This window comes from Dipodomys merriami, unplaced genomic scaffold, assembly GCF_024711535.1.
Source record: "Dipodomys merriami isolate MVZ:Mamm:240054 unplaced genomic scaffold, mDipMer1.0.p SCAF_538, whole genome shotgun sequence".
NCBI lineage: Eukaryota > Metazoa > Chordata > Mammalia > Rodentia > Heteromyidae > Dipodomys > Dipodomys merriami.
Window position 1 is genome coordinate 446,609 of NW_027206111.1, and position 72,089 is coordinate 518,697.

General features: G+C 36.5%; 1 long non-coding RNA gene across 1 annotated transcript; it reads left to right on the plus strand.

Annotated features, from left to right (window-relative positions):
* Nucleotides 1–14,574: 14,574 nt before the first annotated feature.
* Nucleotides 14,575–53,834, plus strand: LOC138811588 (uncharacterized). The gene is made up of 4 exons (XR_011367436.1): nucleotides 14,575–14,617; nucleotides 18,483–18,530; nucleotides 51,730–51,807; nucleotides 53,777–53,834. It is a non-coding gene; the product is annotated as an uncharacterized lncRNA (long non-coding RNA).
* Nucleotides 53,835–72,089: the final 18,255 nt, after the last annotated feature.

Below are 72,089 nucleotides of genomic sequence, written 5' to 3' on the forward strand. Positions count from 1 at the left end.
GGGATTTGAGGGAAAGTAGTGTTTCTTTGATAAATATGGGTGCTCCATTGTTTGGCGAAAAGATATTTAGAATTGTAATATCCTCCTGAAGGAGAGATCCTTTAATTAGTATGTAGCGACCTTCTTTATCTCTTCTCACGAATTTTAATTTGAAGTCTATTTTATCTGATATTAGGATTGCAACTCCCGCCTGTTTATGAGGGCCGTTTGCTTGGTAGATTTTGTTCCAGCCTTTAACATTGAAAATGTGTTTGTTTTTATGGGCAAGATGTGACTCCTGCAGGCAGCAGATAGAAGGGTCTTGTTTTTTAATCCAACTAGACAGTCTATGTCGCTTAATTGGAGAGTTCAGTCCGTTAACGCTAAGAGGTAGGACTGAGAGGTATTTGGGAGTTCCTGCCATGTTATCCACCTTCTTGGGGGCTGTGAAAACTGGGTTCTTCCTAAGGTTCTTGGATTCTCAGTTTGGGTGCAGTTTCTTGGCCTTTGTTGCAGTCTTGTTGGTTTTCTATGTGTAGGACATCTTTAAGAATCTTTTGTAGGGCTGATTTGGTGGAGAAGTATTGTTTCAATTTTTCTTTGCTATGGAAGGTTTTTATTTGGCCTTCAATTATGAAGGAGAGTTTAGCTGAGTACACTATTCTTGGTTGATAGTTGTTTGTTTTTAGGTCATGGCATATCTCATTCCAGGCTCTTCTTGCTTTGATTGTCTCTGCTGAGAAATCTGAGGTGATTCTAATTGGTTTCCCTTTATAGGTGATTACCTTTTTCTCCTTATCAGCTTTAAGGATCTTTTCCTTGGTCTGGGTTGATCCTGTGTGGATTATAATGTGACGGTGGGATGTCCTATTCTGGTCTGGTCTATTTGGGGTTCTAAAAGCTTCTTGTATCTGAATAGGCCTATCTTTTTGTATGTTTGGGAAGTTCTCTGCTAGGATCCTGTTAAACAAATTTCCTAGACCATTAACTTCTGTTTCTAGGTGCTCCTCTACACCCATTATCCTTAGATTGGGCCTTCTGATGGTGTCTTCCAGGTTTTGGATAGACTTATCATATTTCTTGGACTTGTCTTGGATGGTTGTACGTTCTTTCTCTATAATATCTAGGCTGTCTTCAATCCCTGAGATTCGATCTTCTGCATGGTCTAACCTGCTGTCAAGACTCTCTACTTTGTTTTTTACCTCTTTTCCTTCTAATTGGTCAGCTTTGATGGCTTCAAGTTGTTTGTTGAAGCTCTGTTTTAGGTCTTGTATGAATTTCTTTACTTCCTTAATTTGGTGTTCAGTGTTTGTTCTCAAATCACTTAGTTGATTGGTTATGGTTTCTTTGGACTCCCATTCCTTCTGTTGGGTTCCATTCAGCATTCCCTTTGTGGTCTCCCTGATTTCCTTCAGCTCTTTGTTAATGGATTCCATGAATGCCTTTAGTGATCTTTGTGTATTCTCTACCTGGTCTCTCAATTCCTGAATTACTCTTTGATTAGCTTCCTCCCGTCTGTGGGATTCCTGCAGTTCTCTTTCTTCCCGTTCGTGGGATTCCTGCAGTTCTCTTTGAGTGTTCTCTGCCTGCTCACGCCATTCCTCCCTTTTTCTTTGAGTATTCTAAATTTGTTCACGCAAATCCTGTATCAGTTTTTGAGTAGCTTCCTCACGCTTATGATATTCCTGTATAACCTTCTGGGATGTCTCCTCTCTCCCTATCACGCTCATACAGAGTCCTTTGTACATTGTCAAACTTCTCATTTATCATGTTTGCTATTAGTGTTTGTAGAGCTATTTGGGAACTCTCCTCTGGATTATTCTTTATCTGTTCTAATCCCTGATTATCAAGATTGGGAATTGAGATACCCGAATTTGCCATTTTCCTTGTGTTTTTCCGGCTTACTCGGCCCATTTGAGATGAAGATTGCACCAGTTTTGTGCTAGAACACTATCTTAAGGCAACCATCAACCTAAATTTGCGTTTGTACAGTCAATAGTCTACAGATACAATCTAGTTCAACAGATACATCTATTCAACATCAAACAACTATATGTTAAAGGACTTCGAACCGCAGAAAAGAATTTGGAAAACCAGAAATTATTAGGATTAGGGAGAGATGTGGGTAAAAAATAGGAATAGATTGGTGTGGGGAGGCACAGGGAGAGTTAACTATGTCCTAATCACAATGCAGGAAATGGGTTGGGTAGGATGCAAGTAGAGAGAGAGAAAAAAAGAAGAGACGGAAAGGGGAATGAAGAGAGACCAGAAAAAAAATAGAAACGTAAAAATTAATGTTATTATAGAGGTTAAAAGACCGTCTATTTAGAGAGGAATGTGAATATGTTCAGAGAAGGGGAGGGACATAGAGGAGATGTGAAAAGCTTTAAGGATAGGAAAGGGAGAAGAAAAGTTCAGAAGTTCAGTAGAGCTAGACAAAAAACAAAAAGATAATTAAGAAAGAAAGAAAAAGAGAAAGAAGACAAGAAAAGAAAGGAAAACGCTCATTCACATATTCCTAAAATAAATATTACAAGATAAGAAAAAAAAAGTTACTGGAAAACAATTATTTTTTCAGAAGAGGCAAAAATTAAAGATTAATAAAACTTTTAGAAGGGAAAAAAAATATATATCGTAACAAAAAACAAAAAACAAGCAAAAAAAAGAAAAGAAGAAGAAGAAAAAAAGAAAAAAAAGTCTTTTGATTTTTTTTTTTGGGGGGTGGGGAGGAGTGGGAAGAATCCTGTATCTCCCTTTTGTCTGTAACCAGTCTCTTGTTTGAGTCTCTGGTCAGCTTGAGGTCCTGTGGCTTGATTGGTTTCTTAAGTCGGTTGGTTGGAAGAGGCAGAAAAATGCTCTGCTTTACCCAAGATTTTGAGATCCCCCTCCCAGTTTATTTTTCTGGCAGCGTGATCTGCTTTGAGAATCACAAAAGAGGGGGATGTGTTGATGAGGCTAGGTTCTGGGTAGAGTTGAGGCCTTTCAGCAAACAGTAGCTTTGCCCTGGGGCTATTTTGTGATAAAGCTCACAGTGCCCAGCCTGGAGCCATTCTCAGGGTTTCTGTTTTTCAATTGATTGTGGTGGCTACTAGAGGGAGGGGCAGCCTCTGGCTCTGGTTTCCCAGTGAGGGAAGGCACTCCAATGGCTGGCGCCTGAGCTGGGTGACTTTTCCCTGGATGGAGCTGAGTCTGGCAGGTCACTTCGCCGTTAAGTTCTTGTGACCTGCTAAATGACTCGTTTTATTCCAAGGCCTGAGCTGGAACTAGCAGCTCCTCCGAGCATTGTTGGTATCCAAGATGGAGATCACCGGTGCTGGGTGGGGAGGGGTGGCCTTCCCTCCTCTGCTCCCTGAGAAGGAGTGAGGACGTCGGGCTTGTACTCACACCGAGTCTTGGATCCTGGGTCGTCTCTGGTCTGCAAAGAGCAGGATGAAGATGTCCGCTCCTCTTCGGTTCTTGTTGGTGTTGAGTAGAATCCGCTCGTCCGCTGCGTCTGGCTCCTTCGTCCCGCACTCTCTGTGTCTCAGGTATGACTCCGCGGCGGTGGTCGCCGCTGCGACCCTGCCGCCGCAGCGGCAGCTGATGTGTTTCCTTGGCTTCCCCTCTCTTGTCTAACTCTCTGTCCTGTGATGGCACACTTGGTGTGATTCTCTGGCTTAGGTCTGTTCACTGGAACTCTACAACTGCTTTCTATGCAAGAGCTTGTTCAGATTCCAGCTTCTCCTCCGTCATCTTCCCGGAACTCCCTATGTGACTTAATTGTTGTACTGCACATCCTCAGATAAACCCGTAGTTGACTATTATACCCTATCCCCCATTGTGAACACACTTAATCCACAAATTTATTACTCAAGTCACAACCTCTAAGACTTAAACTCCTTAATAGCAGTACTACCTCTTTATACCTATATAATATTTTAAATATTTTTATTTTTAAGTTTTTCACATCTTCATTAAATCCCTCCCCTTCTCTCAATAAATACACGTTCTTATTTAAATAGATTGTTATCGAATCTACATATTTTGATTAATTTCTACCTTTCTATTTTTTCTGGTCTCTTTTCTTTTCCCGTTCCCTTTCTTCTTTTTTTTTTTTTTTCTCTCTCTCTACTGTCATCCTACCTAACCTATTTCCTGCTTTGAGATTAGGACTTAGTTACCTTGCCCTGAGCCTCCCCACAACAATCTATTCCTATTTTTTATGCACATCTCCCCCTAACTCTAATAATTTCTGGTCTTCCAAATTCTTTCTTGCGGTTCATAGCCCATTAACGTATAGTTGTTTGATGTTGAATAGATGTATCTGTTGAACTAGATTGTATCTGTAGACTATTGACAGTACAAATTCAGACTTGGGCTGATGCTTGCCTTAAGATAGTGTTCTAGCACAAAACTGGTGCTATTTTCATTTGAAAAGGGCAGAGCAAGCAGGAAAAACACAAGAAAAAATGGCAAATCTGGGTATCTCAATTCCCAATCTTGATAATCAGGGAACAGAACAGATAATGAATAATCCAGAGGAGAATTCCCAAATAGCTCTACAAACACTGCTGACAAACATGATAAATCAATAGATTGAAAGCATACAAAGGTCTCTGTATGAGCGTGATGGGGAGAGAGAAGTTTATACAAGAACATCATAAGCCTGAGTTAGCTACTCAAAAACTGACAAAGGATTTGCATGAACAGCTTGAGAATACTCAAAGAGAAAAGCAGGAATGGCGTGAACAGGCTGAGAACACTCAAAGAGAACTACAGGAATTCCACGAATGGGAGGAAGCTAATCAAAGAGTAATACAGGAATTGAGAGAACAGGAAGAGAATACGCAAAGATCACTAAAGGCATTCATGGAATCCATTAACAAAGAGCTGAAGAAAGTCAGGGAGACCACAAATGGAATGCTGAATGGAACCCAACAGAAGGAATGGGAGTCCAAGGAAACCATAAGCATTCAACTAAGTGATCTGAGAATAAACACGGAATATCAAATTAAGGAAGTAAAGAAGGTCATACAAGATCTAAAACAAAGCTTCAACAAAGAATTTGAAGCCATCAAAGCTGACTAATTAGAAGGAAAAGAGATAAACAACAAAGTAGAATGACTTGAAAGCAGGTTAGACCATGCAGAAGATCGAATCAAAGGGACTGAAGACAGCCTAGATATTATAGAAAAGAATATACAACAATCCACGACAAGTCCAAGAAACATGATAAATGTATCCAACACTTGGAAGATACCATCAGAAGGCCTAATCTAAGGATAATGGGTGTAGAGGAGCACCTAGAAACAGAAGTTAATGGCCTAGGAAATTTGTTTAACCGGATTCTAGCAGAGAACTTCCGACACATGCAAAATGATAGGCCTATTCAGATACAAGAAGCTTTTAGAACTCCAAATAAAACAGAGAAGAATAGCACATTCCACCATCACATTATAATCCACACAGGATCAACTCAGACCAAGGAAAAGATCCTTAAAACTGCAAGGAGAAAAAATTAATCACCTATAAAGGCAAACCAATTAGAATCACCTCAGATTTCTCAGCAGAGGCAATCAAAGAAAGAAGAACCTGGAAGGATGCATGCCATGTCCTAAAAACAAGCAACTATCAACCAAGAATACTGTACCCAGCTAAACTCTCCTTCACAATTGAAGGCCAAATAAAAACATTCCATAGCAAAGAAAAATTGAAACAATACATCTCCACCAAACCAGCCCTACAAAAGATTCTTAAAGATGTCCTACACATAGAAAACCAACAAAAACACAATAATGGCCAAGAAACTGCACCCAAACTGAGAATCCAAGAACCATAGGAAGAACCCAGTTTTCGCAAACCCCAAGAAGGTGGATAACATGGCAGGAATTCCCAAATACCTCTCAGTACTTTCTCTTAACGTTAACGGACTGAACTCTCCAATTAAGCGACATAGACTGTCTTTTTGGATTGAAAACCAAGACCCTTCTATCTGCTGCCTTCAGGAGTCACATCTTGCCCGTAAAAACAAACACATTTTCAATGTTAAAGGTTGGAACAAAATCTACCAAGCAAACGGCCCCCATAAACAGGCGGGAGTTGCAATCCTAACATCAAATAAAATGGAATTCAAATTAAAATTCGTGAGAAGAGATAAAGAAGGTCGCTACATACTAATTAAGGGATCTCTCTTTCAGAAGGAGAATACAATTCTAAATATCTATTCGCCAAACAATGGAGCACCCAAATTTATCCAAGGAACACTATTTTGCCTCAAATCCCATATAAATCCAAAGACATTAATTGTTGGGGATTTTAACATACCACTCTCCCCACTAGATAGATCAACTTGGCAAAAACTCAACAGAGAAACCGCAAATCAAAACAGCTGCATAGATCAACTAGATTTAACAGATATCTACTGAACATTTCACCCAGCAGCATAAGAATACACGTTTTTCTCAGCAGCACATGGAACATTTTCTAAAATAGATCACATTTTAGGCCACAAAGCAAACTTGCCTAAATTCAGAAACATTGAAGTTATACCTTGCATTTACTCTGACCACAAGGGAACAAAATTAGAACTCAACACCAAAAGCCACCAAAGAAATTCCGGTATCACATGGAGACTGAACAACACACTGCTGAATCACGAGTGGGTCATGGACGAGATTAGAAAGGAATTTCAAATGTTCATGCTATTCAACAAAAATGAATACACAAATTACCAGCTCCTTGGGACACAGAAAACCAGTATTCAGAGGCAAGTTTATACCTCTGAGCTCCGACATCAACAAATTGGAGAGATTTGGAACCAACAATTTAATGAGACATCTCAACCTCCATGAAAAAGAGCAGCAAGTTAAACCCCAATACCGTAGACAGAAAGAAATAATTAAAATTAAATCAGAATTAAATGATTTAGATTCCAAAAAACTATAGAAAGAATCAACAAAACAAAGAGTTGGTTCTTCGAAAAAATTAACAGAATTGACAGACCCTTAGCAAATCTTATCAGAAAAAGATGAGAACACACCCAAATAAATAAACTCAGATTTGAGAATGGAAACCTCACCACGGAAACAACCAAGATTCAAAATATTATAAGGGAATACTTGTCAAAACTTTATGCTAATAAGTTTGAGAACTTGACAGAAATGGACCTTTTCCTAGCAAATATTGACATGGCAAAACTAAACCAAGGTGAGTTAAACAGGCTTAACAGGCCCATATCAAGCATTGAAATAGAAACAGCAATAAGAGACCTTCCAACTATGTAAAGTCAAGGACCAGATGGTTTTACAGCGGAAATCTTCAAGGACTTCGAAGCAGAGCTCACACCAATACTCCTCCAACTCTTCAATGAAATTGAAATAGAAAGTTCACAACGGAACACATTCTATGAAGCCATCATCACCCTGATCCCAAAACCAGGCAGGCACTCATCAAAGAAAGAGAACTATAGACCCATTTCTTTGATGAACATTGATGCAAAACTTCTCAACAAAATTTTGGCCAACCGACTCCAACAATTCATCCAAAAAGTCAAACACCATGATCAAACAGGATTCATTTCGGGAATGCAAAGCTGGTTCAATATACCCAAATCAATTAATATTATTCATCACATCACCAGGAGCAAGAATAAGAACCACATGGTTATCTCAATAGATGCAGAAAAAGCATTCGACAAGATCCAACACCCATTAGGATGAAGGTTTTGGAAAAATTAGGAATCCATAGAACATTCCTCAATAGAATGAAGGCTGTATATGACAAACCTACAGCCAGCATTATACTTAATGGTGAAAAATTAAAGCCATTTCCTCTCAACTCAGGAACAAGACAAGGATGTCCACTCTCTCCACTTCTCTTCAATCTAGTATTAGAATGGCTAGCTAAAGCAATGACAACATCCAGACATAAAGGGGATCCAAATAGGGAAAGAAGAAATAAAACTATCCCTCTTTGCAGATGACATGATCTTGTATCTAAAGAATCCCATAGACTCCAGTCCCAAATGACTCAAGCTGATTCAAAACTTTGGCAAAGTAGCAGGTTATAAAATTAACCTCCAATATCAATGGCTTTTCTGTATGCCAACAATGAGAAACGTGTGGCTGAAATTAGGAAAGCAATTCCATTTGTAATAGCCCCACAAAAAATAAAATACCTCGATATTAACTTAACCAAAGAAGTGAAGGACCTCTATGATGAAAAATTTAAAATCCTGAAAAAGAAAATCAACACAGAACTTAAAAAATGGCAAAACCTCCCATGCTTCTAGATTGGAAGATTAACATCGTGAAAATGGCCATATTTCCCAAAGCTATCTACAAATTCAACGTGACACCTATCAAAATCCCACCCTCATTCTTCAAGGAAATAGAAGAGGCAATCCAAAAATTCATAAGGAACAATAAAAGACCCCAAATAGCAAAAACGCTCCTCAACGCTAAGAACACTACTGGAGGAATATCAATACCAAATTTCAAACTCTACTATAAAGCCCTAGTAATCAAAACAGCTTGGTATTGGCACAAGAACAGACCTCAGGACCAATGGAATAGAATTGAAAACCCAGAAATGAACCTACAGACCTATAGCCATCTAATCTTAGATAAGGGTGCTAAAAAAATAGAAAGGAACAAAGACAACCTCTTCAGTAAATGGTGATGGCAAAATTGGTTATCTACTTGTAGAAAACTAAAGCTAGATCCTTATATATAGCCCTGCACCAGAAACAACTCCAAATGGATCAAAAACCTCGAAGTCAAAGCAGACACTCTGAAAACATTATGGGATGGAATAGCAGAAACCCTAGGTCTCCTTGTCTCACGCCAAAATTTTCTGAATAGAGACCCGGAAACACAACAAATCAAAGAAAGGTTTGAAAAATGGGATTGCATAAAGTTGCAGAGCTTCTGCATGGCATAGGACATAGCTAGCAAGATTAATAGAAAGCCACGGATTGGGAGAAAATCTTTAATAGCCATACAAAGGACAAGAGTCTCATATCTAAAATATACTTGGAACTCAAAAAATTAAACCCCCAACAACAAATCCTCAAAGAAACAACTGCCCAATAAATAACTCGGAGAAAGACTTAATGAGAAACTTCTCTGAAGAAGAAAGAAGGATGGCCAATATACCCATGAAGAAATGCTCAACATCCTTAGCCATAAAAGAAATGCAAATCAAAACAACATTGAGATACCACCTCATTCCAGTTAGGATGGCAAAAATCAAGAACTCTATCAACAACAGATGCTGGAGGGGATGTGGACAGAAGGGAACCTTACTTCATTGTTGGTGGGAATGTAAACTTGTTCAACCACTTTGGAAAGCATTATGGAGGTTCCTCAAAATACTTCACATAAAGCTCCCCTATGACCCAGCAATCCCACTTTTCAGCATTTACCCAAATGCTTACAAAGAAGACCACACTAAAGCTTCCAGCTCAACTATGCTTATTGCAGCATTATTTACCATAGTTAAGATATGGAACCAACCCAGATGCCCCTCAATTAATGAATGGATCAAGAAAATGTGGTATATATACACAATGGAATTCTATGCCTCCATCAGAAAGAATGACATTGCCCCATTTGTTAGGAAATGGATAAACTTGGAAAAAATTATATCAAGTGAAGTAAGCCAGGCCCAAAGAAACACAGGCTCCATGGTTTCCCTTATTTGCAATATTTAGTATTTGTATGAGTCAAGCGGAAAAGGTCAGATAATGTAATGTTAGGAAAATGAACCCTTAGATATGTATTTTAATGTTTTTTTTCTCTCATGCATGTGTTTCTAACGCATTTATAAGATTATTTCTTTGTTGGTTTGTATGCCCTTCCCCACAGTATAACCCCTGCTTTCACTATATTTTATGTCCGTATAATTTGTGGAGGAGATGGGGAAAAACAAGTCGTTTAAGGATACAGGTGGACCTGTTGTAACAATGAGAAGTACAAGTTATCATGTCCAAAACGAGCTTTACAATGTCGGTTTTGGGGGAGAAGAAGGATTGGGATTGGGGAGGGAGGGGGGAGGCTGGGAAAGGATGTCTAGGGTAAACAAAGGAGGAGGCTGCAATATTTGGTATGAAATGTACGCATTATCCTGCCCATGTAATTGTAACCCCTCCATACAATATGTTCACAAATAAAATAAATAAAATTTAAATAAAAATAAAAAAATAAAAAGGTGCGTTTGCTATTTTGTTCAGTCCTGGGGCTTTAAATCAGGCCCTGTACCAGGCCTGACATTATAGTCTTCAAGGATGGTGAGCTTCCCCTTCCCCCTCAGTGCAACAGAGCTATCGAAACCTGAGTTCAAATCCCGTCACTCACAAAAATATTCATCCTGATGTCAGAAGCCAGTTGTTTTAAATGTTTTCATCTCCTGTGTAAGTCCTGAGTCTCAACTAGGAAGGGGAATTCATAGGCAACCCTATAACCATGGGAACAGGTTGTCCTCCATGTCAGCACAGTTAAACCTGTCACCTTACTTAGTAAAATACACAATACCTCCATAAAGTAGAAACAAAATAAGGAGAAATTCACCGAACACAAGATGTTGTACACACACTATGTCAATATAGATCGTATGTTTAAATTATGAATTCATGACTGTAGTGGACCACCCTGGTGATCACTGTCAGATCCTGGGAATGGCCTAGCTCATTAGTAGCTCACAGGTTAGTGTGTTCACCTTGACCTATTGGCCAATTGGTTCTACTAGGCCCTGAGTTAAGATCCCAGCACTACCAACAAGTGAATCGTGGAGTAAGAAGCGAAGTGTAAAACTTGTTTTCCTTTTCTCTGAATATCCTTGGTGATCCTGAGAATCCTGGTATGATGGAGAACATTTCTATAAATCTATATGCTCTGTGAAAGGATGTCATCAATGTAATACATGGAAGGGGTTTCATCATAGTACAATCAATGGTAAATAAATGAATATAACAAAAGATACAAGAACAACCACACCAAACATGTATGGTTGAACATCTATAGGTAAGTAAATATCCTATCTTTACAATGTATATAAATAGTATGTTTCCAGGGCTGGGGCTTGAATTCAGTACTAGTGAACAGGCCTGACTTTTTTATCTTCATCCCCATTGCTGCAGGTTTACCCAGATCCGGAGTTCGAATCCAAAGCCTGGAAGAATAAACAGCATGAATTGCAAGCCAGGGAGCTAATTTTTTTATTTTACTTTTCTCAATACGGCGCTTGAACTCAGGTTATGGCAACTCTGCCTCAGCTTTGATAACCCTAGGCTGGGGTACAGCCACTAGATCTATAGCTCCTCCTGGGATCCTAGACCCCCAGGCCTTGCAGGGAAATCAATGCACAAAAATGGCCATTTTACGTTTTCTTCCTTTGCATGGTGACCATCATGGGTCTGAATGACACTGTTGCAAAGGGTACTTCACCTTGCATTGCTGAAGGCTGCCAGACTATCAGGATTAACAATGGAATGTTGTCAATGTCAGGGTTGAATGAATTGATCATGGATGATGCTTTATAAAATTAGACAGCATCATTTCAGGAGGCTGATTGATTTGATTTAATATTTATGAAGCATTGAAAGAATATTATTACTTAAAGGAATGCAATAAATTCAGGACATTGATTTCATTAATAGTTTAAGAATGGAAACAATTTATTAATTACATTACATTAATTACATTAACTACATTGAGGCACAATTAATACCCAGGAATTGGTAAGAATGTAGTTTATATAACATCTTTGACACTCTATAAAGATATATATTTATTAGCGTACTGCCATCTGCATGTCAATCTTTTCTTATTTTGGTAACCCCTGGGGCTTGATCTGAGGTCCTGGGAACACCCTATCAGCTCAATTTGCCCCAGGATGGCATGCTAACACTCACCCATTCATGAATTGGGCCTTGTAGGCTTGTAGGCCTTGAGTTAAGATGCCAGCACTACCAAAAATGAATCGTGGAGGAAGAAGATGATGGTGACACATGTTTTCCTTTTCTCTGAAAGTTCTGGGTGTAAGGTATGAAGTGGAATACATATGCAGACCTATATCCTGTGTAATCAATGTAATCAATGTTTTATGTTCCATAATAGTCAATAAAATAAATGGTCAATACATGAATAAAACAAAAAATAAAATAACTATACTGAATGCAATATGGAGTCAACCAATGTATATAAATATAAATCATATATGTAAATTCTACATGAATAGGATATTTTCTAGTGGTGAGGATCTATTTTAGGCATAAGGAACAGACCGGAATTTCTTGATTTCAAGGAGGCCAGCTTCCCATTCCCACACAGTGCAACAGAGTTACTAAGACCATGAATTTCAAACCCAGACCTGGCAGAAAAATGGCACCTTTGTAGTATGTGAGGCCCAATTCTTATGTATTTTATTATGTCTAAATTTTATGAATGTGATTGTTTAAATGCTTAATAAAGAATTAACTAAAATCGATCAGTGTCCTATAATATATTGTATATAATTTTATCCTAGAATCATTCAAGAACTGCCCATTCAATCAGGACATACATCACATTCCATTGGTATTCATATGGAAAGGAATGAGTTCCTTAGAATCTCCTGCCATTTGGAGGTGGCAGGACCAGGATTCCAACTGTGGGCTCCAGCTCCCAACACTTCAACCTGGGGATAGGGTACGCACCGGTCTGTCCAAGAGTATCAGCAAGACCAATGATTAGGCAGGCACCAGTGGCTCTCAACAGTCCTCCTTGATACTTACAAGGCTATAATGGGAGGATCATGGTCAAAGTCATCCTAGGAAGGAAAGTCCTTGAGACCTCTGTCCAACTTCAGTTCCAACAAAGCCAGAAGCCCAGGGCTCCAGTGTGGAAGGCGAGCCTTGAGCAAAAGCAGCTCACAGACTGTTCCCAGATCCTGAGTTCAAGGTCCGGGTCTGGTAACAAACAGACATACACAACAATCTGTGCAGCCATCCAGCTAAAGCAGGTCACCCTCTTGTCTCCAACTGAATTGGTCCCTGGGAAAAGGGCTGCGGGAGCTGCTGTCTTTTTGACTCCACCCATGCTGCTTGCATCACAGAAATCCAGCCACACCCCCATTATTTCATGGTTCTTTCTGACCAATGGGATACAAGAATGGTGACCACGCCCACATTCTGTGATGCCCAGTAGCACCTGGATTCCCTCTGTTAGTTTACAACATTACCAGCAGTTGAGGAAGGTAGAGGTGGCTGAGTGGTGAGGAAGAGACTCAAGCGACTTTGGATTATAGTAGGAAATTGAGAAGCCTGCCCACACCCTGGCTCCCTCCCCCCTTCCCCAGGTGCAGGATTTCAAACCTCAGGTAAAGGTGCCTACCAGCCCTCCTAAAGCACTGACCTGGTCCCTGGCCCTGGTTCTTTGCTCATGGCCCATCTGTTTGCTATGCCACTGCCATTGATGCTTGCCCCACCTGGAGCAGCCTCCAGCAGCTTTTCCCAGCAGCACAGGTGAGTGGCTGCCCCCAAATCACCACTACCCGAGGTCAGACACCCCTCTGGGGGCACCATGACCCCCTGCTTGTTTCCTCATGCTGGCTCTGAGGAGCCACCTTTCTGTCTTGTGCATTTCTGAAACAGAGACTCAATATATGATTCTGGTTGGACTGGATTGAGGTCCTCCTATCTGGGACAGGTATGCTCTACCGCTCCACCAGACCTGGTCCTCTGTAGTTGGGATGGTAGACATGTAGCACCATGCTCAGTCATCGATTTAGATGGATTATCCCAAACATTTAGACAACAGCAGCCGATTCTTGACCACAGGTGAAGCTCTGGGTAGGGCCACAACCATCAGACCTCATTCTCTTCACAGGACAGTTTTGAGGAAACAAGGGATTTATACAGAGAGAATCTCTGGAGCATGACTTGGCATGGAGGGAGTGGCCTTTTGAGAAGGTTCTCGGCTATTCTGTTAGCAAATGACAGGAAGATACCTGAAAAGGGCTCAGGTGGGGTCAGTTATTAATCATGCAACAGGTGGGGATTTTGAAACAAAACATGGCTCTCTTTCATCATTACCCTATCCCCATGAGTAAGGGGATGCTTCACTGTGTTGAGTTTTGCATCTGGGGAAACCGAGGCACAGAGAAGTCAGGTGATCTCCTTATCATTTTAACTTCACAGGAAACTCGTCCTGACTTCATTACCATCCTCCCAAGGACAATGGGTGCTATTCAATCCACTTCTTGTGGTAGGAAGTCCACTTCTTGTCAGTTGTGGGGCTTGAACCCTAGGCATGGGCGCTGTTCCTGAGCTCCTCAGCAAAAGGCTAGTGCTCTACCACTTAAGCCCACAGCACCACTTCTGGTTTTCTGGTGGTTCTTTGGAAATAAGAGTCTCAGAGAGGTTCCGGCCGGGGCTGGCTATGAACCATGATCCTCATATATCAGCCTTCTGTGTAGTTAGGATTAGAGTTCTGAGCCACCGCCACCCGACTTAATTGTAATTCTGACTTTTCTCTCTCTTTTCACAAAAACTGGTTGAATGGGTTCTGGAGGAGGGGCCCAGCATTCCCATATGGCTGGAATCCAAGGTGACCCTCTCATTTTGGAGGTGGGCTCTGGGTCACGAGCTGTCTCGCTTAGCCTGTTGAAACAGCTCCCTGAGGTAAGACCCACTGGGCCCTGGCTAGACTGTGAAATTCATTGTCCATCCAGCCTTACTGGACTTATTATATTGTATTGCTTTCTGCATCATTTTCTAGCACCTGGACAAACTTATGATACATACTTACGGAATGAAAATGTAATGCCTTTTTAAGAAATTCTCTTAGGGCTTGGGAATGTGGCTTCATGGTATGGTGATTGCCTAGCATGAATGAAACCCTGGGTTCAATTCCTCTGTAACACATAAAAAAGAAAAACACTGAAAGGAATGCTGTGCCTCAAGTGGTAGAGTGCTAGCCTTGAGAAAAAAAAAAGCTCAGGAATAATTCCCTACCACAGAGTTTAAGCCCCTGAACTGGCAAAAAAATAGTAATTGGAAAATAAAGAAACCATACTTGAAATATATAATTGCTCCTTTCATACTGACACCTGACAATAGCCCCTAATTCATGTATTTTACTTATGTTAGGATACTGTGTTGAAAAAAGGTTTGTTCATTAAGTCACAGCAATTAATGCCAGGAATGTGCTTAGATGTTAGGTGAAGATTAATTCTGGAAATTCAACGATTCCAGGATTTTGTGTCATCACTGCTAATCACAAAGTGAAAATAGTCTAAGTGTGATTTTGAAAACTTTCTGGTCAGTTTTGGCACCAAAAAGGCAGAAGTTAATTAATAGTTGTGACAGAAAATAAGGAATAACTCCAGTTGGAAGGAAAAAATGATAGTAACTAAGTTTACCAGAAACTGGTCTAGAGAACCATTTTTGGTTACTGAAGATCTAGTTGTCAAGTAGGCTTTTCCTCATTGCCTTTAGCATTCTAAATCTCTTAGGCTAGTTCTTAATCTCTGCATGATAAATGTATCTCCTTCTATGCTGTTCTTTCATACCTTATCTCCTTTGTTTTCTAAAAATCTCATTCTTTCTACATTTCTCTATGAACATTTCCTGATACTAAATACACCTATACAGATGTCACAGGATGCTAATGTAAGGGTCCCATAGCTCATGAGTCATTAATGTAACAAAATGGAAAAGGAGGACATATTTACTGCTACCTCAATTTTTCTGAAAATCTACTATGTTATCATTTGGTTAAAAATTCCATTCTTTGTCTACACAGTGTCATTCAGTGCACATATATGCAAATATGAGCTGGGTGTTGGTGGTTTACACCTGTAATCCTAGCTACTCAGGAGGTTAAGACCAGAGGATTGTGGTTCAAAGCAAGCCTTGTCAGGAAAGTCCACGAGACCCTTATCTTCAATTAACCACCAGAAACCCGGAAGTGGTGCTGTAGCTAAAGTGGTAGTGTGCTCAACTTGAACTGAAGAGCTGAGGGACATTGCCCAGGATCAGAATTCAAGCCACACAACCAACAAAAAGTGAAATATGACTTTAAGTTTTCCCAAAAGGAACGACAAGATCAATAATCTTCCCAAGCAAAAAAATTAATTCCAAAATGATTCAGTGCACCTACTTTTGCTGAGTTATGTTATAGAATCTTTGCTGGACATATTCTCTAAAAACAAATCGTTTAGGGATACAGGTGGACCCATTGCAACAATGAGATGTATAAGTCATTATGTTGAAAAACGAACTTTACAACTTTGGTGGGGGGGGAGGATAGGGTGAGGGGAGAGGGGGTATGGGAATGGAAGGGAAGGGGAAACAAAGAAGAGGCAACAATGCTTGATAAGAAATGTGCTCGTTATCTTGCCTGTGTAATTGTAACTCCTGTGTACGGTATTCTCACAATAAAAAAAAGTCAAATACTAGCTTTCCAATAAACATCTAATATTTCTTCTTTGAAGAGACGTCTATACAGTTGATGTCACTTAGCATTACTCCTACGTGGAACACGAAGTATGAGGCCACTCCCTTTCTAAATCATGCTTGCTAATCACGCAACTTTGTAGACAGTAGAATGGAAGCATAATTCTGTTTCCAATGCAAATCAGATATAAGAGCATGGACTTAATTGGAAAAAAAGTCCATCCTGAGAGAGCAGGGATTATACTAGCCATCAACTGGTGGATAAGATCACATTTATTTTCTTTCCTTTACTTATATATTTTTTGTTGGTGGTGGTCTTGGCACTTGAACACAGGGCTGGGATCTGTCCCTCTGCTATTCAGCTCAAGCCTAATGCTCTATACTTGAGCCACAGTGCCACTTTTAATTTTCTTGTAGTTAATTGGAAAAAGAGTCTCTGGGACTTTCCTGTCCAGGCTGGCTTTTAACCCTATCCGAAGATCTCACCACCACCAAGCTTAGGATCACATTTCTAACAGTGTACACTCAGCATATGTAATGTGCATGTTCATCTATCTTTATATAAATTCTTTTTTTTTAATTTAATTTTATTTTATTTGAGAACATACTGTACAGAGGGGCTACAATTACATGGGCAGGATAATGCATACATTTCTTACCAAGCATTGCAGCCTCCTCCTTTTTTTACCCTTCACCTCCCTTCCCCGCCTCCCCCCTCCCCCCACCCAATTATACCTCCCTCCCCCCCCACACCGACATTGTAAAGCTGGTTTTGACATGACATTTTGTACTTCTCATTGTTGCAACAGGTCCACCTGAATCCTTAAACGACTTGTTTGTCCCCATCTCCTCCACATGTTATACTGACATCAAATACAGTGAAAGCGGGGGTTACACTGTGGGGGAGGGACATACAAAGCAACAAAGAAAGAATCTTATAAATGCGTTAGAAACACATGCATGAAAGAAACGAAAACATTAAAATACATATTTAAGGGTTCATTTTCCTAACATCACATTATCTGACCTTTTCCGCTTGACTCATACCTATACTATATATTGCAAATAAGGGAAACCATGGGACCTATGCTTCTTTGGGCCTGGCTTACTTCACTTAATATAATTTTTTCCAAACCTTTCCATTTGTTAAAAATCTATGTTACACCTTAGCCTTTACACTCACAAAATATTTGTAATTTAAAATTTGATACTACTGGAGCAATACAACCTAAGAATGTAAAGTAGTCTGGGAAGTTCAGTTTGCATCCAGCCTGGGCAGAACAGTCTTTGAGAAACTATATATAATTAACCAGCCAAAAGTTGGATTGGAAGAATGGCTCAACTATTGGAATACCAGTCATGAGCAAGGTTGCTGAATAAGATGTTGAGGCTTTACATACATACATGCAATCATACACATATATACAGAGGCACTTATATGTGCACAAATACACATATGAAGCAACTCTCAGAATATGTGGAAAAGTTAGAAAACAATAGAAAATATGTCCTGAGTAAGACTAGAATCAATTGATAATTTTTAATGTTAGAAAATCCTCAAGTGAACTTTCTTCAAAAAAGTTTAAGAATACTACATAGATAGGGACCAGAGATAGTAAGAGAGTCAAGTATTCATTATTAAAGGGATCAGATCCATGGAGGAATGAATCAGAGACTCCTGCAGGTTCATCTGAAAATATTCATATCCTGTGTCAAATGTTAGAACATCTTTGAAGAGTACATGAACACTCTCAGCAGTGCAGTGGATAATATTACTGGAGAAGTTCAGAATTGCTAGTCTGTATCTAGATTAAATAAACCAAGAATCTATGGAGGGGCAATGTGATACAAGGCTAGAATTCTAGCACTGAGATTAAGATAGGAGATTAGATAGTGGAATTACACAGTGATACCTTCCCTGGACCAGGTAGTATACTTTTGTCTTAATAAAATAAACCAAACAAGAAAGGAATACAAAGTTGGACGTTTGGGCTAATTTTGTCATTATGTTTTGAGAAGTCAAGTTTCCTATTGAAGTGCAACTCATATATAATCCTCAGTTGTGTTTTAAATGCACTCTTCATTACAGAACCTTAGATGCAAAATGGATCATGATTCCCATCCAAAATTTGAAAAAGTAAGTAATCATCACTCTGTTTGATTCCAAGGAAAGGATGAAGGATTACAAAAACTTAAGCCTGGGGAAATAGCAAAGTTAATCTAATGAAGGACTATGTAGATCTTGCTAAATTGGAGTTTAGATTTAAAATAAATACTTCGGTTTTGTTTGTAATTTCATATTCTATAAGATACTTACAAAATTCTTTTTAAGTACAGTGTTTAATTGACAAATTTACAAATGTTTCTTGCATTCTATTTGCCTAGAATATTCTTTCATAAGAGTTATAATTAGAACTCAGCTAATAGATAATTACAACACTTCATGTATAAAATGATAATGTGAATAATGTAGAGAGAGTTGCCAACAAATGGATGATATTAATTTATAAATTTAGAAAAAGGGCAATGTTTTTTTTGGTCCGGTAGTGGGGCCTGATCTCTGGGCCTGGGTGCTATCCCTCAGCTCTTCAGCTCAAGGCTAGCCCTCTACCACTTGAGCCACAGCACCACTTCCGGTATTTTTCATTTCCCTTATGTGGTGCTGAGGAATTGAACCCAGGGCCTCAGGCATGCAAGGCAAGCGCTCTGCCACTGAGCCACCTTCCCAGCCCGAAAAAGGGCAATTTTTTGAGGCTTTGGTATAACATGGTATGAAGAGAATAATTGTGTGACATCTTCTTTCTTCTAACTGTATGTAACACAGGAAGAAATTTCCCTTAATTACTTCCTCTGTATACAGTGAGAAAAATGCTAGGTTTGGGATTTGTTTTTATTTTTGTTTTTGTTTTATTGGTTTGTCCTAGGGCTTGAACTCTGGGACTGGACACTCTCTCTGAGCCTGTTTATTCTCAAGGCGTGTGCCCTACTATTTCAACCTCAGCTCACTTGTGTCTGTCTTTTGCTGAGAAGTTTATTGGAGATAAGAATCTAGGGAACCTTCCTGCCCGAGTGGGCTTTTGTCAACATCTATTGCGTTGGGGTCCCTGGGTAAGGGTAACGAAATCACCAAGACATAAGGGATGCAGAGTGCAAACAGCAATTGCCACTGAATGCTGTGCTTTATTGTCAGTGGTATTTAAAGACAAGCAAGCATGATCTTTGCCAAGATTTGGTCAGAAGACATTCACACAAAAATTTCAACAGATACATTTTTACTTGACCTATGAGACAATGTCTTGGTATTTTATTATCTAACCTATTTTAGAGCAAGCTCAAACCACTTCTTCAATATCAGGAAAATGCTTGACCAGCTGATTATCTATGCTTAAGCAAGCAGAAGAGCTACTTCCTCAGCTCCCAGGAGTCTGTGACATGTGTTTTGAGACAGGGAGAGAGAAAATTTTCCCTCTCTAGCCCGGCATCCAAGAGGTTTCTTAATACTCAAACACAGCCCTCGGATAATCCTGAGGCCAGAGCCTGCATCATTCTGCCCCTTTAACATAGACCCTGAGTCTTCACAACTTTATTCTTTTTTCTTTTTTTTTTTTAAAGAATAGCTTTCCACAGCGTTATCATAGACGCTTGCATTGGTTTCATAAAAATCAAATATAACAGTACAAGTGCAAACAAAATAAAAACAATCATGATTCCCATACTACTAGTAGTATTTAAAATGCTATGTTGTATTTCTTTCGGATCCAACCCTTCCGATTGTTTAATAAATGCATCAGCAATATTAGAAGCATCATCATTTGTAAATTGTTTACCAAAAATATCATGTACATTAAATTATAACTGAGCAATCAATTGAGCAGCTGTAGAATTTCCAGATAAATACTACTGTATTACATTCTAATCATGTATAGATTTATTATATTTTATATTAGTAATGCAAAAGGTAGTAAAATTCCAATCACATTTTAATAATAACTGTTTTTCCACAACCAATAACATTTTTCCTAACCATCCCACTGTCTGTTTAAGAATATTAATATGGGGCTGGGAAGGTGGCTCAGTGGTAGAGCGCTTGCCTTGCATGCTCGAGGCCCTGGGTTCGATTCCTCAGCACCACATAAGCAAAATGAAAAAAGCCGGAAGTGGCACTGTGGCTCAAGTGGTAGAGCGCTAGCCTTGAGCTGAAGAGCTGAGGGACAGTGCCCAGGCCCAGAGTTCAGGCCGCACGACCGGACCCAAAAAAAAAAAAAAGAATATTAATCTGTGTTTATATTAGAGCATCAATTTCTACCTGTGAGACCCACAATTCATGTGAATCCCAGTGCCATTCTTCCACAAAGTGCTTAGTTTGTAAGGAAGTGTATAGGGCAATTCCAGACACTGCAGCAACAGTGCTAATAGCAATTAAGTTTAAGATCACATATAATGGCTCCAATCATACGCTTTGTACGTTTAAGTAGTTTGGTAAAAAAATTCAATAACAACACTATCCAAAGGATTTTGGGACCATTCTCTTCCTAATTTAACAGGTAGCCAAATATGAGTTCTTTGTTGTAATATCATAGTACTATTACTGTCATTAAAATTAAGAGAGGAATTAATGCAAGAATACAGGCGACAAGCTACAGCAATAAGACAAGATGCAGAAAGAAAGGGGATCCAAATAGGGAAAGAAGTAAAAAAACTCTCCCTCTTTGCAGATGACATGATCTTGTATTTAAAGAATCCCATAGACTCCAGTCCCAAATGACACAAGCTGATTCAAAACTTTGGCAAAGTAGCAGGTTATAAAGTTAACCCCCCAAAATCAATGGCTTTTCTGTATGCCAACAATGAGAAAAGTGTGGCTGAAATTAGGAAAGCAACTCCATTTGTAATAGCCCCATAAAAAATAAAATACCTAGGAATTAACTTAACCAAAGAAGTGAAGGACCTCTATGATGAAAACTTTAAAATCTTGAAAAAGGAAATCAACACAGAACTTAAAAAATGGCAAAACCTCCCATGCTCCTGGATTGGAAAGATTAACATCGTGATAATGGCAATACTTCCCAAGGCTATCTACAAATTCAATGCACTAACTATCAAAATTCCACCCTCATTCTTCAAGGAAATAGAAGAGGCAATCCAAAAATTCATATGGAACAAAAAAAGACCCCGAATAGCAAAAACGCTCCTCAACGGAAAGAACACTTCTGGAGGAATATCAATACCAAATTTCAAACTCTACTATAAAGCCATAGTAATCAAAACAGCTTGGTATTGGCATAAGAACAGACCTCAGGACCAATGGAATAGAATTGGAATCCCAGAAATGAACCTACAGACCTATAGCCATCTAATCTTAGATAAGGGAGCTAAAACAATAGAATGGAAGAAAGACAGCCCTTCAGTAAATGGTGCTGGCAAAATTGGTTAACTACATGTAGAAAACTAAAGCTAGATCCTTATATATCACCCTGCACCAGAATCAACTCCAAATGGATCAAAGAACTTGAAGTCAAAGCAGACACTCTGAAAACATTACAGGACGGAATAGGAGAAACCCTAGGTCTCCCTGGCTCAGGCTGAAATTTTCTTAATAAAGACCTGGAAACACAACAAATCAAAGAAAGTTTGGACAAATGGAATTGCATAAAGTTGAGGAGCTTCTGCAGAGCAAATGACATAGCTAGCAAGGTCAATAGAAAGCCCACGGATTGGGAGATCTTTACTAGCCATAGAACGGACAAGGGTCTCATATCTAAAATATACTTGGAACTCAAAAAATTAAACCACCCAACAACAAATCCTCAAAGAAACAACTGCCCAATAAATAAGTGGGCGAAAGACTTAAAGAGAAACTTCTCTGAAGAAGAAAGAAGGATGGCCAATAGACACATGAAGAAATGTTCAACATCCTTAGCCATAAAAGAAATGCAAATCAAAACAACATTGAGATATCACCTCACTCCAGTTAGAACGGCAAAAAATCAAGAACTCTAACAACAACAGATGCTGGAGGGGATGTGGACAGAAAGGAACCTTACTTCATTGTTGGTGGGAATGTAAACTTGTTCAACCACTTTGGAAATCAGTATGGAGGTTCCTCAAAATACTTCACATAAAGCTCCCCTATGACCCAGCAATCCCACTTTTGGGCATTTACCCAAATGTTTACAAACAAGACCACACTAAAGCTACCAGCACAACTATGTTTGTTGCAGCATTATTTACCATAGCTAAGATATGGAACCAACCCAGATTCCCCTCAGTAGATGAATGGATCAAGAAAATGTGGTATATATACACAATGGAATTCTATGCCTCCATCAGAAAGAATGACATTGCCCCATTTGTTATGAAATGGATAAACTTGGAAAAAATTATATTAAGTGAAGTAAGCCAGGCCCAAAGAAACATAGGTCCGATGGTTTCCCTTATTTGCAATATCTAGTATATTTATGAGTCAAGCAGATAATGTGATGTCAGGAAAATGAACCCTTATATATGTATTTTAATGTTTTTTTTCTTTCATGCATGTGTTTCTAATGCATTTAGAAGATTATCTCTTTGTTGCTTTGTATGTCCCTCCCCCACAGTATAACCCCTGCTTTCACTATATTTGATGTCAGTATAACTTGTGGAGGAGATGGGGAAAACCCAGTTTTTTAAGGATACAGGTGGACCTGTTGCAACAATGAGAAGTACAAGTTGTCATGTCCAAAATGAGCTTTACAACATCGGTGCAGGGGGGGGGAGAGGGGACAGAGAAGGATTAGGATGGGGGGGAGGGGAGGCTGGGAAGTGATGTGAAGGGTAAACAAAGGAGGAGGCTGCAATGCTTGGTAAGAAATATATGCATTATCCTGCTCATGCAATTGTAACCCCTCTGTACAGTATGTTCACAAATAAAATAAAATAAAATTATAAAAAAAAGAATACAGGCGACAATTAAAACAAAAAATAGTAGGAGAAAATGTAAAATTTACCACTAAAAATACATAAGGCAGAGGTACACAAGCAGTAACATCATAAGATTTGTACAAAGTAAAATTTAAGTGGATGCAGAGTTCGACGTCCCTGAAAACTATCCATTTGATAGCATCACGGGTTTCAGCACTGCTCTGACCTTCCAAATTGAGTCTGAAAACAGTGAGTACAGCCATGAAACCCAGCATGCATCTGCAATGTCTCCATCTCCCTAGGCCATCAGTCAATCTCCAGTAAGTGATCCATTAATGGCTTCCAGCATCCTAGTAACATTTGATAAATCACATCTGGTACTATTCCATTCTGAACATGTGTTAATAAACTGTCCAAAAGGTCCCTAATTAATAAAATTATTGAACACTTTTCCAAATCTCCCTCTACACTCTTGCCACACAAAAGGCTGATATTATAAATCAATATAAGTAAAATCAGGACACATAGGTAAGGATAACTTGCCATCAAAGGTGACACTTTCCCAGCTACTATTTATGGACCAAGTAGTTAATCGCTTCAGCTGTGTTCTAGAATTGGAAGTGCATTTCCCAGGTAAAACCCAATGTTGCCAATTCATAACTAAACATGGAGGAGGCCCCAGACAAACAGGCAAGGGATGAGTATAGTAAGTAAAATTTAAAAAGCTACCATCATCCTTATTGCAAAATGTCAAATTATTCCAAGGAGAGATTAAACAGCAGGAACATTATAGATGGTTATATCCATGTCTCCCCAAACAACAGGTTCCAATAAAGGAGGGTTAGGAACAAAAGCCCGAATAACTTACATTAGCATTAGCATGGACAGGGTTTACAGCAAGCAGGGCACACATGGCCAGAACAAGTTCTCAGCCACGACAGGTTTACCAGTGCATTGTAACATCTTTTGTCCTTCTCCAGTCAACTTTTTTACCTGTCCCCAGGTGGGCAGTGGGGATTTCTTCTTCCTCAACTGGTGGGGGATTCCTTGCAGGATATGGGACTGTCCTCACTGGGCCGCGTCTGTATCCATTGTGCAGGAAGACAGTATTGTTTGCCATCCTGTGTAGACACAAAACTCTATCCTCATCCCTTATGTAATGTTCCTAGTTGCCATTCTGCTTTCAATGTAATCTTAATCTATGTGGGAGCATTTAAATAAGGTTTTTGTGATATTTGTTCAAAATGGCGCTCAGCTCTAGGTAAAATATCTCCTTGTGGTAAGTTAAAAACGTTAAGAACAAAAAGAGCTTGATGTAAAATTATTTTAGGATTTTGCATGGAAACCCACAAAATATCCATACCTTAATCCAACCTTTTCTTCCTTTTTAATTTTTTGATTTGTTGTTTTAGTGTGCAATGAACTCGTTCAATAATGGATTGTCTTGGGAGTTATATTCTATTCCGGTAATATGTACCACATCATAAAGTTCACAAAATCTTTTAAATTTGATACTTTTATAGGCTGATCCAATATCAGTCTTTATTTGGCAGGCACTCCCATAATGGCAAAAACTTCCAATAAGTGTTCTATTACATGGTTAACAGTTTCTCCCGTAAGGGCAAAAGCCCAAATTTGGAATAAGTATCTATTGTAACATGTATAAAGGAAAAATGGCCAAAGGCTTGTACATGGATTATGTCCATTTGCCAGAGCTCCTTAGGTTGTAATCCTGAGGATTTACTCCAGCAGGTACAACTCTCAAATGCATTGGTCTGCAGATGGGGCACCTTTTTATAATTTGTTTACCTTGAGAATAAGGTATTTTATAATGCATATGTAAATGGCAAGCATTTGTATGTAAATGAGCATGATCTTGTTTAGCAGAAGCAAAACTAATTTATCAACCTGATTATCGCCATATACAAGGTACCCAGGTAACGAAGAGTGAGCCCTAATGTGAGTTAGCACTTTGGCCTTATGTTGTTGCAGTAATGCTTGTAATTGTTTAAATAATTGGTTTAGCTGGGGTTTAGATGAATAAGGAACAGCAGTGACTATATTAGTCACAACCCCTACAGCATAGGCAGAATCAGTAACAATATTAACATCTCCCACAAAATCTTGTAACACCTTAATAATAGCAAAAAGTTCATTTTGTTGAACTGATGCTAAAGTAGTTGTTTGAACCCAATATGTATTTGTTGTCCAATAAACACTTTTTGTTTTGGAGCCATCTGTAAAAACAGTAAGAGCAGTGGAAATAGGGACCTTGGTAATTATATTATTAAATACAAATTGTTGTTTAAGCAAGCAATTCCACAATCTACCTTTGGGAAAATGATAGGAAAATTGCCCAGTAAATTTTACTAATGTAATTTATAGCATTTCAGACATGTTTAACAAATATTTTACTTGGTCTTTTGGCAAAGGAAGGATAATTTCAAATAAATCATACCCTGATAGGGTGAATACCCATTGCCTGGCCTGTTGAATAATAATTGCCAACTGTTGTTCATAAGGCATATTTTTTGTAAATCTATGCAGTGTATAAATCCATTCTAATGGTATCTCATTTTGTCCTATAATTCCTTTTGGGTGTTTCCATGTATCTAAAATATATAAATTTATGAGTTGATTTAGCGTTACTGGATGTAAAACCATTTATTTTATTCTCTGTTCTACAAATTGTACTTCTCTTTCAGCTTCCTTAGTTAAAGTTCTTTTGCTATGTAAATCAGGCTCCCCTTGTAACAATGAAAACAAATTATGTAATTGATAAGTAGGAATTCTTTTTTTTTAATATTATTTTATTTTATTTGAGAACATACTGTACAGAGGGGCTACAATTACATGGGCAGGATAGATAAGTAGGAATTCTTAAGGCCAGTTCCATCCAATTAATATCTCATAGGAACTTTTGAAAATCATTTAACATATGTAATTGATCACGTCATAAAGATATTTTTTGAGGTGCGACTGTTTGTCTACAGACAACATATCCTAAATATTTTACCAACATGTCTTTTTGTATTTTTTCAGGTGCTATTATTAATCCAAATTCTTTAAATATAGATGGTAAGCACTGTAACACCATTTCTAATTCTGTCATATTTGGTCCTGCAACTAAAATATCATTCATATAATGAAAAATATAAATGTGAGGCCATTTTTGTCTAACAGATTTTAAGGCCTTATCAACATATATCTTATCAACATATAACACATAGTTGGAAAATTCACCATTCCTTGGGGCAACACCTTCCATTGGAAGCACTGATAAGGGCCTTGATGATTTATTTGTGGTAAAGAAAAGGCAAGTCTGTTACAATTTTTTTTTTTTTTTGTCGGTCGTGGGGCTTGAACTCTGGGCCTGGGCGCTGTCCCTCAGCTCTTCAGCTCAAGGCGAGCACTCTACCACTTGAGCTACAGCGCCACTTCTGTATTTCTGGTGGTTTATTGGAGATAGGAGTCTCACGGTCTCTCCTGCCCGGGCTGGCTTTGAACCGCGATCCTCAGATCTCAGCCTCCTGAGTAGCTAGGATTACAGGCATGAGCCACCAGCGCCCGGCCTGTTACAATTTTTTACATGTACAGGAATGGTAAAAAAAGCAATCTTGTAAATCTATTACTATTATTGGCCAATTTTTAGGAAGCATTGCAGGCGATGGTAAACCAGGTTGTAAAGCCCCCATAGGGTACATGGATGCCTTTACTCCTCGTAAATCAGTCCGCAATCTCCATTTCCCTGACTTCTTTTTAATAACAAATATTGGAGAATTCCATGGTGACATAGAGGGCTCAATATGTCCGTTGGTTAACTGTTCTTCAACTAATTGATAAGCTGCTTCTAATTTTTCTTTCGATAAAGGCCATTACTCAATCCAAAGAGGTTCCTCAGATTTCCATAATATCATTATGGGCTCCATCTAAAAATGTTAAAATTGAATATGAGCTCCCCATTGTTCCAGTACATCTCTACCAATTATGTTAACTGGAACTTCCATAATATAAGGTTTAAGGACAGCTGTCTGTCTATCTTCTGAGGTTATAGTAACATACAACACTGCTTGTCCTATAAAATTTACAAGAGTATTGTTAACTCCTTTAATATTACAGGAGATTATTTTATATAATAAATGATTAGGCCATTCATGAGTGTTAATAATTGTAATATCTGAGCCAGTATCTATTAGTCCTGTCAATATCTTTTCCTGAATATTAATCTTAATCTTAGGTGCATTTTAGTAATATGAGTAGTCCAAACACATTTTTGTTGGTTAATACTTCCAAATCCCCCAATGTGGGGTTTAAATGACTTTCCAATAGATATCTATGGTAATAACAAAATTTGAGCAATTCGTTCTCCCTTTTTAAAGGAATTATCTGCAGAAGCTGACATTAAAATTTTTATTTCCCCAATATAGTCAGCATCAATAATTCCTAAATGTACTAAAACTCCTTTTGTATTAAGACTGGATCTACCGGTCAATAGGCCAAATGTTGCTTCAGGTAAAGGCCCATAAATTCTGGTAGGAATTTTTTGTGGCTTATCACCACCTTTCAAAATAAAATCTTTTAAGGCTGGTATGTCCACTGCGGTGCTGTGGGCTGTGGCAGGGACGAGGGAAAAGTTGGTTGGCTGCCCTCGGTTATTAATCCTGGACTCCGGGGCTAGCCCGATGGAGAGTTTCCCTGCATAGGGTAAGCATATTTTATAGGAATTCCTTTATTGTCTCTTTTTGCTCTACACTCCCTTTCTCAGTGCTTCCCCTTTTCACACTTAGGGCAAATTCCACGTCTTCTCTTGTTAACATCAGTAGCCTTTTTAAAATTTTTCTTTATATGTCCCATTTGACCACATCCAAAACACTTTAGATTAGAGGGCTTGTTTGCATAGCATGCCAGGTAGTGGCCATAGTTTCAGCAAACACCTGCATAGGCCTGGATTCAGATGTAAAGTCTTTGCAGGCCCTTAAATATGTATTCACATCCCCAGATTCTTTAATAGGCAATAGGGCTCATCTACAGTCCTCATTAGTATTCTCATAAGCCAACACGCGCAGCAGTTGTTGCCATGCAGCCTCTCCCACAACAGTACGTTCCAAGGTCAATTTCAATCGTGATAAAAATTCAACATAGGGTTTACTAGGTTTTTGAATTACTTTAGTCCAAGAGACATAATGCTCTCCTACCGGTGGAATCCTTTCCCATGCCTCAATACCTATGTCTCTTAACTGCTCATGGATTTCTTCAGGAGAGTTTACTTTTATATGAGCATCCGCATATTGTTCTGTTCGACCTAACATGGGAAAGGTGTGGATTACTGCTCTGTGCATTTTGTCTAGCCCTTTTTGTACATAACTCAGTAAACCACATTTGCCATTGTAGGTGTTTAGGTTTCTTAAGCAAGGCTCTACAAAGCATCTTCCAATCCATGGGAGCAAAATTATTGTAATGTCGGGCAAGCCCATTAAGCAATTCCTTAACATAATGAGACTGAGGACCATACAACTGCCTTCTTAAGTTTACCAATATCATAAACAGCAACACTTTCATATCTGGCTGGTTGAGCTATACCATTCATAGGGGGTGGTTGAATTACAGGATAAGAAAAAATAGGCATTTCATCATCAAACTCACTGTCTGAGCCCTCTGTTTTGGGAGGGAGTGATGCTTTAAATATTGCATCAGCCAGTTGAGGAGCCGAAGGCTGCTTTACTTTCACTTTCTCAGGTTCTCCATTCACTCTGCTAATTTCCAACTCCATATGTTGTAATCTTGATAAAATCAATTCCATTTGCTCAGACATTTTATTTATACTTTCAGTTTATTCTTTTTCAGCCTTTAGCTCTTGTTTTTTTCTCTGTTAATTGCAATGCATCCTTATCTATTGCATCTTTAACCTCAGAGTCCAATTGTAAATCTACAAAAGAAGGGGGGAACTCTTTCTTTACATCTGCTATTAATCTTTCCTCATTCAAAGCTTTAAAAAGGGTATGTAAAATAGCCCAAATGGACAAAAATATAATAGCAATCTTTTCCCATTCTCGAACAGCTCTTTCTACATTATTCTTTACTCGGAGAACCAAGGATTCCATTCCCTAACTACATTAATACACATTTCTATGTCATAAGAAGACATATTTACAGCATAAGCAGCAAGTAAATGATTAAGCATATGTAAGTACAGAGTAGATTTAACTTGTCCCATCACCCTGTAATTAAAAGTACTTTCCTGAATATCCTTTCCTGAATTCAACAATGCAGGGTCCCTGTTTGGGCGCCAATTGTAACAAGCAAGCATGATCTTTGCCAAGATGTGGTCAGAAGACATTCAAACAAATATTTCAACAGATACATTTTTACTTGACTTTTGAGATAATGTCTTGGAATATTATTATCTAAACTATTTTAGAGCAAGATCAAACCACTTCTCCAATCTCAGGAAAATGCTTAACCAGGTGTTCATCTATCCTTAAGCAAGCAGAAGAGCCACTTCCTCAGCTCCCAGGAGTCTGTGACATGTGTTTTGAGGTAGGGAGAGAGAACATTTTCCCTCTCTAGCCCGCAATGCCAAGAGCTTTCCTAATACTCAAACACAGTTCTCAGATAATCCTGAGGCCAGAGCCTGCATCATTCTGCCCCTTCAACATAGACGCTGAGTCTTCACAGTCTTTGAACTGCAATCTTCCAATCTTTGCATCCTGATTATCTATGATAGTTAAAAAAGTATAAATATAAATAATATTTGTAAGAATACCAGTGAAGGAAAAATGATACAACCCTATTTATAGTGGTGTTCTTTTCAGAATATATTGGGCATCACATTAGCAGAGGTACAGTGTATTTTCACAATGGACATAAGCTATTTTTGATGTAAATTAAGGGAATTTTGAGGTGCACCCTACAAGTTGGAAACTGGTGCGCTAGGATCACTTTATGGCATAAATTTTGTGATTGATGGTCATAGAAATAATAGCTTAATCTGATAAACAACTGCTTAATCTTGAAGAATTAATTATAAGATGCTTCATAGTTTTATCCCATATCAGAATGTGGCTCTTTTCCTGTTCACATTTCAGTCTGTAACACCCCATTGGAAACTGCATCTACTGCAGAATTAAATAACATGCAAACAGGTTCAGAATTTGAAAATGAGTATTTATTAGTCATAAGAATTTTGAAGAACACATACATTCTGTCTTCTTAACAACTTATTTACTTTTAAAAGTTATGGGATTTCATAGAATTAAACTGTTTTCTGTTTTAGTATTACAAAGTACTATATTTATTTTATTTTCAAAATATTGTGAAAAAAAAATTTTTTTAATTGTATTTTATTTTATTTGAGAACATACTGTACAGGGGGGCTACAATTACATGGGCAGGATAATGCATACATTTCTTACCAAGCATTGCAGCCTCCTCCTTTGTTTACCCTTCACTTCCCTTCCCCTCCTCCCCCCTCCCCCCACCCAATTTTACCCCCCTCCCCCCACCCAAATATACCCCCCTCCCCCCCCACACCGACATTGTAAAGCTGGTTTTGACATGACATTTTGTACTTCTCATTGTTGCAACAGGTCCACCTGAATCCTTAAACGACTTTTTGTCCCGATCTCCTCCACATGTTATACTGACATCAAATATAGTGAAAGCGGGGGTTACACTGTGGGGGAGGGACATACAAAGCAACAAAGAAAGAATCTTATAAATGCGTTAGAAACACATTCATGAAAGAAACGAAAACATTAAAATACATATTAAAGGGTTCATTTTCCTAACATCACATTATCTGACCTTTTCCGCTTGACTCATACCTATACTAGATATTGCAAATAAGGGAAACCATGGGACCTATGCTTCTTTGGGCTTGGCTTACTTCATTTAATATAATTTTTTCCAAACCTTTCCATTTCCTAACAAATGGGGAAATGTCATTCTTTCTGATGGAGGCATAGAATTCCATTGTGTATATATACCACATTTTCTTGATCCATTCATCTACTGAGGGGCATCTGGGTTGGTTCCATATCTTAGCTATGGTAAATAATGCTGCAATAAACATAGTTGTGCTGGTAGCTTTAGTGTGGTCTTGTTTGTAAACATTTGGGTAAATGCCCAAAAGTGGGATTGCTGGATCATAGGGGAGATCTATGTGAAGTCTTCTGAGGAACCTCCATACTGCTTTCCAAAGTGGTTGAACAAGTTTACATTCCCACCAACAATGAAGTAAGGTTCCTTTCTGTCCACATCCCCTCCAGCATCTGTTGTTGTTAGAGTTCTTGATTTTTGCTGTTCTAACAGGAGTGAGGTGATATCTCAATGTTGTTTTGATTTGCATTTCTTTTATGGCTGGGGATGTTGAACATTTCTTCATGTGTCTATTGGCCATCCTTGTTTCTTCTTCAGAGAAGCTTCTCTTTAAGTCTTTCGCCCACTTATTTATTGGGCAGTTGATTCTTTGAGGATTTGTTGTTGGGTGGTTTAATTTTAGATATGAGACCCTTGTCCGTTGTATGGCTAGTAAAGATCTTCTCCCAATCGGTGGGCTTTCTATTGATCTTGCCAGCTATGTCATTTGCCCTGCAGAAGTTCTGCAATCTTATGCAATCCCATTTGTTCAACCTTTCCTTGATTTGTTGTACTTCCGGGTCTCTATTCAGAAAATTTCGACCTGAACCAAGGAGACCTAGGGTTTCTCCTATTCCATCCTGTAATGTTTTCAGAGTGTCTGCTTTGAGTTCAAGGTCTTTGATCCATTTGGAGTTGATTCTGGTACAGTTTTCTACATGTAGTTAACCAATTTTGCCAGCACCATTTACTGAAGAGGCTGTCTTTCTTCCATTCTATTGTGTTAGCTTCCTTATCGAAGATTAGATGGCTATAGGTCTGTAGGTTCATTTCTGGGTTTTCAATTCTATTCCATTGGTCCTGAGGTCTGTTCTTATGCCAATACCAAGCTGTTTTGATTACTATGGCTTTATAGTAGAGTTTGAAATTTGGTATTGATATTCCTCCAGCAGTGTTCTTTCCGTTGAGGAGCGTTTTTGTTATTCGGGGTCTTTTATTGTTCCATATGAATTTTTGGATTGCCTCCTCTATTTCCTTGAAGAATGAGGGTGGAATTTTGATAGGTATCGCGTTGAATTTGTAGATAGCCTTGGGAAGTATTGCCATTTTCACGATGTTAATCTTGCCAATCCAGGAGCATGGGAGGTTTTGCCATTTTTTAAGTTCTGTGTTGATTTCCTTTTTCAAGATTTTAAAGTTTTCATCATAGAGGTCCTTCACTTCTTTGGTTAATTTCATTCCTAGGTATTTTATTTTTTATGGGGCTATTACAAATGGAGTTGCTTTCCTAATTTCAGCCACACTTTTCTCATTGTTGGCATATAGAAAAGCCATTGATTTTTGGGGGTTAATTTTATAACCTGCTACTTTGCCAAAGTTTTGAATCACTTTGAGTAATTTGGGAGTGGAGTCTATGGGATTCTTTAAATACAAGATCATGTCATCTGCAAAGAGGGAGAGTTTTATTTCTTCTTTCCCTATTTGGATCCCCTTTATGTCTGCATCTTGTCTTATTGCTGTAGCTAGGCATTCTAATACTAGATTGAAGAGAAGTGGAGAGAATGGGCATCCTTGTCTTGTTCCTGAGTTAAGAGGAAATGGCTTTAGTTTTTAACCATTGAGTATAATGCTGGCTGTAGGTTTGTCATATACAGCCTTTATTTTATTGAGGAATGTTCCATGGATTCCTAATTTTTCCAGAACCTTCATCATAAAGGGGTGTTGGATCTTGTCAAATGCTTTTTCTGCATCTATTGAGATAACCATGTGGTTCTTATTCTTGCTCCTGTTGATGTGATGAATAATATTAATTGATTTGCATATATTGAACCAGCTTTGCATCCCTGAAATGAATCCTGTTTGATCATGGTGTATGATTTTTTGGATGAATTGTTGAAGTCGATTGGCCAAAATGTTGTTGAGAAGTTTTGCATCAATGTTCATCAAAGAAATGGGTCTATAGTTCTCTTTCTTTGATGAGTCCCTGCCTGGTTTTGGGATGAGGGTTATGATGGCTTCATAGAATGTGTTCGGTAGTGAGCTTTCTCTTTCAATTGCATTGAAGAGTTGGAGGAGTATTGGTGTGAGCTCTGCTTTGAAGGCCTTGTAAAATTCCGCTGTAAAACCATCTGGTCCTGGACTTTTCTTAGCTGGGAGGTCTCTTATTGCTGTTTCTATTTCAATGCTTGATATGGGCCTGTTAAGCTGGTTTAACTCATCTTGGTTTAGTTTTGGCATGTCAATATTTGCTAGGAAAAGGTCCATTTCTGTCAAGTTCTCAAACTTATTAGCATAAAGTTTTGAGAAGTATCCCCTAATAATGTTCTGAATCTTGGTTGTTTCTGTGGTAATGTTTCCATTCTCATCTCTGAGTTTATTAATTTGGGTGTGTTCTCTCCTTTTTCTGATAAGGTTTGCTAAGGGTCTGTCAATTTTGTTAAGTTTTTCGAAGAACCAACTCTGTTTTGTTGATTCTTTCTATAGTTTTTTTGGATTCTAATTCATTTAATTCTGATTTAATTTTGATTATTTCTTTCCGTCGACTGGATTGTGGTTTATCTTGCTGCTCTTTTTCAAGGAGGTTTAGATGTGTCATTAAATTGTTAGTTTCAGATCTCTCCAATTTGTTGATGTAGGAGCTCAGAGCTATAAACTTGCCTCTGAGTACTGCCTTTGCTGTGTCCCAGAGGAGCTGGTAATTTGTGTGTTCATTTTTGTTGAATAGCATGAACATTTGAATTTCCTTTCTAATCTCTTCCATGACCCACTCATGATTCAGCAGTGTGTTGTTCAGCCTCCATGTGATACCGGACTTTCTTTGGTGGCTTTTGGTGTTGAGATCTAATTTTATTCCCTTGTGGTCAGAGAGAATGCAAGGTATAACTTCAATGTTTCTGAATTTAGACAAGTTTGCTTTGTGGCCTAAAATGTGGTCTATTTTAGAAAACATTCCATGTGCTGCTGAGAAGAACGTGTATTCTGTTGCTGCTGGGTGAAATGTTCGGTAAATATCTGTTAAGTCTAGTTGATCTATGCAGCTGTTTAGATCTGCAGTTTCTCTGTTGAGTTTTGCCGAGTTGATCTATCTAGTGGGGAGAGTGGTGTGTTAAAATCCCCAACAATTAATGTCTTTGGATCTATATGGGATTTGAGGGAAAGTAGTGTTTCTTTGATAAATTTGGGTGCTCCATTGTTTGGCGAATAGATATTTAGAATTGTAATATCCTCCTGAAGGAGAGATCCTTTAATTAGTATGTAGCGACCTTCTTTATCTCTTCTCACGAATTTTAGTTTGAAGTCTATTTTATCTGATATTAGGATTGCAACTCCCGCCTGTTTATGAGGGCCGTTTGCTTGGTAGATTTTGTTCCAGCCTTTAACTTTGAAAATATGTTTGTTTTTACAGGCAAGATGTGACTCCTGCATGCAGCAGATAGAAGGGTCTTGTTTTTTAATCCAATTAGAGAGTCTATGTCGCTTAATTGGAGAGTTCAATCCGTTAACGTTAAGAGATAGGACTGAGAGGTATTTGGGGGTTCCTGCCATGTTATCCACCTTCTTGGGGGCTGTGAAAACTGGGTTCTTCCTAAGGTTCTTGGATTCTCAGTTTGGGTGCAGTTTCTTGGCCTTTGTTGGTTTTCTATGTGTAGGACATCTTTAAGAATCTTTTGCAGGGCTGGTTTGGTGGAGATGTATTGTTTCAATTTTTCTTTGCTATGGAAGGTTTTTATTTGGCCTTCAGTTATGAAGGAGAGTTTAGCTGGGTACAGTATTTTTGTTTGATAGTTGTTTGTTTTTAGGGCATGGCATACGTCATTCCAGGCTCTTCGTGCTTTGATTGTCTCTGCTGAGAAATCTGAGGTAATTCTAATTGGTTTCCCTTTATAGGTGATTACCCTTTTCTCCTTGACAGCTTTAAGGATCTTTTCCTTGGTGTGGGTTGATCCTGTCTGGATTATAATGTGACGGTGGGATGTCCTATTCTGGTCTGGTCTATTTGGGGTTCTAAAAGCTTCTTGTATCTGAATAGGCCTATCTTTTTGTATGTTTGGGAAGTTCTCTGCTAGGATCCTGTTAAACAAATTTCCTAGACCATTAACTTCTGTTTCTAGGTGCTCCTCTACACCCATTATCCTTAGATTGGGCCTTCTGATGGTGTCTTCCAGGTGTTGGATAGACTTATCATATTTCTTGGACTTGTCTTGGATGGTTGTATGTTCTTTCTCTGTAATATCTATGCTGTCTTCAATCCCTGAGATTCGATCTTCTGCATGGTCTAACCTGCTGTCGAGACTCTCTACTTTGTTTTTTATCTCTTTTCCTTCTAATTGTTCAGCTTTGATGGTTTCAAGTTCTTTGTTGAAGCTCTGTTTTAGGTCTTGTATGATTTTCTTTACTTCCTTAATTTGGTGTTCAGTGTTTGTTCTCAAATCACTTAGGTGATTGGTTATGGTCTCTTTGGACTCCCATTCCTTCTGTTGGGTTCCATTCAGCATTCCCTTTGTGGTCTCCCTGACTTCCTTCAGCTCTTTGTTAATGGATTCCATGAATGTCTTTAGTGATCTTTGTGTATTCTCTACCTGGTCTCTTAATTCGTGAATTACTCTTTGATTAGTTTCCTCCCTTCTGTGGGATTCCTGCAGTTCTCTTTGAGTGTTCTCTGCCTGCTCACGCCATTCCTCCCTTTCTCTTTGAGTATTCTCAAGTTGTTCACGCAAATCCTGTATCAGTTTTTGAGAAGCTTCCTCACGCTTATGATATTCCTGTATAAACTTCTGGGATGCCTCCTCTCTCTCCCTATCACGCTCATACAGAGTCCTTTGTACATTGTCAAACTTCTCATTTATCATGTTTGCTATTAGTGTTTGTAGAGCTATTTGGGAACTCTCCTCTGGATTATTCTTTATCTGTTCTAATCCCTGATTATCAAGGTTGGGAATTGAGATACCCGAATTTGCCATTTTTCTTGTGTTTTTCCGGCTTACTCGGCCCATTTGAGATAAAGATTGCACCAGTTTTGTGCTAGAACACTATCTTAAGGCAACCATCAACCAAAGTTTGCATTTGTACAGTCAATAGTCTACAGATACAATCTAGTTCAACAGATACATCTATTCAACATCAAACGACTATATGTTAAAGGACTTCGAACCGCAGAAAAGAATTTGGAAAACCAGAAATTATTAGGATTAGGGAGAGATGTGGGTAAAAAATAGGAGTAGATTGGTGTGGGGAGGCACAGGGAGAGTTAACTATGTCCTAATCACAGTGCAGGAAATGAGTTGGGTAGGATGCAAGTAGAGAGAGAGAGAGAAAGAAGAGACGGAAAGGGGAATAAAGAGAGACCAGAAAAAGAATAGAAACGTAAAAATTAATGTTATTATAGAGGTTAAAAGACCGTCTATTTAGAGTGGAATGTGAATATGTTCAGAGAAGGGGAGGGACATAGAGGAGATGTGAAAAGCTTTAAGGATGGGAACGGGAGAAGAAATGATCAGAAGTTCAGTAGAGCTAGATAAAAAACAAAAAGATAATTAAGAAAGAAAGAAAAAGAGAAAGAAGACAAGAAAAGAAAGGAAAACTCTTATTCACATATTCCTAAAATAAAAATTATAAGATGAGAAAAAAAAAAAGGTTACTGGAAAACAATTATTTTTTCAGAAGAGGCAAAAATTAAAGATTAATAAAAGTTTTAGAAGGGAAAAAATTTATATATATATATATATATATAAGGTAACAAAAAACAAAAAACAAGCAAAAAAAAAGAAAAGAAGAAGAAGAAGAAAAAAAGAAAAAAAAGAAAAAGAAAAAAAAAGAAAAAAAGAAAAAAAAGTCTTTTGATTTTTTTTTTGGGGGGGGAGGAGTAGGAAGAATCCTGTATCTCCCTTTTGTCTGCAACCAGTCTCTTGTTGGAGTCTCTGGTCAGCTTGATGTCCTTTGGCTTGATTGGTTTCTTAAGTCAGTTGGTTGGAAGAGGCAGAAAAATGCTCTGCTTTACCCAAGATTTTGAGATCCCCCTCCCAGGTTAGTTTTCTGGGAGGGTGGTCTGCTTTGAGAGTCACAAAAGAGGGGGATGTGGTGATGAGGCTAGGTTCTGGGTAGAGTTGAGGCCTTTCAATAAACAGTAGCTTTTCCCTGGGGCTATTTTGTGATAAAGCTCACAGTGCCCAGCCTGGAGCCATTCTCAGGCTTTCTGTTTTTCAATTGATTGTCGAGGCTGCTAGAGGGAGGGGCAGCCTCTGGCTCTGCTTACCCAGTGAAGTAAGGCACTCCGATGGCTGGCGCCTGAGCTGGGTGGCTTTTCCCTGGATGGAGCTGAGTCTGGCAGGTCACTTCGCCGTTAAGTTCTTGTGACCTGCTAAATGACTCATTTTATTCCAAGGCCTGAGCTGGAGCTAGCAGCTCCTCCGAACTTTGTCGGTATCCAAGATGGAGATCACCGGTGCTGGGGGGGGAGGGGTGGCCTTCCCTCCTCTGCTCCCTGAAAAGGAGTGAGGATGTCGGGCTTGTACTCAGGCCGAGTCTTGGATCCTGGGTCGTCTCTGGTCTGCAAACAGCAGGATGAAGATGTTCGCTCCTTGTCGGTTCTTGTTGGTGTTGAGTAGAATCCGCTCGTCCGCTGCGTCTGGCTCCTTCATCCCCGACTCTCTGTGTCTCAGGTATGTCTCCGCGGCGGTGGTCGCCGCCGCCGCGGCCCCGCCACCGGAGCAGCAGCTGCTGCATTTCCTTGGCTTCCCCTCTCTTGTCTAACTCTCTGTCCTGTGATGACACACTTGGTGTGATTCTCTGGCTTAGGATTGTTCACTGGAACTCTAAAACTCCTTTCTATGCGAGAGCTTGTTCAGATTCCAGCTTCTCCTCCGCCATCTTCCCGGAACTCCGTGAAAAAATTTTGTAGTTGGATATCGTTCAAGTTGATGACCCTTTGATAAAGAAGAGGTAATTAATTCAAATTAGATGCCAATAAGACTGATTTTTTAAAAGTTACTACATAAAGAATAATATTTACTATACCAAAACAGTGAAATTTTATTTCATCAGCTTATTTTTTTTTATTTTAATGTGAAAATGATGTGCACTGTGGTTACAGCCATTGTAAGGTAGTGAGTACATAACTTTTCAAATTTGTTATCCCTTCACTCAATTTTCTAAGTTTTTCTTTCACCCTAATAACCCTTCCAAGTTGTAATGTACATTTGCAACTTATTGTCTTGTGAGAATTGCTATTGCATTGGTTTGCTGTTTGTACTTTGACTCGCCATTGTTTTTGTTCCTGTTCCCTTCCTTATTAAGGTAAATGTATACACAATATACAGGGTACCAAAATCAAACACAGCAGGGGATAAACCATAGGGGAAAATCTCAAAGAAACTAGAAATCACATAGTACATAAAAAAACAACTGCAAATAAATATCTGTTTCCATATCTTGGAATTCATTTTGTTCAGCATCTGCTTATGTGGTCAAATATACGCAATACAAACCCACTGGAAAATAGTAGTTTCATGGACACTATATCATTAAAACCACATGTTAACTGTTTTTGATGGTAAAGGTGGGATTAAGATTGGTGAATTCATGATTCTGATAAAGGAATTTAAAAAGAGTTAAAAATTTTTGACAGGTAAATTTTAATTGTTCAAACATTTTAACAACTTAGCCTATTAAGAAAATTTAAAATTGTCTGAGAAAATAGGCTTTAATGCAAAGAAATCCATGGAGACTTAGCTGAGAGGGAACAATGTGGGTGAATATGGCTCATTTTCACACTAAACAAACAAACCTCACAAACCTTGCTGTAAATCCTGTAGGTTCCCTTGAGAATTGTCCTTACCCAGGAAATATACTCTCACTGTGTGAAACAAAGTTGTAGTGGAATTTAAATTCAAAGTTCTTTAAAAAAAAAGTCATCAAAATTTGTGAATTGACATTTAATTACCAAACAATAATTCTCTGAAAAAGAAGGAAATATAATTCAAAATCACTTGACTTTATTAAAAGTATGAGAAAAGATTAGTGAAGACAGATGAGAGAAACCATAGGGTACTGTTTTCTCTCCAGTGGTGTAATGGGTTCTTGATCTTGATTCTTCCATTCTATCTTCATAAGCTATAAAGCCACAGCTCAGGACTGGAGTAAACATTTCAGACAAAGAATACTCACAGAATGGGGGTTAGATACCTCAGATCCACATAAGCAAAAAGAAAAAAGCCGGAAGTGTAGCTGTGGCTCAAGTGGTAGAGCGCTAGCCTTGAGCTGAAGAGCTAAGGGACAACGCCCAGACCCAGAGTTCAGGCACCATGACCAGACCAAAAAAAAAGAAATACTCACAGAAGAAAATATGTGCAGTAGATGTAGGTGATTTATAACATTAGACAATCTATTTAAAACTGTTCAAAATTCTCCCCTACCTTAAACTGCCCTCTTTGAACAGCTTTGTTTGCTTTTCCCAAGATTGCCCTTCATTTACTGCTTAAAATTTTGTGAGGTCATATACATACTTTCTAGAGATTGCTGTTTGGTTGTGCTTTTTGTGTGTTTTTGTTTGTAGTTGTGTTTTTAACTGAAGTTCAATAGGTTGTGCAATTGTGTTACAATTAAATATGTCCATCTAATTGTCCAATGCTCCTGGATCAGAGTCACTCCTTCTATCATTCTCAACCAACACTTTCTTCAAGATTTATTTCAGATTTACCACTTCTTTTATTATATGTGTACATTGAGTATTGTAGCTGTACTTGCCCCTTGTTCCATTTTTCATTCATTCTATGTCTTTACTATTATTTTTTTCTGGTTTCAACTTCCTGATAGTTATTCTGTTAAATTGTCTGTTTATACTTTGAAACGTTTATATATATTCCATGGTGTTTCAATCCTGCAAATACTTGAACTGATGTCAGCATATACTTCCATAATTCATTCATCTGTAATAACAATTTGCAAGACTGGAGACGTGAAGGACCTAAACATGATTTTATTCTCATATTTTTGGAAGATTAATCTTTAGTCAACAAGAAAGTTTAAAAATTGCTTAGAATTTATAGCTAACTACCAGTTTTTATAAATGGCTTTGTGCAATGGTCTGTGATTATTTGATTTTACATGGGATAATATTTTCTACTACCTATAAGTTTTGGAAAAAGAAGAAAACTAAAATTTACTACTTAGAGGAATATGATAGAAATAGAAGATAGATTTTATGTTTGTCACATCTCTGATCAGTACCCATATTCAAGACTTACAGTCATATTTATTACTATGTTAGACAGATAGGGAAAATATATGATAAGGCAACACATGATAAGGCAACTATTAGTGACTTTTTAAAATGTACCTTCTTATGTGATGAAATTTACTTTATTAGCTAATATTTGGGTTTGAAATATGGGAGGCTGATCTATTTAACACATTTCTGGAAGGCACCTACTGAACAACGCAAATGGTGGGAGATACTATTTCCACACTTTAATGAATGGTTGAACTTATTTGGCATTAGTGCTCGGTAAATAAATCAACTCTATTGTAACTTGATTCCTACACTTGAGAAACTTTTAATATCACTATCATCTACTTGTCAAGTGTTATTTTGGTGAATATGATTCTAAAAAGTTTATTTGAAAAGGAACATACTTTCAGGAGATTAAATGTAAGTTACATTGGTTTGAGAATGACAACATTTTTATACTACAGAACCAAGTTTTACTGAAGTGCCAGTGTTTTGAAGCACTAGGGTCTTCTCAATGTTTTTCTAAATTATACTTGACATCGAAGTCAAGTTTCCTAGCCTTGGTAGAACAATTATGGATCTATCATTCCAGGAATTTTTTTGGCCTACTTATGCTGGGCTGAAATCTTTCATTCATCAATAGGAGAGAGGTATTAAAAAAAATCTTGTGACATTTGTGATTTTGTTTACTCATATGGGCTTGTCATCTGTAAATTGAAAGTTTGAACTACAATACTTTCTCTCATATCTTGTGGTTTCCTCTTTCATTTTAAGTTGCCTTACATTTCACAATTGCTTACTGCTAATTACTGCAAGGAATTGGAGCCCTGAAATATTATAGGAAATGAGAAATTGAGATGGGACTTCAATTACTTTCTGTTAGCATGTTGCATGGGCCAAGGTGAGAAGACTTGCCATTGTTATCTGATGATGCAGATAACTGGGATCTGGTATCCTCAGACCCGTGGGTACTGCAGAAGAATAATAGCTTTTAGGCATCATATGGAGAAAAACACTTTGGGACCAGCGAGTTATTACAATAAACACAGCAGCAGTGTAAAATCTCTTCTAGATTAGAGGAAAACAATACTGTTTTTTTTTTTACTATGTGAATTCAGAAGATCAAGAACACTTAGAAGGTATCACAAGCTTATACCAAAGACAATGAATTGATAATTTTTACATTCGAATATATATTCTAAACCTAATTATTTATGTTCCAATCTATTTATGGGAATAAATTTCAATTTATTTGTCAATTTATAAATTAATTCTAGTTAGATTCACTGTGTGAAATTTAAGATCAGCACATATAAATATAAAATATATAAGTAGATATAATATAAGAAATTGTTATGCATTGTTCTGTGTGGTTAGTGTATCAAAGGCAACTCTGTTTTAAAGTATTATCCCATTATTTCTACCTCAGTTTTTGGTAGAGTTAGACCTAAAGCTTTACCATTTGTAAATTTAAAGCCTGGAGGAAAGAGGAAACACTTTGATTAAAACATTACCCATTTAAGGCCTAATATCGAGGAGAAATATATAGACTTCTCCAGGAGCTATGGAAATATTTGGTGATAGAAAGTCATTAGTGTAAGTTCCTGCCTGGTTGTATGGTAGACAGGCCAGGACATTAAGTAAACATGCATATGAACAACTTTTTCATCTTCTTGGCTTTAGCTACTTTTGAAATTATAGGTATAATGAACAATTACATTTTTTTGTTGTTGTGGTTTTTTTGGGTCCAGTCGTGGGGCCTGAACTCTGGGCCTGGGCCCTGTCCCTCAGCTCTTCAGCTCAAGGCTAGCACTCTACCACTTGAGCCACAGCACAACTTCTGGATTTTTTCTTTTTGCTTATGTGACCTGCCAGAATCAGCTCGACCCAGGGAAAAGTAATCCAACTCAGGCGCAAGCCCCAGGAGTGGCTTTCTTCACTGGGTAAGCAGAGCCAGAGGCTGCCCCTCCCTTTAGCAGCCTTGACAATCAATTGAAATTCAGTAAACATAAATCCAGAGAGTGGATCCAGGCTGGGCTCTGTGAGTTTCTTACAAACTAGCTCCCAGGAAAAGCTACTGTTTGCTGAAAGGCCTCAACTCTACCCAGAACCTAGCCTCATCACAGCATCTCCAAACTTGAGGAAAAAGCCATCTCCCTCTTTTGTGATAATCAAAGCATATCCCTCCCATTGAACTAAACTGAGAGGAGGATCACAAAATCCTGGGTAAAGCAGAGCATTTTTCTGCCTGTTCAACCAAACTGACTTAAGAAACCAACCAAGCCACAGGAAAATCAAACACCACAAGCGGACCAGAGACTCAAACAAAAGGCTGTTTATAGACACAAGGGAGATACAGGATTTTTCCCACCACTCCCAAAATAAAGAACTATTTTTTTTTCCTTTTTTTGTACATTTTATAAAAATTTTTTTCTAAAACTTTTTTTTTAATTTTTAATTTTTACCTTTTTTAAAATAAAATGTTTCCTAGTAACATTTTTCCCTCTTATTATTTTTTTAGAGGTATATGTGTGTATGCGTTTTTCTTTCTTTCTTTTTCTTTTAAATTTTTTTTTGTTTTTTGTTTTGCTCTATTGAATTTCTGATCTTTTTTCTTTCTTTCTTATTCTTTTCCCCTTTTCTTTTCTTTCATTCCCTTTTATGTGAGTTAATTGTTTTTCTGCACATCCTCAGACATGCCCACAGTTGATTATTAGACCTTATCCTTTATTGTGTACACACTTAATCCAAGAATTGATTATTCAGTTCAAAACCTCTTAGACTTAAATTCCTTAATGGCAGTATTACCTCTTTATACCTATATAATATTTTCAGTATTTTTATTTTTAAGTTTTTCACATCTCCTTTATATCCCTCCCCTTCTGCATTATATGCATGTGCTTCTCTGAATATTTCGTTTTGAATCTGCATAATATTTTTAATTTTTACTTTTCTATTTTTTCTGGTCTCTTATTTTTCCCCTTGCTCTTTCTTCTTCTTCTTTTATCTCTACTTTCAACCTATCCCACCTATTTCCTGCTTTGAGATTAGGACTTAGTTAAGTTAACTCTCCCTGTGCCTTCCTATTTTTTACCCATATCTCTCCCTAACCCTAATAATTTCTGGTTTGTCAAATTCATATTTGTGGTTGTTAGCCCATTTGACGTTGAATAGATGTACCTATTGAACGAAATTGTATCTGCAGACTATTGACTGTGCAAATACAGACTTTGGTTGATGCTTGTCTTAAGTTAGTGTTCTAGCACTAAACTGGTGTTATTTTCATCCCAAATGGGCCGAGTAAGCCAGAAAAAGACAAGAAAAATGGCAAGTCCTGGGTATCTCAACTCCCACTCATGATAATCAGGGGACAGAACAGATAATGAATAATCCAGAGGAGAGTTCCCAATTAGCTCTACAAACAGTGCTGGCAAACATGATAAATGAAAAGATTGAAAATATACAAAGGAGTCTGTATGAGCATGAGAGAGAGAGAGAGAGAGAGAGAGAGAGAGAGAGAGAGAGAGAGAGAGAGAGAGAGAGAGAGAGAGAGAGAGAGAGAGAGGATACAAACAAAAGTTCAATGGAGGCAAACAAAAGGTCAATACAGGAAAAGATTGAAAACCTACAAAGGACTCTGTATGAGTGTGATAGGGAGAGAGAGGAGGCAAACCAAAGGTTTATACAGGAATATTCTGAGCTTAGGAAGCTACTCAAAAACTGATACAGGATTTGGGTGTACAGCTTGAGAATACTTAAAGAAAAAGGCAGGAATGGCATGAGCAGGCTGAGAACACTCAAAGAGAACTACAGGAATGGCGTGAACATGAGGAAGCTAAGCAAAGAGTAATACAGGAATTGAGAGTATACACAATGATCACTAAAGGTATACATGGAATCCATTAATAAACAGCTGAAGAAAGTCAGGGAGACCACAAAGGGAATACTGAATGGAACCCAACCGAAGAAAAGGGAATTTAAGCAAACCATGAACATTCAACTAAGTGATTTGAGAATGAACACTGAACACCAAATTAAGGAAGTAAAAAAGTTCATACAACATCAAAAACAAAGCTTCAACAAAGAATTTGAAGCCATCAAAGCTGACCAATTAGAAGGAAAAGAAATTTTAAAATAGAAAGTCTTGACAGCAGTTTAGACCATGCAGAAGATCGAAACTCGGGGATTGAAGACAGCCTAGATATTATAGAGAAAGAACATACAGCCATCCAAGTCAAGTCCAAGAAATATGATAGATCTATCCAACACTTGGAAGACACAATCAGAAGGCCTAATCTGAGGATTATGGGTGTAGCGGAACACCTAGAAACAGAAGTTAATGGTCAAGGAAATTTGTTTAACAGGCTCCTACAAGAGAACTTCCCAACATGCAAAAGGATAGGCCTATTCAGATACAAGAAGCTTTTAGAACTACAAATAGACCAGACAAGAATAGGACATCCCACCGTCACATTATAATCCACATAGGATGAATTGAGAACAAGGGAAAGGTCCTTAAACATGTCAAGGAGAAAAGATCAATCACCTATAAAAGGAAACAAATTAGAATCACCTCAGATTTCTCAGCAGAGACAATCAAAGCAAGAAGAGACTGGAATGATGTATGCCATGCCCTAAAGACAAACAACTACCACCCAAGAATACTGTATCCACCTAAACTCTCCTTCATAACTGAAGGCCAAAAAAAATCCTTCCATAGCAAAGAAAAATTGAAACAGTACATCTCTACCAAAACAGCCCTACAAAAGATTCTTAAAGATGTCCTACACATAGAAAACCAACAAGACCACAATAAAGGCCTAGAAACTGCACCCAAACTGAGAATCCAAGAACCTTAGGAAGAACCCAGTTTTTGTAGACCCCAACAAGGTGGATAACACGGCAGGAACTCCCAAATACCTCTCAGTCCTATCTCTCAACATTAACGGTCTTAATTCTCCAATTAAGCGACATAGACTGTCTAGTAGGACTAAAAAGCAAGATCCTTCTATATGCTGCCTTCAGGAGTCACATCCTGCCAGTAAAAACAAACACATTTTCAATGTTAAAGGTTGGAAAAAAAATCTACCAAGCAAACGGCCCCCATAAACAGGCGGGAGTTGCAATCCTAATATCAGATAAAATAGACTTCCAATGAAAATTCATGAGAAGACATAAAGAAGGTTGCTACATACTAATTAAGGAATCTCTCCTTCAGGAGGATATTACAATTTTAAATATCTACTCGCCAAACAAGGGAGCATCCAAATTTATCCAAGAAACACTAGTTTCCCTCAAATCCCATAGAGTCCAAAGACATTAATTGTTGTGGATTTAACACACTATTTTCCCCACTAGATAGATCAACTCGGCAAAAACTCAACAGAGAAACCCAGATCTAAACAACTTCATAGATCAACTAGATTTAACAGATATCTACCGAATATTTCACCCATCAGCATCAGAATACACATTTTTCTCAGCAACACATGAACAGTTTCTAAAATAGACCACGTTTTAGGCCACAATGCAAACTTGTCCAAATTCAGAAACATTGAAGTGATACCGTGCATTCTCTCTGACCACAAGGGATTAAAATTAGAACTCAACACCAAAAGCCACCAAAGAAAGTCCTGTAACACATGGAGGCTGAACAACACACTGCTGAATCATGAGTGGGTCATGGAAGAGATTAGACAGGAAATTCAAATGTTCATGCTATCCAACAAAAATGAGCACACAAATTACCAGCTCCTCTGGGACAAAGCAAAGGCAGTACTTAGAGGCAAGTTTATAGCTCTGAGATCTTACATCAACAAATTGGAGAGATCTGAAAGTAACAATTTAATGAGACATCTGAACCTCCTTGAAAAAGAGCAGCAAGATATACCCCAATGTAATAGATGGAAAGAAATAATTATTTCAATTAATTCATTTTAATTAAAATTAAATCAGAAATAAATGAATTAGAATACAAAAAAACTATAGAAAACATCAACAAAAGAAAGACTTGGTTGTTCGAAAAAATTAACAAAATTGACAGGCCCTTCGCAAATCTTATCAGAAAATGAAGAGAACACACCCAAATAAAACTCAGAGATGAGAATAGAAACATCACCACAGAAACAACCAAGATTCAGAACATTATAAGGGAATATTTCGCAAAACGTTATGCTAATAAGTTTGAGAACGTGGCAGAAATGGACCTTTTCCTAGCAAATATTGACATGCCAAAACTAAACCAAGATTAGTTAAACCATCTTGAGAGGCCCATTTCAAGCATTGAAATAGAAACTGCAATAGAGACCTCTCAGCTAAGAAAAGTCCAGGTCCAGTTGGTTTAGAGCAGAGTTCTACAAGGCCTTTAAAAGAAGAACTCACACAAATACTACTCCAACTCTTCAATGAAATTGAAAGAGAAAGTTCACTACCCAACACATTCTATGAAGCCATCATAACTCTCATCCCAAAATCAGGAAAGGACTCATCAAAGAAAGAGAACTATAGGCCCATTTCTTTCATGAACATTGATGCAAAACTTCTCAAAATTTTGGCCAATCGTCTTCAGAAAATCCTACACCACAATCTAACAGGATTCATTTCAGGGATGCAAAGCTGGGTCAATATTCGCAAATCAATTAATATAATTCATCACATCAACAGGAGCATGGATAAGAACCACATGGTTATCTCAATAGATGCAGAAAGAGCATTCGACTAGATCCAAAACCCCTTTCTGATGAAGGTTCTGGAAAAATTAGGAATCCATGGAACATTCCTCAATAGAATAAAGTCTATATATGACAAAACTACAGGCACCATTATACTTAATGGTGAAAATCTAAAGTCATTCCTCTTAACTCTGGAACAAGACAAGGATGTCCACTATCACCACTTCTCTTCAATCTAGTAATAGAATTCCTATCTACAGCACTAAGACAAGATGCAAACATAAAAGTGATCCAAATAGGGAAAAAAGAAATAAAACTCTCCCTCTTTGCAGATGACATGATCTTGTATTTAAAGAATACGATAGACTCGACTCCCAAATTACTGAAGTTGATTCCAAACTTTGGCAAAGTACTGGGGTATAAAATTAAACCCCCAAATCAATGGCTTTTCTGTATGGCAATAATGAGTAAAGTGTTGCTGAAATTAGGAAAGCAACTCCATTTGTAATAGCCCCACAAAAAATAAAATACCTAGGAATTAACTTAACCAAAGAAGTGAAGGTCATTTATGATCAAAACTGTAAAAACTTGAAAAAGGATATAAAAACAGAACTAAGAAAATGGCGAAAATGCCCATGATCCTGGATTGGCAAGATTAACATCGTGAAAATGGCAATACTTCCCAAGGGTATCTACAAATTCAAAGCGATGCCAATCAAAATCCAACCTCATTCTTCAAGGAAATAGAAGAGGCAATCCAAAAATTCATATGGAACAATAAAAGACCCCAAATAGCAAAAACGCTCCTCAACGGAAAGAACACTGCTAGTGAATATCAATACCAAATTTCAAACTCTATTATAAAGCCATAGTAATCAAAACAGCATGATAGTAGCACAAGAACAGACCTCAGGACCTATAGCCATCTAATGATAAGGGAGCTAAAAAGATAGAATGCAAGATAGTCTTTTCAGTAAATGGTGCTTGCAAAATTGGTTAACTACTTGTATAAAACCAAAGCTAGATTCTTATATATCACCGTGCACCAGAAGCAACTCCAAATGGATCAAAGACCTTGGAGTCAAAGCAGACACTCTGAAAACATTACAGGATGGAATAGGAGAAACCCTAGGTCTCCTTGGCGCAGGCCAAAATTTTCTTAATAGAGATCCAGAAACACAACAAATCAAAGAAGGTTTGGACAAATGGGATTGCATGAAGCTGCAGAGCTTCTCTATGGCAAAGGACATAGCTAGCAAGATCAATAGAAATCCCACAGATTGGGGGAAGATCTTCACTAACCATACAATGGACAAGGGTCTCATATCTAAAATATACTTGGAGCTCAAAAAATCAAACCCCCCAACAACAAATCCTCAAAGAAACAACTGCCCAATAAATAAGTGGGCTAAAGACTTAAAGAGAAACTTCTCTGAAGAAGAAAGAAGGATGGCCAATAGACACATGAGGGAATGCACAACCTCCCGAGCCATAAAAGAAATGCAAATCAAAACAACATTGAGATACCACATCATCCCAGTTAGAATGGCAAAAATCAAGAACTCTAACAACAACAGATGCTGGAGGGGATGTTGATGGGAGTGTAAACTTGTTCACCCACTTTGGAAAGTAGTATGGAAGTTCCTGAAAAGACTCCACATAGAGCTCCCCTCTTACCGAGCAATCCCACTTTTGGGCATTTACCCAAATGTTTACAAACAAGACCACACTAAAGCTGCCAGCACAACTATGTTTATTGAAGCATTATTTACTATAACTACCTTATGGAACCAACCCAGATGCCCCTCACTAGAAGAATGGATCAAGAAAATGTGGTATATATACACAATAGAATTCTCTGTCTCCATCAGAAAGAATGACATTGCCCCATTTGTTAGGAAATGGAAAGACTTGGAAAAAATTATATTAAGTAAGCCAAGCCCAAAGAAACATAGGTCCCATGGTGTTCCTTACTTGCCATATCTAGTATATGTCTGAGTCAAGCAGAAAAGGTCAAATAAGGTGATGTTAGGGAAATGAACCCTAAGATATGTATTCAAATGTTCTTTTTCTTTCATGTGATTGTTTCTAATGCATTTATAAGATTATTTCTTTGTTGCTTTGTATGTCCCTCCCCCACAGTATAACCCCTGCTTTCACTGTATTTGATGTCGGTATAATTTGTAGAGGGGAAGGGGAAAAACAAGTCCTTTAAATAAGAATACAGGTGGACCCGTTGCAACAATGACAAGTACAAGTTGTTATGTCGAAAATGAACTTTACAACTTTGGTAGGGGGGCAGGGAGGGCTGGATGGGAAGGAGGGGGAAGGATGGGAAGGGATGGGAAGGTGGAATAAAAGTGTTTTTTTTCATGTTGTTGTTTCTAACACATTTATATCATGATTTGTTTGTTGCTTTCTATGTCCCTTCCCCAGAGTATAACCCCTGGTTTCACTGTATTTGATGTTGGGATAAGTTGTGGAGGGGAAGGGAAAAAAACAAATAATTTAAATAGGGATACAGGTGGACCCTTGCAACAACGATATGTACAAGTCATTATGTTGAAACATGAACTTTACAACTTTGGCCTGGTGGAGGGGAGGCCGGGGTAAGGAGTAGGGGGAGAGTAGGCGGAGGTGAGGGGTTGGGGGTGCGAGATGGGAAGAGATGGGAAGGAAACAAAGAGGAGGCAACAATTCTTGCTAAAAAATGTACTCATTATCTTGCCCAAGTAACTGTAACTCCTTTGTATGGTATTTTCACAATAAAAAAATCGTAATTGTTAAAAAATAAATAAAATAAAAAAATAAAAAACAAATAATATAAGGACCTAGGAAAAAGGAATCTTAAAGTTTTACTTTATGGAATGTAATCTGAAAGGACACATTTATGAATGAACCTATATATTGTAAATCAATGTAGACTTCAACGTATTATATATAGAAGACAATGAAATATATTATGGACTTTATACAAACATAGATACTTTTTTTAGACAAGCACCAGGAATATCTTTAGTTTCTATACTATTCATTTCAACCATAAGTTAAAATTTAAAAAAATCTCAACCTCTGCAGCAATCATTATAGATGCATACAAACAACTCTTGAATACATTTTGATATCAAATCTGGCAATTCACGTGGAAGAATACAATGGAATCCATGAATTTTTAAATTAAGATATTGCTGTTGCTTTGTATATGAAAATATGTTGTAGGGACACAAAGGATGGACTGGCACTTTTGAAATTTAAGAAACTTAACCAAACTCCTACGTAGGAGAACAATTTGTAGAGCCATCCACAATTTCAAAGAGGTAGTGATACATACTTATCCTTTTGGCAATATCAAATGAAGTTTCTTCCAAGTTGTTCTTCAGACCCGGTTTGATATAATGTTTCAACAGAAGGAGATACAGCATATCTTTGCTATTTCTATTCCCAGCAGCAAAATGCAAGGGTGTCAAGAGACCTTTAGTTTGGGGATTGGTATCTTCATCATAATGAAGTAAGAAAGAATCCATTCTGGTGTTATTCCACGTATAAGCACTGTGCAGGGGTGCCAAGCCATTCAGAGTTATTGCATGAATATCTGCCTTGAGGTACCAACTCATGGACAATGTCTAAATGTCCACTCTAGGCTTCCCGATGAAAAGGGGTATACTTACCTCATCCCTAGTATACATATGAGTGGCCTTTTGGGAAAGTAGTCTCGGAACTCTAGTAAGTCGATTAATTTCGGCATCCCAAAGAAGAAATTTGCATGGATTCTTCTCCATTATTTTCTTGCAATTGATACCATTCTTCACGTTTTCATCTTGTTCCTTGTCTTCATCAGAATTGCCTAACCAGAGACTTTGAGTAATAGTGGGAATGAGGTGTCCATGTATTTCCCCAGTAGCTCACGTTGGTTGACATGGTCAGAAAATCCGGTGAATTTTCTGCATATGTTTTTTCACCATGATTTATTTTCTCTTTTTCCATTTTTACTATTCTAAATTATTCTAACTGGATAGTAGTGAATTGATAAAGAGCAGAGGAAAGATTTCCTCCGTATTCAAATGCACAGACTGAAAATGAGGACCAGTGGTGTCTACATGTGCAGCTTATTCTAGGAAGGAGAAAATAGGAAACAATGCCTTCTATGTATATGACTTGGGAAATACTATGATATAGTGTAAGAGAACTTACTTTTCAATATATGAGCTTTAAGAGCTTTCTAATAGATCCATTATTTATTGGTACCCAACATTAGAAAAAAATGTATAATACAGTAGTAAAATAGAAGTCCTTTGCATGACTATTTAAATTCCTTGTTTTTTTAAAGACACTTGTTTTCATCTAAAAAAGTTGGCCTATCTACTGTTTTCAAGTGATTTTGATGATTGAAGATGCTTAATGAGAAGTCAAAATGTATTAGTATTCCTTTGATATCAATTAAATTTCATTTTTTCTTCTTGGAGAATATAATGATCGAAGCAATATTTCAGAATCAGCAAGTAATAGTTCAGCATCATGTTTCCAATGCAAGTGGATCACCAGTAAGTAATCCTCGATACCATTTTCCTGAAAGTTTTTTTTCACAGATACAATCTGCCTGCCTTCTCTAGCAGCTTTCCTAGCCTGGACCTTTTCTTTCATTGTGCAGGAAAAGTGTGATTCAACTGATTTCAGTCATATTTGTTCCTAGAGTTATCAAGGATTTAGATTCTTTTTTAAAAAAAAACATTACTTGTGGGGCCTGAACTCTGGGCTTTGGCACTGTCCTTGAGCTCTTCAAATCAAAGCAAGCGCTCTACTAGTTGAACCACAGAATCACTTCTGTGGTTCTGTTTATGTGGTGCTGATATGGGAAATGATAGAGCAGAAAGTGAAATGATGCAACCAAAAATATAAAAGCAAAATAAATTAGGACAATTATGGAGCAACCATATTGTCTATGAAAATCATGAGAGAGAGGAAGAGAGATACAGATGTGCAATGACCTAGCTATCCACAAAATCAATGCTTCTGATCTATTTATAAAGCAGTTTTATTGTTTTATTTGTTAAAAGAGATGGAAATAGAATTTATGTATTTACTTGAAATTAGCACATACATTTTTAGTCACCTACATAAAGAGACATAGCTTTGACTAAATTACAGACAAGAATCTTAATCCTTGGGCTGGGAAGGTGATAAGTGGTAGAGTGTTTTTCTTGTAGCTTACTACAGTGCGGACACTACTTTCCAAAAAGGCCACTCATGAATACTAGGGATGAGGATGAGTATACCCCTCTTCATCAGGAAGCCTAGAGCGGACACTTAGACATTGTCCATGAGTTAGTAGCTCAAGGCAGATATTTATGCGATAAATCTGAATGGCTGGACACCCCTGCACAGTGCTTATATGTGAAACATATTGCAGCACACACACACACACACACACACACACACACACACACACACACACACACACACACACATCATCATCATCATCATCATCATCATCATCATCATCAGATTTCTTCTTAAGTATTTTTGTGTATGATCTTAAGAAGAAATTTACATTACTAACTTGATTTTCTGAGAGAAGAGTATACTCAGTGTACATCTTGCTTCTATACTCTCAATATTTAATTGCTATCGAAGTATATGCAATAGATAAGTATAGGAAAAAGTAGGAGCCACACTGGTGGTTCATGTCATTATTCCTAGCTAATCAGAAAGATGAAATCTGATGATTGTGGTTTGAAACCAGACCAAGAAAAATAGTCCATTAGATTCTGGTTTGAAAGTAACCAGCAAAAGCTAGAAATGGAGCTGTCTTACAAGCAGTAAAATGCTAGCCTTGAGAAAACTAAAACAAAAAAATAACAAATTCTGGGACAGAGCTAGGCCTTGAGTTCAAGCTCTAGTATTAGTATTTAACTAATGAAGGAATGAATTAGTTAATTAATTACCTAAAATAAAATAAGTGGTCACATGTGGAGGGGCAGGTAAAATGTAACAACCCTGGTGACTGGAATATGTATTATTTTGTAATAAGACAAATTATAATTTGTCCTAATCACTAATATTTTATTTGAACTTTTTTGTACAATAAACTCTGAATTTGGCATGCGTGTATATGTGTACATGTGCACAAATATGTGTTTAAGTGTGTGTGTGTGTGTGTGTGTGTGTGTGTGTGTGTGTGTGTGTGTGTGTGTGTGTGTGTGCTGTTGCAATGTTGCTTGCAAATATGAACAGGGTGAGGCTGAAAAGAGCTGTGTTAAAATGTTTTTTAAAATGTTTTTTTTATTTATCAGTGTTCTGTCCTGTCATTTCAGTGGAAACACCCTTCTGTACATTTTATTTGTTAATAACATCATCATAATCAAAGCAATTACAACATTAAGTTAGATAAAAGAGATCATTTTCAGCGTTTAGTATGTGTTAGGTAAAAAGATACACATATAATTGGGTAGTAAGTTATGACTGTCAGTTCAAGATATGTATTTGACCTCTTAAATTGATTATATTTTTAAGAAATACTCATGGAGTGATTTTGACCGACTTGAACAAATAAGTATTACTCTCTGGTTATTTCTGTGAAACTCAAGGTAGGTAAACTCCGGATTTCTGTTAAAAATAACTTTCTTTGTAAGATCGTATCTATTCACACTAAGATAATAAAATCCGTATTTTTAAGGTTTGAATATCCCATCATATTGACTGAAAATCAGTATTGTGGCTATGCGTGTTAGATATATATTTCAAAAACAAAAACAAAAACATGTGTCACCTCCAGATTGTGGATGCATTTGAAGTTTGTACATACAAAGGTTTCTTCATTAATAGTTCTTTTGTGGGAGTAACTATCACAACTTTAACAAATAAGGCTTTTCGAATATCTTTTCCAATATAAATAACATCCCAGAGCGAGTTTTGCAATTTCTGAAAAACATTTAAATATTTTACTATTATTTTAGTTCATTGACTATACAGCTAAAGACATTTCTGAAATAAATATTGTTAAGATCTGAAAATGTAAGTGGGTATATAGGCTTTTCATGCATCATTTCATGAAAAGCCAGTTTTTATGAAACTAAAAGAAATAGAATAAAAGAATGTAAGTGAATTGGGTAACCTAATTATTAGTATAATTTTGTTTTCTATTAGCACAGTCCTTTGAATGTAGATGATGCAGTTAAATTATTTTTTGTCTCACTGTGCTTGTTATTTTTAGATTATTTGTAGTTATAAGAATGAATTTGTAGTATAAATAAAGGTCTTTTAAAATGATTAGGATTAATCTTGTGTTTTGTATTCTACTCCCATGAAAATGAGTTATGATCAAGTGTTAATAGTTTATAATTGAATCTTCAGCATCATAAGAAATTTTGAAAAATTTGGTAGTATTGATGTCTTTTTTGCGGGGGCGTTCGGTAGTGGGGCCTGAACTCTGGGCATTATCCCTCAGCTCTTCAGGTCAATTCTAGCTCTCTACCACTTGAGCCACAGCGTCATTTCCAGCTTTTTTCTTTTTGCTTTTGTGGTGCTGAGGAATCGAACCCAGGGCCTCATTCATGAAAGGCAAGCGCTCTACCACTAAGCCACCTTCCCAGCCCTTCATGTCTTTTTAAACCAATAGTATTCACAAAATGGAGAGTCTTTAATTCATACTTAGGCCTTGATGTCTATGATTTTAAACCTCTCATTCCTAACATTAATGATAGGTCAGAGTGCATTTTTGGTTATAGGAAAGATAAAATATTTATCTAGGGTCAAAGGTGATTTTTATATCAGTCTTGCTTTAATAGCATTTTAAAGTAGTACCTTTCTCTCAAAATGTTAGGTATAAAAAGCAATCAAAATACTTCTAATGGTAAACAACTTAGTTGAGCTACAATGTGGAAATGATTGGTCCATAAGACCTGCAGTCTGTTTCCATCAGGAATTATGGAGGTCATTCTTTCAGTAAGACAGTGTTAAATAGAGATAGGGTCCCCAGGCAGTTCAGTGTTTAGTGAAGGGTTAAAATATGATTTCTACTATTTTGAGCTAGAAATCAAGAATGTTATACTTTAGCAGTTCTTTTCACCAGGGAGGTATGCATTGATTATGAACTTTGAGTATTCATATTACAGTTCCCTATTTTCTAAGATAAAGTAAAATATTATGAGTGTACACAATAATTCTGGGAAATTTTTCCTAGAATTTGTAGACTAAGTGCTGGTATTTTAGTCATAAAATAGAATGAGGATAATTGATACAGTGGGAGATGAACCTCAGGCTAACACCATGTCTGCAATGTTGTACTAGTAATTCCAACTCTGAAGACTTCAATATAATCATCTGAGAATTAAAAATGTAAGGAGCTCCACTTCATGCAATTATTGTGAGGATTAAATTATATACCATAGGTAAAGTACTTGGAAAAACAATCAATTAGCATTTGGCACATTCTACCTGTTATTTTATCATGTGATGAAATCAAGCATTTTTACTGTGATTTTATATGTGCAATGTGATGTATTGATATGCATTGCATTGATCACTTTTCTGTCACTATGAGGAAAATACCTGCAAAGAAAATTTCTGAGGAGGAAACTATTATAATGACTCATGGCTTAAGAGAATTCAGTTTAAGATCAAATGTATCCATTGTTTTTAATCATGTTTTTATTATCTTAACTAGTTGTACACGGGAATTTCCATTCAATAAATGAGTTTTTTAAGTATAATGGATCTTTATATAACTTTTCCTACCCTTCCAAACCTCACCCCACTTTAATTTTTTCTAGTTTCATATTATTTCCATTGAATATAATGTCTTCACTGTTACTCCATAACTCTTTTTATTCCTTCCATTTGACTTCCCCTCACATCTTCCAAGTGATTGTTTCTTGGTATTCAATTTTTTGGATTAAAATTCAATTTTATAAGAAATTACACCTTTTAAATATTGCTCTGAAAAATGAAAGCTTTAGTTAATATTGTTGTTTAACTTGCATATAATTCTGGCTTCCAAATACGAGACAGAACATGGGTCCTTTGTGTGTCTGGATCTGACTTCATTTACTTAACATATTTTTAGATCTATCCATTTCTTTGCAAATAATGTAACAGTCCTCATAATGGATAGGTGCAATACAATTGTGTATATATGACACACTTTCTCCAATCATCCTTCTGCCAAAGGGCATCTTGGCTATGGTGAATAGTGCAGTAATGAAGATGATTGTGAAAGTGATTTTACTGTAACCTTTTAGAAGAATTCATCATTATCTTTCTGGGAGCAATCCTATAGCCAGTTTTCTAGAATAAGCACATCCTTCCCTTCATCTCCATCACAACGTATTGCAAATCCTCAAAAACAAACTACCCCATACAGGTCTCAATAAGCTAAAACCACACTGTGCCCATATTATTTCAATACATTTTTAATAATTACATAAATTTAGTGAGAACGTTCTATGTACTTTCCTAATGTGGGAATGAGAGACATAAAAACAGTGTAAAAGTAAGAAATATGCATTTTAATTAGCTATTATCATATTTAAAATCTTTTTCAGCTCTAACTCATAGCCTCACTTACTATTCTTTTAATCTTTATTTGATTACTTCATCTAGCCCCTAAATTATAACAGGTGAGTTAAATAAAAACAAAAAGTGTGGTTTGATTTTGACACGCATGTACGAGGATGTACAATATGGGTAAATAGATGGATTGGAATTAATAGCAATTATCCATTTTGTTAAAGTAGAGATGGTTTTCCCAAACTGATTCATATTTCATTCAACAAAAAGAAACATGTAACAATCCCTTTGTTTTCCTCCTCATTAACTTTTGTTTCCATTTTATTTTATAATGAAGGATGATTTCATATATGTACTGTAGATACAAAAATATGTTAAACTATTTCTATCCTTATGTATTGATAAATACACACATACATATATTACACAGGTTACAATGATAATTATAACTTCTGTAACTATACAATTTACTAAATTATTAAAAACATAGATGGCTCATGCCTGGAATCCTGGTTACTCGGGAGGCTGAGATCTGATGAACATGGTTTAAAACCATCCTGGGCAGGAAAGTACATGAGCCTCTTATCTCCAAACAACCAACAGAAAATCAGAATTGGAACTGTGGCTCAAAGTAATAAAGTGGTAGCCTTGAGAGAAAAAGCTCAGGGACATCACCCAAGCTCTTAGTTCAAGAACTACAATCTACCCAAAAAAATTATTTAATTTACACCTGTGTAAGTAGAGTATTTCCATCACCCAAATGTACATCCATGCTCATTTGCAAGGTAACTCTGTTTTGTCTGAAGTACCAATAAATATTATCACTTAAGTAGAAAGCATTGGAACATAGGTTCATTCTGTCTCTCTCATGGATTTTTCTCGACTCAAATACTCAAGTGTTACAATTATTCCAATTATTTAAAATCATGGCTTTTATCTTTAATACCCCTAATATTACAGTTTGAATTCAGTGTCTTGTGCTCCCTAAATAGGTGTTCTTACCACTTTGTCATGTGCCCAGCCCTAAATTATCAAGATTATTTTTCAGATAGAAACTGGCTTCCTACTTGTGTATGATCTTGGCCACAGTCCACTTTATGTTATTCTTCCTGCAATTTAGAATAATAAGTGCATGGTATTATGTACAGATCTTTCTGTCTAGTCTGGGCTTTAGCCACTGTTCTCACAACAGTGCACTCCCATGTAGTCAGGATTTTCAAAAGTTTGTCATAGCTGATTTTTTTTAAATCTTTTCATTTCCTGCAGGTTCTTGAGTACTGAATTAATTTGTGTTTTCTTGTGTTGTTTTGTTTCATTTGAATGTATGTATTGATTTGTTCCTTACTTTTCCTTTTGTTTATTTCCCTCAAGTTCTTACCTAAAGTGCTGTGAAACCAATTCTTCTTTCTCAAAATAGGGTGAACATTATTTATTCCAAAGCAATTTCAGTAACATTTAAACACCTTCATATCTATGAATGGTATACAAATGCTAAACGCTGAGAAGGGTGTTTTTACTTTCACGGTAGTCTTTGTCATACACAGATCATGAAATATATGAAGATAATATAACTACAGATGCATGCCAAGAGGAGAAAACCCTATTATTAATTGTTTGACAGAAGCTTCCCTTCTAGTGAAAGAAATATATTACTTGATGCAGGAGTTCACAAAATCATATTGCTAGGAGGAACCTAAACAATCATCTAATACTGTAGACTTGAGAGTGATGACTTGACTACCTGAATAATTTACTTTTGGGTCAAATAAAAGCAGGCTTCCAAAATGAGAGTAGATTTTAGAGAAACATGATGAATTTTATGTAAATAGGTCCTTAGCTGATTTTGTTAATTTGTGACCTAATACAGGGAAATAAAGTACAGCAAGGTAAAAATTAAAGAACTTCACATTGAAATACTCATTTGTGTGTGTGTGTTCATGCGATTGTGAGTATGCAAACTCATATGTGCATGTGCTCATGCATGCATTCATCATTCTTGAGGCTTGATAGTGGCTGGGATATATTCCTCAGCTTCTGTGCCCAAGGATAGTGGTCTACCACTTCAGCCACTTCTGTTTTTATTTTTAGATAATCGCTTGTATTTTCATGATTGGACTGGCTTTGAACAGTGGTCATCAGATCTCAGACTCCCTAGTTGCTAGCTAAGCTTATTCAGCCTCTGAGTACCTAGTTAAAATTCTGGGTGTCCTCTATGCTTCACTGCTCTTTTATTCATTTCCTGAGGTAATCACAAGCCTAAATTATATATATATATATATATATATATATATATATATATATATATATGTCTAATTGCTTTAAAAATAGTTACTGCTTGGTACCAGGGGTTCCCATCTATACTCTTACCTACTTAGGAGGCTTGAGAATAGAACCCAGGCCAAAAGTTTAGTGGAATTCCTTCTCAATCTACAGCTGGGTGCATTGGATCATTTCCAACATCCTTAACTATCTAGTTACTAACATTGGAAGGACTGCGGATCCAGGCCAGTCAAGGTAGCAGGCTAGACAAGTTGGTGTTCATGTCAGATTCCATTGATGATGGGAAGGCTAAAAGGACAGATCAGGTGCATGTTCTTGTGGAAAGAAAATCCCTATCCTAAAATTAACCACTGATATGACGCTGGCCTAGAAAGAAAAATATACTCCAGCTTGAAATACCCACAATTTCCCACAACCAAATTAAGTATATACATGAACAATCAAAAACTTAGTACAATCTGTTCTTTAATATCAGCTTTATCTGATTATCATATGATGTGACAGAATAGTTTCTTCATTAAACTTATGATAATTTAAAAATCCTAGAAAATTCTTTCACACTTATTAAGTGCAAATGAATGGCAAATTGCCTCATTTCTTACATATTTGACTACCACTATAAATTCGTCTTATGATTATTATTAATAGTAATATATTCTGATTTATTACTTTACTTTGTAATAGTTTTTAAACTTTTTGCTTTTCTGCTAAAGTTGAAGTATTTAAATAGTATCATCAAAGTATATTCCTTGCATATTTAGGGAAGATTTTTAGAAAGTTTTTAACCAATGGCTTCTAAGAATTCTTAATTGGTATATATATATATATATATATATATATATATATATATATATATATATATATATAGGTTTATTTTAAATTTCAATTAATTTTATTGTAATGGTAATGTACAAAGGAGTTAAAGTTACATAAATGAGGTAATGAATACATTTCTTAGGGAAGGAACATTGTTATATCTTCCATCGATATTTTTGTACACTCAAAACAAGAACCACTGATACTTTTGCTGTTGCTATTGATCAATGGGTTGATATACAGAGGGTTTACACTTAATTAAGTCAACTAAAGAGTACACTTCATTTTATTTTCTAAATTTCATATTTTGTGCTTAAATGTTTTCATTTGTTTCTTTAGGATAATTCATTTTTTTCAGAGTTGTAGAATTAGTTTATTTATTTTTGCATGATTTTTACACATGTAAATTATTCAGACATGTATTTTGCTTTTATAATATTTAACATGTGACTATTTAAAAATTGTTTTCTTAATTTTTATAATGTTAATGATGTTAAATAAATTTATTTTCTTATACTTATGAACATATTTGTCCAGGTAACAAATACTTACTGTATTTTCAAGAAGCACATACTTTATTAAGAAAGGCTTCATTACTTGGTCACTTTTTGGAAATATTTTTACTTGAATTAAAAAAAATGTTTGAGCTCGGCATGTTGATTTGTGGAATCCATTTTCTAGCTATGGTGGGAAGTGTAAATAGAGTTTGTAATTCGGGAGATACTGAGAAACTCTGTGACCTTATTATAAAACTATTCATAGTGAACTGATTAGAGATATAGCCATCGCTAGTGTTATATACAGCACCTCGCTATCATATTCTAAATCTTGAGTTAAAATACAAGTAACATCAATCTTTTTTCAAAATAAAAGGACACGTTTCAAAATGTTTATTATTTAAAACTTATTTGCAAAGGTTCTCATTTCTTGTATTAATTTTCAATTTACTTAAGCTATTAAAATCCAAGCATACTGTGATTATTTTATTTCTACTAAACTTTTAAATAGTACAAGCAATATTATGATATCATATAACATACTTTTACTATTTATTATAATTTCCTCTGTTTAATATGATAAAATCTATATTCCAAATATGTGTATGTGGTGTGTATGTGTGTGTTTATATGGTTTTTGTGTGTGTGCACTTTCTGTGTACTTTGTAATGTTTGGGAGGTCACACCATTGCTTTACACATGCTAGGCCAATGTTTTACCACTGAGCTATACTGCCTAGTTATAATCAAAATAGTGTTTTAAATCATGACTTTGAAACTTTCATTCCTAGTATGTTTTTTCAAAATAATATATGATAAAACGTGATCCATATTCTATCCACGCTAGCAATATTTAGTTACTTAGAATATTCCCACTGCCTTTCCACTTCCAAACTCTTGTGTTTGTTATTGATAAAGGTTTTACTTTGCTTCTTTTCTCTCTTCATTTTTTTTCCTTTAGAGTTTAGCTACTCTTTCTCTTATTTCTTTGAGAATTAATTATCATATTCTTATTACAATATCCTTACATTGTTACAGGTATATACAATCCTCTATTTTTTATTTTATTTTTCCATTTTCACTGACTTTTGGTCCAAACTATTAGATGGATTAAAAAGAAACTTGACTTAGGACAATTACTCTTCTCCTTCTCTTCTCTGAAATCTTTCTGTTTTTTGAAACACAATAGCAATGTCATATAGCTCCTACATGGTCCATCATTCTTTCCCCTCTCACTCTCCTCTGTTGTATAGCTCAAGTTGTTATCATTCAGATTTATTATGCTACAGCATTATCTAAATCTTAACTGATTCCTAAATTAATTTTAGTTATTTCAAGTATTCTCTAAAGACATTTCTCGATATATAATATCTGGGGTCTTGTGTTTTTACAAGGTACAAAATATGAGTGACTATCAAACATCTAGATATCTCTGTAGAATATTGGTCCACCTGCTCAATAAACTTGTATGTAAATTCAAGGAATACAGGTCAGTCAGAACAATCATGTAAAATGATGTAGCTTCAGCCTTCATTCTAGCTTTGAAACTTATTACCATGTTTACTAGTGAAGACAAAATAGTTCTACTATAAGAGCAGATACATAGAAGATTGTAACAGATTTGTCAAAAATAAATTCTTAGTTTTATGGTCAATAAATTTTGAAAACTATCCTATAACTTTATGAAATAAAAATAAAATCTTAAATGGTGTATTGGCACTATTGTCTCTTGAGATTTAAAGAATGATCTTAGACTACTACCTCAATACTTTTTTGTTTTGTTTTGTTTTTTGTCATTCATGAGGCTTCAACTCTGGGCTTAGGCGCTGTCTGTGTGCTCTTCTGCTCAACGCGCGTGCCCTACCGCTTGAGTCACAGCACCAGATCTGGTTTTCTAGTGGTTTATTGGATATAAGAGTCTCATGGACGTTCCTGCCACGGCTGGCTTTAAACTGTGATCCTCAGATCTCAGACTCCTCAGTAGTTAGGGTAACAGATATGAGCCTCAGGCACACGTCCTACCTCCATCCTTACACAAAAATTTAAAATAAAAAATGATTATCAAACTAAATGTGAGATGTGAAAACCTATAAAATATAAATATAAAAATTCATGACATTACATCAGTAAACGTTTCTAAAACTTGGACATGGAAAGCATTAGTGGCTAAAGATAAGCAAGAATAAACTGGATTATATCAATTGATAGCATTTCATAATTCAAAGGACCCTATAACCGAAGTGAAAACATATCCAACAGATACAGGGAACATATGTGTTAATGCTCCAATGTTAATGCTACAATGATTCTGAATCTTAAGTATTTTTATATCTTCTAATTCTATATAAATTTTTTCCTGAATAAGATATTTCTTTGAAGAACATATGCAAATTAATAGTCAATAGAAGGAGCATATAAAATAAGTTCCTCTTTAGTATCTAAGAAAAAAGACAAAGAAAACTTACTAGTCTGAACCTAATATAAAAAGATGACACAAAATATAGTAATGCATTTGTGGAGAAAATGATAAGCTCTACATAGGAGAATGATTTGTATAATAGTTCGATCATTTTAGCAAGCAAGATTTCAATTCTTCAAAAGGTCAAAGAGAATTGTATATGATCCAGCCATTACACTTCTATGTATGTATTAAAGAGAAGTAAAAATCTTGTTTGGACAGGGAATGTAGTTCATTGACAGTGTACTTGAGTAATATGTGTGAGACCCTGGAAATAATCCCCAAAAACAAATTTGAAAAGACACACTATAGAGGATGTATGCTGGATAAATTCCTGTAAGTGAATTTTATATCTATTTTAATGTCTGTTCTAAAATTTACAGCATTTCTATTTGAAGAAATGCAAGTTTGTGAAAATTAGGCTTGGAAAACCTATTATTGTATAATTTACTTCCAAAGCACTAAATCTATACAATAAAAGGAGATTAAATATTGCATGTAAATTTCATGGCAACAAAAACAAAACAATTGTTAAAATACTTCACATAAATTGCAGAATACCTAAAAGATGTTTTCAATATTGACTAAAAATTCTTTGTAAACTACAGCATTTAAAACAAATATGTGATTTTGTGTATTTTGAGTGTTTTTGGTCCGTTTTTTTTTGAGTTCATACAGAGATAACTCAATCAAAAAGTGTATGTGATAACTGTAATATCTAGGAGTTATGCATCACATATAAGTAATTGATAACCTTTTCCGCAAGAAACTTTTAGCAAATGACAGAAGACCCAAATCTATGCATCTGCATTCTATGAAAGTCATATGTTACTTACTCAATTCAATTGCTTTTCTCTACTTTGCTAGGAAAAAAATTATTCTCAAGGTAAGAGCCAATAGCAATGAAAAGAAACAAAATACATAATCATCTTTATTTATTTGTGAAAATAACAAATGAAATAAAACAATTCCACTTAAGCGACTCCAATATTAGTACCTATGAAGATGTTCCTGAATATCAATATCCAATGAATTTTTGGAATTTTAATTTCTACCAACATATTAAAACTAGAACAAGAAAACAAATATAGCCTTGGAGCCAACCAGCACTGGACTAATTTTTTTAATTGTTTTGAAATTACAAAAGGATTGATACCATTAAGAAAATGATTTTTTTGGAAATCAATTAAAAGTGTTTATTACTTATTATAACTCAAATACCAAACAAGAGTATTTTTATACAATCATTACAAATATCATTTTATTACTATAGTAAAATAGAATAAAAGACCAGTCCCAATAAATTATCATTATTCTTAATTCTTAATTATTACCTTAATATCTTAAACAAACTAAATAGTCATGTCTTTAACATAAACATAAATATTCTATACTTTTTACCTAACATTTTCCAGGGGCATGTATTCATGTTTCTAAGAAATGTTCACAGCAGTTAAATGGTGCTTTTGTGAAATTAATGTGATATATTTTGTTGTTGTTTGCAAGGCCTGGGCATTATTCCTAAGCCTTTTTATGCTCAAAGCCAGCATTCTACAACTTGAGGCACAGAGGTAATTCCGGTTTTTAGTGGTTAATTGGAGATCAGAATCTAACAAGTACTTCTTTAGTGGGGGGATCCAGTAGTGGGGCCTGGGGGCTGTCCCTCAGCTCTTCAGTTCAAGGCTAGTGCTCGACCACTTGAGATACAGAGCCACTTCCAGCTTTTTTTCTTTTTGCTTATGTGGTGCTGAGGAATCTTACCCAGGGCTTCATGCATGCAAGGCAAGGGCTCTACCACTAAGCCACCTTCCCAGCCCCCTAACAAGTACTTTCCTGTCTGAACTAGTTTCGAACACAATTCTAAGATCTCATTACCCAGAACAGCTTAAATTATAGGCACGAGTCCCTGGCGCTTGGTTGGATGTATTTTTTAAATTTTAATTATGTTTTAAGATTTTTGTTTCACTATAATATACATCGTTCTACACATAAATTCATATATATGTATATATTTCTGATGACAAATAATCTCTAAAAATGTATGTCTTTCTACATAATATATATATATATATATATATATGTTGCTGAATACAGACTTACTCTAAAACTTTTATGCTATTTTTTTACCTTTTTCATTTCAAAGACATACAGTCTATTGTTCCAAAAGTTTCCTAGAATAGAATAATTAATATTTCAATAGAATGTAGAATCTATTACTTTCAAGGTAATTTTAGATATACACATGATATTGCAGTAACATTTATACTATATTACTTGAAATAATTCTGTTCACACTCTTAAATCTTTGTGTGTAGTGATGGGGAGAGAGGAAGTTATTTCATACTGGTTAGGAATTTGCAATGCTTCCAAAATCTATTCCATAATTTGATATAAGCATGTAGTCAATCTACCTGTTATGGTTTAGTATTTTTGTTTCTTTATTTGTGCAAATTTTTAATATGCATGCGTGCACAGTGGTAACATTAAAAATATCAATCCAGATTTTGTGGGTATTTATATTTCTCTTGGGAAAACTAATGAGCTCCAAGAAAATGTCCATAAGGAGCCTTCTAATTCCAATATCACGGTTTGTCTTACAATGCTTTAAATTCTACACACTCTAATGTGGACATAGGGTCATATTGTGGAACTTTTCTCCTCAGAGAGTTAGTACTACACTATTGCTTAACATGGACATTGTACCTTCATACATAGACAGGGCATGTGCAAAGAAGAAGTGGTAGTTGAACAATTTTCTTATCAGTTTTTACAGATGAAATGGAAATAGAGCAAATATGAGCTCAAAAGGAATGTGCAAAGAAGACAAGGGCACAAAATAGAATGTGCCAAGAAATGCTGAAGTATAATTTCAAATAATGTGCTCAGGTGTGAGGGTGTGTTCAAAGTACAAATTCAGACAATGTACTTGGATATCTTGGGGAAAAACCTGCTTTAACCTATTTTGGGATAATTGTACAAGTACAAGCCCTTAACTCTGACTTTAATCAGCCACAACATCATCAACCAGGGACTATTTTCCAACTGCAAAGTGAGAAAAAAAGGGCTCATCACAGTTAGTGTTCAGGTTAAAGCAATGGCAATCACATAACTTTTCTATAATTCTTCAATTGTTTTGGAGCATTAAAATAGGAAAAAGCCAAGTAATTATTTTGCATGAACCTAAATTAAGTAGGATGTATTCTATTGGTCTCTAACTTGAAAGTTATACATTATGTCTTTTTATACTCTATCATGGGACAATGATATGCGGTCAGTCATTTTCTTCTCTTCCCCTTCTTTTGCCCTTCCACTTACATAATTGTTATTTAAAGAGACATACTTAAGCTTGCATTTCTAAATTCTTCAAAATTATCTGAACTACTTTATACTTCTGGAAGCCTTCTATATCTTTCTCAAGGGAAATATTTTTGTCACTACCATTTTTATTCTCTATGATATTGGATATCTTCCTGCCTAATTCAGTGCAAGATATACACGAGACTCATCCAGATATCTCAAAACTCGTACCACCATGAAAATCCTATCTTAATTATAAATCATGCTTTTAGAATGTCTGGGGAAGTGGCTTCTCTCATTTTTGAATGACACTAAGTGATAGTTATATGCAGTCATGTTTTAAACCAATATGCCACTCAGTAGATGAACGAATTGACAAAATGTGGTTTATGTATGCACTGGAAAGACTTGGAAAAATCCTATGAAGTAAAATAAACAAGACACAAAGAAACAGATTCCGTGGTTTCCTCATTTGTAATAAGTTAGAAATGTCTAGGATAGTCTTAGCAGTTGAGCAAAATTGCTCAATAACTATGTTTTTATGACCATATAAGATGATGATGAGCAAAATGACCTCCTGGATATGGGAACAGAATTTTCTGTTTGTGGTTGTTGTTTTTAATGTACTATGTGATTTCTTTTTTCTTTTGTGTTTTCTCTTTGGTTTATCCCCTGTTATATTTGATTTCAGTATCCTGTGTATTGTAGATACATTTATCTTAATTTGGCAAGGGAGGACGCACAATGAAATGGCGAGACAAAGAACAAAGGCCAAACCAATGCAATAGCAATACTCAAAAACAACATGTTGGAAATTTACATTACAACTTATGAGCTGTATAGGGGTGAAGGAAAACTGTGAGAAAAATGAGGGAGCAGGTAAAAAGTTCAACATGTTATGTATTCAAACCTTACAATTACTGCAACCCCTTCTATATAACACCTTGATAATAAAATTATATTAAAAATGAGCTGCATAAAATATAATTTCACTGTATTGGTATAGTAAATATTATTCCATGTGTATTACCTTTTTAAGAAATGAACAATTTGAATTAATTACCCCTTTATCAGAGGGTCATCATCTTAAATATTATGAAACTATACAATATTTTCAGAATTTACTTGCCATTATTTTGAAAAAAACATTATTTTAGTATTGTCTCATACTAAAACAGAAATAGTTCCATTCTATGGAAACTCTTAACTTTTCAAACTGAATAATTGTTAAGAGGGCAGAGTATATGTGTTCTTCAAGATTCCTATTATTACTAACTACTCATTTTCAAATTCTGAACATGCCATACTAGAGACATTCAAAAGAGTACCTGTTTGCATTTTATTTAATTCTGCAATAGGTGCAGTTTTCAATGTGGCATTACATATTTAAATTCAACAGAAAAAATAGCCACAGTCTGGTAGAAGGTAAAACTAAGAAGTATCTATATTAATTCCTCTAGAGTAAACATTTGTTCATCAAAGTAAGCCATTATTTCTATGACCATCAATCCCAAGTTTTCTGCCATAAAGTCATCCTAGCTCAACAATTTCCAACTTGTAATGTGCACCTTAAAATTCCTTAATTTCACAACAGGACAAGCATATAATTATTGTGAAAAAATACTACACTTCTGCTAATATGATGCCCTTCGTATTGTAGAAAGAACACTACACTAAACTTTGCTGCATCATTTTCCACCAGTGTTATTCTTTTTTTTTTTTTTTCGGTCTTGGGGCTTGAACTCTGGGCCTGGGCACTGTCCCTCAGCTCTTCAGCTCAAGGCGAGCGCTCTATCACTTGAGCCACAGCGCCACTTCCGGTTTTCTGGTGGTTTACTGGAGATAGGAGTCTTATGGTCACTCCTGCTCAGGCTGGCTTTGAACCACGATCCTCAGATCTTAGCCTCCTGATCAGCTAGGATTACAGGCATGAGCCACAAGCGCCCGGCTCCAGTGTTATTCTTGAGATCAGAACACTTGCAAATATTATTTACAGTTATATATTTTATCTATCATAGACATTCAGGAGATCTGAATGTCTGAATATTAAGATATGAAGACCCTGGTTCAAATTCCACCCAGGAAGGAAGGTTCCTTAGATTCTTACCTCCAATAAACTGCTCACGAAAAGTGGCACTGAGGTTCAAGTGGTAGAGCAGTAGCCTTGAGCAAAAGCAGGCTCAGAGACAGTGCCCAGGCCTAGAAGTTAAGCCCTAGGACAAAGCAAACAACAAAACAAAAACAAACCCTAACCCTAACATTTTTCTCATTGTATACAGAGGTACATAATTAAGGAAATTTCTTCCTGTGTTATGTATAGAAAAAAAAAGATGTAGAAAAAAAAGATGTCACACAATTACTCTCTTCATATCATGTTACAGCAAAGTCTCAAAAAATTGCTCTTTTGCTAAATTCATAAATTAATAGCATCAAATTGTTGGCAACTTTATCTAGATTATTCACATTATCATGTTACTTATGAACTGTTGAAATTAACTATTAACTAAATTCTAATTATACCTCACTTGACGAATATTTTAGGCAAATAGAATGCCAGAATCATTTGTGAATTTGTAAATTAAACCTTCTACTTAAAAACAATTTTATAGTATCTAATAGAATATTAAATTACAAACAAAAATATTTATTTCAAATCTCAATTCTTATTTAGTCAGGTCTACAAAGTCCTACATTAAATGAACTTTCCTGTTTCTCTAGGCTTAAACTTCTGTAATCCTTCATCATTTCTTTGGAATCTAACAGAATGATTATTGCTCTTTCAAATTCTTGGTTGGGAATCATGTGCTCTTTTGCATCTAGTAATGTTCTGTAATGAAAACGATATTTAAACACAACTGAGTTTAAATATATGAGTTGAAGTTCAATAGGAAACTTGACTTCTCAAAACGTAATGACAAAATTAGCCCAAACTTCCAACTGTGTGTTTCTTTCTGACTTAATTTTTATTCCTTTCTTGGTTTGTTTTATTGAGATAAAATTATACTACCTAGTCCAGTGAAAGTATCACTATGTCATTCCATTCTCTAATTACCTGTTTAAGTCTGAGTGATAGAATTCCTGGCTTGTATCACATTGTCTTACCATAGTTTGTTGGTTTATTTAATCTAGATACAGACTAGAAATTCTGAACTGCTCCAATAATATTTTCCGCTAGACTGATGGCTCAGACTGTTCATGTACTATTTTCAAAGATGTTCTAACATTTGACACAGGATATGAACATTTTCAGATACACCTGAAGGGGTCTGTGATTCATTTCTTCCTGGATCCGATCCCTTTATTAATGATGACTTGATTTTCTTACTATTTTTGTTCCCACCTACGTAATATTCTCAAGCTTTTTGGGGAAATTTCACTTGAAGACTGTCTAGTATTAAAAATTATCACTTGATTTTAGTCTTACTTAGGACATATTTTCTAACTTTTCTACAGAATCTGAGAGTTGTTCCAAATGTGTGTTTTATCATATAAGTGCCTCTGTGTATATGTGCGTATTTGTATGTATGTATGTATGCAAAAACCTCATGCTCTTCTTCAGCAATCTTGCTCATAACTAGTACTCCATCACTTGAGCCATTCTTCTAATGCATCTTTTGGCTGGTTAATTATAGTGTCTCAAAGACTGTTTTGCCCAAGCTGGATGCAAAATGAACTTCCCAGACTCCTTTGCATTCTTAAGTTTTATTTCTCCAGGGGTATCAACTTTTGAACTACAACCATTTTTGTGAGTGTAAAATCTCAGCTGTAGCCCAGATTTTTAACTCAAGTTCATATAAAGATAAATGAACATACACATTACGTATGCTGAGTGTACACTGTTTTCACATTTCTATGTGATCCTAAGAAGGGTTCAAGTGGCTCACACCTGTAATCCTAGCTAATTAGCAGGCTGAGATCTGAGGATTGCAGTTCAAATCCAGCATGAGTAGGAAAGTTTCTGAGGCATTTATCTCTAATTAACCACAAGAAAACTGGAAGTGGTGTGAGTCTCAAAGGTATAGAAAAAGTTTTGAGCTGAAGAATAGAGGGATAGTGCCCAGGCCCGGAGTTCAGGCCCCACTACCATCAAAAAAAAAGAAAGAAAGAGAAGAAAAAAAGAAATGTGATCTTAGCCACTAGTTTATTGCTAGTATAATTCCTGCTTTCTCGACATGGACTTTTTTCCAGTTAAGTCCATGGTCTTATCTCTGACTTGATTGGAACCAGAATTATTCTTCCATTCTACTTTTTACAAATCTGCATGATTAGCTATCATGATTTAGAGCTAGTAGAAGAAAGAGAGTGGTCTCACCCTTCATGTTCCACTTAGTAGTAATGCTTTCTCTATGTCACTCCCATAGATCTACATACTGGCCTTGGCTTTATTATTTCAACCTTGTCTTATTTTCAGAGTCTTCTATCGAGTATTGAACCATTATACTTAAATACAGAACTTCTCTTCCTCCTATACCTATTGTTTCTCCTTCTGTTAACTTATGTACACTTGGGTAATAATGCACAACACAAACACTGACCAAAAAAAAACGTTTCCGAGAACCTTCTTCCCACTTAAAATTTGTCTTAATTTACAGAGCACTTAGGAAATTTGAACTTAATGTGCTCCAGGATAATGTTTTTTTTCATGTTTTTTTATTGTGAAAAGGGTGGACAAAGGGGTTAGAGTTACATAAGTTAATGACTACATTATCTAAGGAGCATTGTAACCTCCTCTTTTGTCTTTCCCCTGCCATCCCTTTTCTCCCCACCACACCAACTCTCCCCTCCTATCCCCAAGTTGTAAAGTTCCTTTCAACATAGTGTCTTGTTCATCTCATTGTTACAACAGGTCATACTGTATCCTTGATTTACCATTTTATTTCCCTTCCCCTCCCCACATTAGAAAAATGCGTATGCACGATGCAGTTAACCGATATCAAACAGTGGAACGGGTTATACCATGGAGGAAGAAAATAGAAGAGAAACAAAAAAATCACATAATACATGTTAGATACATTAAAAACAAAAGTAAAAGGGCTGGGATGTAGCTCAGTGGCAAAGCGCTTGCCTAGCAAGTGCAACGTCCTGGGTTCGATCCCCAGTACCAAAAAAGAAAAGACAAAAAAAAATACAGTTAACCATGGGACCTATGTTTCTTTGGGCCTGGCGTACTTCACTTAATATAATTTTTTCCACACCTTTCCATTTCCTAACAAACGGGGAAATGTCATTCTTTCTGATGGAGGCATAGAATTCCATTGTGTATATATACCACATTTTCTTGATCCATTCATCTACTGAGGGGAATCTGGGTTGGTTCCATATTTTAGCTATGGTAAATAATGCTGCAATAAACATAGTTGTGCTGGTAGCTTTAGTGTGGTCTTGTTTGTAAACATTTGGGTAAATGCCCAAAAGTGGGATTGCTGGATCATAGGGGAGATCTATGTGAAGTCTTTTGAGGAACCTCCATACTGCTTTCCAAAGTGGTTGAACAAGTTTACATTCCCACCAACAATGAAGTAAGGTTCCTTTCTGTCCACATCCCCTCCAGCATCTGTTGTTGTTAGAGTTCTTGATTTTTGCTGTTCTAACTGGAGTGAGGTGATATCTCAATGTTGTTTTGATTTGCATTTCTTTTATGGCTAGGGATGTTGAACATTTCTTCATGTGTCTATTGGCCATCCTTCTTTCTTCTTCAAAGAAGCTTCTCTTTACGTCTTTCACCCACTTATTTATTGGGCAGTTGTTTCTTTGCCGATTTGTTGTTGGGTGGTTTAATTTTTTGAGTTCCAAGTATATTTTAGATATGAGACCCTTGTCCGTTGTATGGCTAGTAAAGATCTTCTCCCAATCCGTGTGCTTTCTATTGATCTTGCTAGCTATGTCATTTGCCCTGCAGAAGCTCTGCAACCTTATGCAATCCCATTTGTCCAACCTTTCTTTGATTTGTTGTGTTTCCGGGTCTCTATTCA